The 72,089-nt window shown below is 42.7% G+C and overlaps 1 long non-coding RNA gene and 1 other non-coding gene across 3 annotated transcripts; both read left to right on the plus strand.

Annotated features, from left to right (window-relative positions):
- The first annotated feature begins 15,959 nt into the window (after positions 1 to 15,959).
- LOC143662876 (U6 spliceosomal RNA) lies at positions 15,960 to 16,066 on the plus strand. The gene has a single exon (XR_013165642.1). It is a non-coding gene; the product is annotated as a U6 spliceosomal RNA (small nuclear RNA).
- A 12,703-nt stretch (positions 16,067 to 28,769) lies between these two features.
- On the plus strand, positions 28,770 to 60,056 carry LOC143662605 (uncharacterized). Of its 2 annotated transcripts, XR_013165452.1 has the most exons (5): positions 28,770 to 28,965; positions 40,990 to 41,149; positions 47,458 to 47,602; positions 58,223 to 58,327; positions 59,522 to 60,056. It is a non-coding gene; the product is annotated as an uncharacterized LOC143662605 (long non-coding RNA). The 2 variants fall into 2 exon arrangements; XR_013165451.1 differs by lacking the exon at positions 58,223 to 58,327.
- Positions 60,057 to 72,089: the final 12,033 nt, after the last annotated feature.

The following is a 72,089-nucleotide window of genomic DNA, read 5'->3' on the forward strand; positions in this document are numbered from 1 at the left end:
GATCATTTAATGAGCCAAATAATTTTATCATAACTGCATAAGCATTTCATAGTAAACCAGATCTGTTGTCACCACAGCAAGCCTAATTACCCACATTTCAGCAGCCAAGATGAAGCTTCCCCTTGAAACCCCTATTTCATAGAACATTGATTTCCCCAGATGTATGATCAGGAGACGGCTAACACCGGCCAAGGATGAGATATGAAGTCTGGACTAAATGCACCTTAAATTACTTTCAGAGCATCTGATCCCTAACTTTGGGATTTTATTTTATAAGAAAGAAGCTTATCATGGATTCTACAGGAATAAGAAAGTGCAGAATTGGTATACTAATGAATGATTTAGGCCAGAGGAAAGGGGTTGGTTCAGGGTTAAGAGACAATTTTCATTTCAAATAGGGAGGTATTTGAAAGCATTTATAGACTGTTGGTTAGGAACCAGGGGAGAGGGAGAGGGAGGAACAACCACATAGCAGAGGAGGGTGGGGCTTGAGGGGTGAGGTAGATGAGGGGTGGTGGGGTGGATTGGATTTGGATAGGGGAGGGCACCATATTTTCTCAGACTGGAGGTGAGGCTGGGTAAAGATAGAAATAAATAGAAGATTGAATAAAAGAGAGGCAGGAGGGATGAGAGTAGAGGGTCATGAAGGGGACAATTGAAGTCTGATGTCCTCTCAACTAATGAAATGTTAGAAGTGCAATTTAGGCTGGAAGCAGTATCCAGTCTTGAGGGAGAAATGGGAAAAGTAGGCATTTCCTCCCACTCTTTGCAACCTAATTTAAATCCTACTCAGGCTCCTGGAGGCACTCTCAGACCATGGCAGATTACAATAATTTCCTCATCTTTTACTGCATTCAGTATTTACTAACAATTCTATAACATTCGGAGTCTGACTGACCACAGACCTGTATAAGAGCCATATGCCTTGCTTCTCTGTGTTAGCCAGAGTAGGTCAGGTTGTGCTGAAGTAAGCAACTCCCAAATCTCTGGATTAAAGCAACCAAGATGCATTTCTTGCTCATAGTTAATGCCAATCATAGTAGGGGTGGGGCTCTGCTCAACATTGCCACTTAGGGACTGAGCTGCGAAAGCAGCACCTTCTGGAACACTGCTGCTTGCCATACCAAAGAGGAAAGAATGCTTTCTGAGTTCTTACTTCAGCAATTGAATGCTCTGGCCTGGAAGTGACGTGACACATTTGGGCACAACTAATTGACCAGAACAATTATTGTGGCTCCAGCCACCATGACCAGCAGGAATTACAATCCTACCATATGCCCAGAATGGGGAGGAACCATAAATATTTAGCACACCTTACTAATGACTACCACACTCCCTCTGTCCGACAGCATGCTCTCTGAAGGCAAGGCCAGTTGGTGCCTCCTGCTTCTCTGGCAGAGGTGCTGTATTGGGCAGCCATAGTGCCAGTCACAAGTGAGTCTGCGGGTACTGGCTGTGCCCACAGGTCACCAATTCCATGGTCCTGTAGGCCACAGACTACAGGCCACAAAGCTCATGATGCAGACTAGTTAGGACTAGGGATTGCAGAGGATGTAAAGGATTGCGGGAGGAACAGCTAAGATACTGGAGTACTGATGCCATTTTCAGTGGGCGAGTACCCCCAGGGCTTCTAAGCAGCTAGAGCTGTGTCTAGATAAGGACAGCTCAATATCCACACCAGTTTGATTGAGTGAACTGAATATAAGAACATCAGAAAGACCGGCCTGGGCCAAGCCCCCTGATTCCTTCCCCAACCCAGGACCCTGGCAGACAGGTTGTGAGAGGTCCTGGCTGCCTTTCCCCATGTCTTCATGATTCCCCCCCAATATCTTACTTTTGGAAGACACTGGGGTGAGTCTGCCATTCATAATATTAGCTACACTTGCCTTTTATTAACCCTTTATAGGTCCCCTCTCAAAGTAACTTTTTTGACTTCGCTTCCAAGTCTCCAAAGAAGTGGTCAGCAAATGTGGGGGCCCTGAGAGGTGGGCGACTTGCCTGGGGCAGAGCTGCTGATGCCCAATCCTGGGAAGAGGTTAACTCTCTCAGAGATAGAATAAACATAACCACAGTCCTCTGAATTTAAAGGACAATCTGACTCCTTCCCGATTTTTTTAAGGATCTGAGGTATTGAATAAGGCTGAGACGCTATCCTCTTTTCAAGGACAGCAGCTTGAAATCAGCAGGCGGACCTAGTTCTCCAGCCTGCTTGCTCTCTAAGTGGCCGGGTCCCTTTAAGATGCGAGAACTTGGAGGCAGGGAGGTCAAATGCGGGCCAGTGGAAGTTTCCACACTCTGTGTGTCTGGGCCTGCATCTCTGTCTTTCTTTGCCTGGGAAGGGTGGGCCCTGTTCTCACAGGCCTGAGATTTATGAGTTCTGTCTGGGAGGGGAACACTGGCCTTAACTTCTCAGCGTGTGTAAGTGGCTTTCTCCAACGGTAAACAGAGTGATGAGGAAAATGTAGAACTGGGACCCCCTCAGCCTGTCTCAGCCTAACTCCCTGTCCATTTCTCGCCTTGTGAGTTACATGTGCACACATGCACACATGCACACTTATGTACACATGTGCTCAGCTGCAAAATGAGACAGAGTAATAGAAGGATTGACATCTAGATCTCCTCAACTACTTAGCCCAAATAAGTTACCAGCCTTTCTGGACCACGCAAAAGGCTGCAACATTAGTTGCCACCTGAAAATGTCTTACACACACACACACACATACACACACACACATACACACACACACACACACATTTTGAAAGTCTTTCACTTTGCGCCCAAGACTTCAATAGCAACTCCCTTTAACTGACCATTTGAGCAAAGCTGGAAGGATTCTTAGCCTACCCTGCATTCATCTGTTCTTGGAGATAGACCGCCCCTACCCCCACAATCCTTGCTTTAATACACTGAAATATTAAGAGGCAAAGCTGCAGGGACTGAAGGTCCATGTGGAGATTAAATGGAAAGCAAAGACCAACAACTCGCCAGCAGAAGGCTTTATTGTCAGTGGAGAGGCAGTCATGGAAGGAAGTCTGGTTGTATCAGGGAGGCTGGGGTGAGTTGTGATGTGGACTTGGTGTGAGTGTGCTGGAGTGACAGTATGGAGAGGGCTGCCATCAGGTTTCTCTTTGGAGTGTTTTTATATGGTCCCACTTTTTAGGGGGTTTAATCAAAGTTCTGTGCTTATGGGGAAAGATATTTCACTTTTTCTGCAGATGGGGGTATATCAGGATGTTGAAAACACAGGCTCTGAAATCTGAATGTAAATCCTGGCCCTGCTAGTTCTGAGCTCTGTGATTTGGGCAAACTCCTTACTTCTCTAAGCCTCAGTTTCCTCATCTGTAAAATGGGCATGAACAGGGAACTGACATCGTAGAGAAGGCTGAGCACAGGACCTGAAATTGGAAGTTTCTATTATTATTCTTTGATTTTCTATCTGAACTGATATTTGGGTTATTCCACATTCTTATTTCCTTACTTGTGACAATGTATAAAGCCCCTACAGTTCTTCTTCTGCAACAGAAATGACCCATACCTTCTTCATTTCTTCAAGGAAGCAGTGCACAAACCTCCCACTGAAGCCATATGCACAACCCTTAACTCTTCTCCCTACCTGGCACTCTAGAGCTTTGTGGCTTTAAAAGGGGACTATGCTGAGCTGAGGGGTCAGGGTAAAAGGGCAAGGCAACTTCTCTACTGAGCCAGGGCAGGCCGGGATGAGTTAAAGGAACAGAGTGGCCCCTAAGGAGAAGGGTAGAGGGGGCCATCAGATTCATTTGTGTTCTGCCCCTGGAGAAGCAGATCAGAGCCCTGGAGAAGAAGTGAGAGTTATGTGAGGGCAGGAACTGCCCTGTCTTGGCTGTGGGTTCAGGGGGCCTGGGAATGGCTCTGTTCTGCCACTAATCAGCTGTGTAAACTCGGGCAAGTCACCTCGCCTTCAGGGTCTCAGTGTCCTCCTCCTTTGTCACACTGATGTCCACCGTCATGTCAGGTCATTTCCCCTGTAGACTTCATGCTAATCCTTGGTGGCCTCCCAAAAAACACACATGCACATGTACGCACACATGCACACGAAGACCCGTGTACCATGGACACACGCACACACATGTGCGTGCACACAGGCACATGGAGACCCATGTACCACGGATGCACGCACACACACATGCACATGTGCACACACATGCACACGAAGACCCGTGTACCATGGATACACGCACACACATGTGTGTGCACACAGGCACATGAAGACCCATGTACCATGGATGCACACACACACACGTGCACATGTGCGCACACATGCACACGAAGACCCGTGTACCATGGATACATGCACACACATGTGTGTGCACACAGGCACATGAAGACCCATGTACCACGGATGCACACACACACACGTGCACATGTGCACACACATGCACACGAAGACCCGTGTACCATGGATACATGCACACACATGTGTGTGCACACAGGCACATGAAGACCCATGTACCACGGATGCACGCACACACACATGCACATGTACGCACACATGCACACGAAGACCCGTGTACCATGGATACACGCACACACGTGTGTGCACACAGGCACATGAAGACCCATGTACCACGGATGCACGCACACACACATGCACATGTGCACACACATGCACACGAAGACCCGTGTACCATGGATACACGCACACACATGTGTGTGCACACAGGCACATGGAGACCCATGTACCACGGATGCACGCACACACACATGCACATGTGCGCACACATGCACACAAAGACCCGTGTACCACAGACACACACACACACATGCGTGACTGCCCACATATGTTGCGCATGTGTGCTCTTCTTCGACCACCTGAATCATATCCAGTTCTAGCTCGACCCCCTGCTTTGTTGGGCCTTCCAAGCCTACCCTGATCCCCTGCTTGTCTGCACAGGATGGCTGTCCCACACAGCCTCTCCCTTCCATTCCCCTGTCATGGGGTTTTTGCTTGTATTTCTGTGTTGATTTGACCTCTCCCAATGCATAGTTAATTCCCTGCCAGGCCCACGTAAGTCCCTCTCCTGCAGATCTTCCACAGTGTACGCAAGTGAAGTTTCTGAGAAGCTAGTGATGCTGATGCTTGGGGGCCTGAGCAGCACAGGTGCCTTCCAAGCCATCATATGTTCTTATTTAGTTGGTGAAATTAAGAGATGCTAACTATCATCCATTAGCACTGCTGTTTCTCTCACCTGATTTCTCCCAGAACACATCCCTCATTTTAGGTGGGTTTGGAGAGCCTGCTTTTGAAACAGGCCAAGAGGCAGTTGCATTGTGGTGTGCTTGGTTTGGGTTTAAGGATGTATCACCTGGTGTTTAATCACTTCTCTAATCAGCTCAGTGCTGGCTGTCCCAGTGTGGGAAAAACTTCCAGAAACTCCCCTACTGTCCACTGTGCAAGCCTGCCCCAGGCCAAGTCATGAAGGGGGCCTGCGATTGTATGGAGAGATGAGAAGATGTGTCCTCTGGTGCCTGCCGAGGGAAGGATCCAGAGAGCGAGGGAGAAACCAGGTTTAAACAGAGCCAGAAGCCGGTCCATGGGAAATCCCTCCAGTCACGTAAATTGTAAGAGGATTCAGTTCTCAGCACGGCCTGCTCACAGTGGAAGTTCTCTCTTGTCAGGAATATACTCAATCATGCAAAGTAATACAATTATAAATGCGCCATTCATTTTGTTTCTTTTTTGGATGGGAACCACCGGCATAGGAGGTATCAGAATCCCGTGTTTAAATGTCTTGCTGATTTGACAGGAAACACTGACATTGACAGAGATAACATAAAACTCTTCACACACCACTACAGTGAGGGCATTGACGAACAATCTGGTGAATAAGTTTCATAAATTCAAAGGGAATTTGAGATTTGTCACTGGGAAAGAAAATCTGAAATGTTGAAATCTCATAGCTCATGTATGAAAGATGCTTGACAGAGGTTTTCCCAAAGTGGGTATGGATTTTGAAAATTCACATAACATTAGCAGTGACGAAGTACAAGACTGAAAGAAACCTTTCCCAATCATGAATAATAAAATACCAAATCTGATCAACTTGTTAGAGGAGACATTGAATTATCTTTGTATCCTGTCTATAAAAATAATACTGAAAACTCACAGTCGTGTAAAGAAACCATCAAAGAGTTTGCGGTGAAAAGAAAAAACAAAACGACTGTAGGCAGAAATGCGTTCTGGATGTGTTGGGCAGTTTTTCTGGATTTTGGGGTGCTAGCGGATCTTGTCAGCTTTTAGAAGTTTGTCATTTCATTGCAATTTCTTTTCCCTTCCTAAATAAACTTTCAAAATTCCACGTGTAATTTTCTATTTGTGAATTTGAACTCTTTTTTTCTTTAGGAGGGCTCCCTAAATTGTGAAAGCTTCAGGCTCTGCCCAGCGGGTCACCCTCAGCCCCTGCAGGGGAGCCCCCCTAACAGCGGCTCGCTGGCCCGAGGCTGCCAGGAGAAGGGCTGGATGTGGGCCAGGGTCTGGGGCAGCGCTGATGAGGCACCCACACGAGCCCGGGCAGAATAGGGTCTGCCTGACGGGACAATCTTGGAGACCACCTGCTCCTTATCCTTAACCTCAGAGGGACGAAACTTTCGTCACACCAGCCAAACCCTCCCACTCACTGTCTAGTCAGGGCCTGGCTAGGCCTGCCAGCCCCCTCCTACCCCTACCCGCCTTGCGTTTCCTTTTAATAAAATTTAATGTTTTCATTTTCAAAAGACCTAGAAAATCCAAACACTTTTTAAAAGCCCCGAGGAACTATAAAAATTAATAGCACAGGGATAATTTCTTTTTCAGTGGCGACTCAATTAAACCTGCCAAACTCAGACAGTGTGATTTAAACACACGGCTTGCAAAGGGACCAGAGTGGAGCAGGCAAACATGTAATGAAACAATAATATTTACCAATTACCCTCTTGGATGTTTCCCACCCGGCCTCTCCCCTCTAGGGAGAATTTTTTTTTCCTTCCATTGCTCCCCTCCAGGGGCTAGAGCTCAGCATCCCTAATTGTTTTCTCCTTGAATGGTCACATTGCTATCAACAAGTGACTGACCTTCTTCTCCGTTCAGGGTAATGGAAAAATACCACCCGGGCTGGCTGCCCGGGGCAACAGGCCACATGGACAGCCTCCCTGATGCGGGGCTGAGCTCAGCTTTGCAAGTGGAAGCATGGCTCCAGGCTCATCTCAGCCCAGCCAGACTGGACAGCTCACATTCCATGATTAGTCCTGCCCCAGGGCACTTGCTCCTGTGGTTCTTATAGCCAAAAATGCCATCTCTCCCAGGCGTTGAATGCTTACCACTGAGTATTTAGACCTTATACTTTCTTTGAGGCCCATATTAAGATCGGCTTCTTTTAGGGAAGGTTTCCTGAGAAAAACCATATCCATGCAGATTTCCCCCTTAATCTGACAGCCCTCAGCAATTCTGTGTCTTGCCAACTGCACATTATCAGCTGCATATGGAAGGTCTGGGCACTGTCCTAGAGTTTTCAACACACTGGCTCACAACAGGCTCATGTTTGATGTCAGACTGTAAGCTCCTTAAAGGCAGGGATTCCTTTTATGTGTCCTTTGCATCGTACCTTTATATGGTTCAGTGCACTGCATGTGATAGAGGCTTTACGATTGCCTTTTCCCTACCACAGAAGGGTCAATTGTCTGCCTTAAGAAATAGGCACAAGGGTTTCAATGCAGAGCTGCCCACATAGAAAAAATAACGGAGACCTGAACTAGGGAGGTGCAATGGTAGTTCTGTGGCAGAATTCTTGCCTGCCTTACTGGAGACCCAAGTTCGATTCCTGGAGTCTGCCCATGCAGAAAAAAAACGAGAGAGAGATCTAAACTAAACGTCTGTCAATGGGTAGTAGGTAAAGAAAATATGAAATATGATGTGCTATAGAGCAGATAAAATAAAGGCAATGGAGTGGAATTATTAATATATATAGATCTCAAAAACATAAATGTTGGGTGAAAAAGACAAATTGCATAGCAATGTTTGTTAAGATACTATTTATGTAAACTTAGCTCCACACCAACTGGTAGTATCTAGTGTTTATGGATCCTTATGAATATGTTCGCATGTGAGTACCTAGATGAGAAAGAAGTGCTTGCCTCTAGAGAGGGAGTGTCATGGGGCATGGGAGCCAAGATTCTTTACCTTCTAGATATTTTCTTTTCTCTTCATTTTAAAAGTCTGGATCAAGTAAATGAGTATGAATATTTGCTCATTCTGCTTGGTGGAGCTATGGCATCTTTGCGGTAGTGATGAGCAGGATGCCAACACCAGGGCCACCCCTGCTCCTCGCCCACCACTGGACCTCATTTCCTAGCCTCCTCTGCACTGAGCTGCAGCCACGTGACCTTATTCTGGCAGGGGAAAATAGGTGGCAGTGATGGATGCCACCTCCATGTCTGGCCCCTGATACACCCAGCCTGGGTCAGCAGTCCTAGCAGCTGGCAAACCGGAGGCCAGTTTTACTTTTGCATCCTGTAGGGAGCTCCCTGAGGCTAAGTGGGACTGCAGGGAACAGGAGGGCAGCAGGACCACCGAGCACAGCACTGGGAGCCTCTTGCTGCTGACAGGTTGTAGGGGAAGTTACACGTTACCTGATGACCCCATACACAGGCCTCTGCCCTGTGACTTATAGTAGCCTGCTTCCTCACTGTCCCTGAAACATACCTTGCTCACTCCTGATCTACCCTCCACCCAGAATGTCATCCCTACAGCTCTTGGCTTTGATAGCACATACTCAACCATAAAACTCCCTTGCCTATACCAGACTGCTCTCCCAGGCAACTCCAGCCCCCAGCACCTGTCCCTACATTGTCACCCCTTCCCCCCTTTCCCCTCCAGCCCTCAGTATTCATATGTGTGTGCTTGTTTGGGGCTTAACCACATTCTGTCCTGTGCCATTGCTTCTATCATAGTGACAGGGACCATGCCTCATCTTTGTATCTGTCTGTTAAGGAATGACCTCGGTTGACTTTTTCTGGGCTAAGCAATGAATAATAGAATAAAGGAATCTAACCTAATCTATCTCTCTGTGAGTCTGATGGGTTCACAACACATTTGTTGTGAGCATTGTTCAGAATTTACAGAGTTGGAGTAAAAGGGGTCTTTTCTGGAGAGGAGTGGGGGACAAGTAGGAATGTACCCCCAGGACTGTAAATGAGAAAAAATGAGGGCATGGAAATGCTGTCAGGCAAGCGCTGAGGCTGAGTTTCATTCTCATTTCAGAGAAGATCAAGGGTAACTCCGGCCAGGGATTTTTAATATTGCTTTGTACTTTGTGGCTCCTCGTGCTTATTAGTTTTGTTTTCACTTTTCGTTCCTCTGTAGAGACTCCAGATAAGATCTAGTTCAGTACAAAGGCACTGTTTGTTTCAGACTCAGCTGGCAAGTGGGGTGACATCAGAAATCAGATCCCTATTCCTCAGTCATTCTTAGGGGAGCAGAAGGCTCCGGAGGCTGTGGCCAGGAAGGCGAGAGACTAAACCCCAGAGGTTTGTGGGCAGAAAGAATGGAGTGGTGGGAGCCCCGGGATGGAGAGGAACCCCAGGATGGAGGTCCTTAGGGCAGGACCCAGCCCTTTACTGCGATGTAGCAATGGCTAGTTATTGACAATGTGGTCTCGGGCAAAGCTATTTCGCCTCCCTGAAACTCAGATTTCTCCTGTTTATAAAAGGGATGTTAACAATCTTGTTGGGCTGGTTTGAGGTTTAAATGGATAAAATGTGATAGAGTTTATCAACTGTTGAGTGCTATACAAATATATGCTATCACTGTGGCTAGTCTATTAGATGCCAGATGAATATGGGCAAGTCAGAATGAATGAATGAAGGAATAGGTAAATGAATGAGCTCCCTAGGGATGGAGCGTATGCTCACTGATAGCCCAGAGGCCTAGGGCATGGACTTGTGGGCAGAGGCAGTATCTAGACAAGGACATTAAGTGGAGATTTGGTGCTACACCCAGGAATTCCTTGCTTCATAATGTTGATTTGGCTGATCCTTTATCCCCTGAAGGCCAAACAGCTTGGATCAAGGAATCCACTTCTCTAAGGGATAAAGGGCTGAAACTTGGTGGTTCGGGGTTATGGTGGGTCCTGTGGGTTCCAGCAGTACTTGGAGCTGAGATCTGAGTGCACACTAAGAAGGAGGTGGAAACAAAGCAGTTCCTTAAGGTGTTAATAATCTGGTCTTTACTGGGTTTAGTTCCATGGCACACGGAACACGGTAACCACATATGTAGAAAATGAAGAGACAGTTGTAAACGAAATTGTGAAAGACTGATACAAACCCAGGGTATTAATTCTTTGGAGGGCATATGTATTTTATGCCCCAGGGCTTTATTTACCTGAGACAACTAACCTCCCATTTTCCTGGGAATTTGAAACCTGCACATGCTGTTTTGACTCTGTAGCCTTCAACTAACTGGCCAGACCATCTTTTTGGTATGAGTTCTCACCTCAGCTACCCTGCAAAAACCTCCTCCCTGCTGAGTGGAGCTGAGCACACCAACCTGCTTTCTCATGCCATCTTGTTTCTCTCTTTCTAGCCATCTCTACCTTGTCTTCAGGTCCCCACTCATATCTCACCTCTTTCCACAGGATTAAGGAGTTCAATTTCAGCTCCACCTTGAGACCTTCACTGCTCTCCTATTTCAAGTTTCTCTGAATTTCTAGCGCCCCTCGCCTGTCTTTGACTCAGCATCCCCTGCTCCTGATTCTACCTATCACAGTTTATGTGGCACATAAGGAACTCAAAAATATCTGTGGACTGATTGGAAAGGCAAAGTCCTTGGTGACCAAGTAATACTTCATCCCTTTTCATCTCTGGCCAGATGGACATTTGTGGGGTATTGGTACATTCATACTCTCCAAGGTGCAAACATTAACAGGTGACCATCACCTGGTTTCAGTCCATCTAGCTAGCCCCCGTATCCTTGCCCTACCCCCACCACAGGCTAGAGTCCTGCACAATATATGACATCTGTGTATTCCTGCTGTGGTGAAACAGCTTATGTGGTTTCCTCTATGCACCTATTCCATTCCTAACATCTCACTGCCTAGAGTAAGCACCCTGAGGCCCTCTCCACCTATGTCCTTTCTTTCTGATTTCTTCCATCTCTGCTCTATGCCTGCTGCTCCAGTTCTAATAGTTGGGGTGGGTAAGATAAACCATGAAGCAGGACTCACGAGTGATATAAGGTGGGAGCTCTGAGAAGGGGGTATCACTTACAGTTGGGGTTTTAGGGACTCATGGAGGAGATAACATTTGAACTGAGGGTTGGAGGGCAGGTAAGGTTGGACTGGCAAAGAAGGCAAAAGACAGAAGCAAGAGGATCAAATGTGTTGGGGGAAAGTGAACTGACAGAGTAGTGGGAAAGGAGGGATTATAGGAGATGGGGCAGAGAGGTAGATGAAGGCCTGGAATGCAATTATCTGATTGGCTACCTGGCTCACAGGTCAGTAAGCCATCAGCAGTGATCTCCATATTTTTATTCCTGAAATGCCTAGCCTTATGCTAGGATATGAGTGCCTGTGAATGTCTAGCCTTGTGCTAGGATAAGGACAATCAGGTTGTCTCAGACCTGGGTCACCCATGAGAATGCCCAATCCTCAGGTATGGAACAAACTCACTCTTTTTAGCCAACATGCTGTTGAGGGTGGGAACCCTTACTCTGGCAGATCTAAGGATGTCTCACCTAAGTGCTGACCAGCTTTAGGGATGTGAATAGTCTCTAGGCAAGATTAATTAAATGAGTAGGAAACTACTGGTAGGCTCCTAGTGCTTCAGAGACAGAGTGCTTCCCTGACAGAATGGACAAAAGTAGGGGAGGAAGCCCCACTAGGACGCCAGGCCTCTGTGACGTACCTGATGAAAGGAATAACTGCTTGTGGCCATGATCCAACTCCAGAGAAACTGGGCTTTGGGATCCTGAAAGAGGAAGGATTTGGGGATATCTTTTGGGGGGGAGGAGAGGAAGTCAAACCCAGCTGCTCAAGGCTATTTCCAAATGCCTGTTCCTTGGGAAGTTCAAGAGCACACGACCTCACAACCTGAGCCTTAGTGTGATTGGGCTGCTGGCACATGAATGCAAACTCAGATACAGTGATGGGTCCCAGCAGCCTTGCCTGAGGATGGCAGGCATCTTTCATAAAGAGAGACATTGGCAGATCAGAGGGCAGCCAGGCAAGGGTGGCAGAGAATGGACAGAGCCTATTGAAGGAAGTGTTGGGGAAGGAGAAACAACAGACCTGGAGAAGAGATGATGTAGGGTGGGAGTGTAGGGCCTTAAACAGCAGTTGCCAAATATCTGACCTTCTGGATGAGGTGCTTGATTTTTGCAAGCAGTGCTTCCATGGGGTACAACTAACTTAAGAAGATACTCGTTTTCAAAAATGAAGGCTGTCCTATGAGGGAAGGGGCTGCCTCCACTAGCCTTGCCTTCTGAGTTTTGAGTGCTTCCCTCAGCAGGGACTGATGCTAAGCACATTTCATCATAGCAGAGAGCCAGCTGGACTCAGGTTTGCACATATGTCATTTTGGGCTGACTTGAAACATGTGGGGAATACTTTCTTTGGCTAAAGTATTTTAAAGAATTCTCATACACATAAACTTTTTATACTTAATACTGGCAATAACAGTGTAGGAGGAATAAGCACTCTGCAGTTGTAAAGTCACACAAATATCACCTTTATCAGTGTTCCATGAGAAGGGGTCTACTTCTAGCAGGAGAAACGTGGCTATATCATTTTTGTCAAACACATGCAACTCATCCTTCAATCTGGCTCTATGAAAATTATGTACAAGGTCATATATAAATATAAATTGTACTGTATAAATATAAATGTAGAATACCAGGCAGCAGGGAAATCTCCACAACAGCATATGTTATCTCATTTAATCCTTTTAGTAATAGATGAGATAGGAACTATTATCTTCATGTAATAGAAAGGAAACCAAGACATAGGGAGATGAAGCAAACTGCCCAAGATCACTTTTGCAAGCAAGTTGTGGATGTAGGACCTGAACTGAAGTCTGCTTGAAGATCTTGGTATCTATGGTTTAGTGGAGGCATCTAAGCAGGGGCTGAAGGGGACACATCAGGGACACGGATGGGGGAATTTCTGCTCAGGAGTGGGGACAGATGAGGTCTCTTCTGCCTCTACATGCCTATGGTCTGGCTACTGGGTTTTTAGACCATCCCTGAAACATATGCTAAGGTGGTTGCAATGAGTTTGCCAAAATGCAAAGTCTGAAGGAACATTCTCCACAAGACTGTCCTCACAGTCATACCAGCTACAAGTTTGGGGATCCCTAGGACCACTCTCACTTCAGCTGGTTATCAAGTTTGATAATTTTGACACCAGGTTTGATCATTTGCCAGAATGACTCTCAGAACTCAGGAAAGCACTATACTTATGATTACAGTTTGAAGATAGCAAAAGGATGCAAGTCAGGACCAACTAAAGAAGAGACACATAAGGCAGGCAGAATCTGGAACTGGGAGAGTCCCAGACACGAAGTTTCTGCATCCTCAATAATACATTACTCTCCCAGCATTGATGCATGGCAATATATACTCTCCGAGCTTAGGTGTCCAGAGCTTTCATTGGAGTTTCATCATGTAGACATGATTGATTGAATCATGGCCTGTGTGGCAGAACTTGATCTCTAGCATCCTTCCCTCCCCAGAGGTCGAGCTGCTGTCACATGCTTCAGGGTCCCTACCCTCTAATGATATGGTTGGTCTTTCTGGTGTGGTCAATCCCCACTCAGCTGTGGCCCAATGGGGGTGCCATGAATAATAAAGACACTCCTCCACTCAGGAAATTTCACAGGTTCAAAAGAGCCAGAACAAAGGCCAGATCTCTCTAGGTGAAGAATTCCTTACTACACAGTGGGAAGGTGCTACCTCTGCACCCCTAAGCAATGGCACGGGCCTGGCATGGGCAGGAAGAGAGGCGAGCATAGGGCAAGGCAGGTGAAGTTAGTTCACATCACCTAGAATCCCTGTTTTCTTTCCAATGTGTCCTTGCTGTTCCTGTAAGGGGAACTAGCCCAGCAGTTAATCTCTTTTGGTGGAGGACCATTAAGCAGCCAATTGGGGAAGATTGGAGCTCAAGGTCTTAAGTCCATATACTTTGTTTCTTAGACTTTTTAAAATAAATTCCTCTCCACCTCCAGGAAATCTAGATATGCTTTGATTTCAGAAACTAGGATCAGTTTATGAATTATCATTAGCCAAGAAAACTAGGATCAGTTTATGAATTATCATTAGCCAAGAAGATTGTGTCGAGGCTTTCCTTCTGTAGTTTGTATTAACAAATTCATGGGCATTCTCTCAGTTTTCCAAATATAAAACTATATTATGTTATTGATTTTTGTTTTTCAAACCATGAGCACTACCCGCTCCCCTCCCTGGGGAAATTTGATATACTCCCTTTCAAGGACATGACACCCTCTCTTTCTGTACTAATAATTAAGAATTACTGGTCTAGTGTAGTGTAAACTGTACAGCTAAGAAAACAGACGTATGAATTCATTTGCTAAGAGTCACACAATGACTCATTCAGCCCTTTCAATTCAGTTATAGTCAACTAATATTTATTAAGCAGCTACTATAGGCCTAGTATCCTAAAGGCAGATTTACAAGTTCAAGTCAATATTAGCAAAAGGGACCGCCCCGCCAAAAGATTGAATGTTTAGTGGTGAAATTTAAGCACTTGTCAAGAATCTTCTAGGAACCATTCGAATCACACAATGTAGATAAATATCTGCTCGAACAATGCAAAAAAGGTCAGTCCTGCATGAAATCTCAAGTTTGAACATGGCAAAAATAAGGGATATGAGGAACTTCTCCCTAAAGTAACTGTCAACACTCTCTTCTCCCTGGATTTGGGTTTATGCCCTGCCTGCTGTTTTCTTTGTTTTCTTTTCATCCCCACCACATTGGGCAGAAGTTTGCCGCTCCCTACATCTCCCCATCTGCCCCCCCATCCCTTCCAGCACAAAGTTCCATTCTTCATTAATGCTGTTTTAAAGCCAGCACGGAGCTGTTTTCCAGATGTGGCCATGCGCAGACAGTAATTGTGCTCAGTGATCCCTTCCAGCTGCTCCTGATGCTTGCCAACAAGCTCCCCACCCCCACCTGGCAACCCCAGGAGTCCATGTTTGGGGGCTGCAAATTAGGACCAACGTTGTAAAATGATCATGTGCTACACACGGCCTTCCCCGCAAGAATTATGGACTTTATAACTGAGCTAATTGGCATTAGGTCTTGCCCAAAAGGTCAACAGAGTGGCAGGGAAACAGGGTCTTGGTAAATTGATCAGCTGATTCCCTCCAGATCCCCCCAGTTCCCTTTCCCGTTTTGAAATATGGCCTACCTGCCCTGTGGGATTGCTGATTCTTGTAAATTACTGCTTTGACTGTATGGGACTGTGACACATTGTTTCACATCCCATGGAAAGCAGGAGGGGTATTGAAAGGGTACATAATTATACCCTGCAAATTCTGCTACCATACCACCAGCTTCAGCCCTCATGTGCCCCATGAAGTGGGGCATTGTAACGCTCTTGACCTTCAAATCAAGCATGATTCATCAGAGGGTAGCATAACAGTCTTTAGGTTATTTATCTATTTTTACTCCAAAATCATGAGGTCCTTAAGAAAGATCTTACAGCACAGCATATCCTTGACTTTCTGTTGTTTCTCAAATGGGAACACCTGCATGGCATTTTTTCATTCTAGAAATTCTTATTGAGCATCTATAATACAGAGGGTCCAAGACTGACTTTAGGAAGGAGAGAAAGTTGTCTTCCTGGAGTCAGAAAATGTTATTTTTATTATATACATAGTGTGGGTCCCTTTCAGCTTGGGGTAAACTGGAGCTTTATGGTTTTGAAATGTCTGTCCAGTGCTTGCTTCGGTAGCACATATACTAAAATTGGAATGATACAGAGAAGATTAGCATGGCCCCTGTGCAAGGATGACACGCAAATTTGTGAAGTGTTCCATATTTAAAATATATATATATAAAAAAAGAAATGTCTGTCCACCTCTATCTAGAGCTCACTGTTTGAGGTTAAGCACTGAAAGTCTTAGTTAAAACCTATATGTAGGATGTGGGAAAAATAACTCATTAAACTCTTGGTTCTGACCCTTTACGTTCCTTTGTAAGGGACCCTTTGAGAATCTAATGAAAGTTGACCACACATGCCTACATTCACACATATTTTATTGTACAGTTCTTTGGAATCCCAACCATGGATCAATTCCAAATTTTGAACCCCTGAACAGTTATTATCTACGCCCACTGCCTCTCTAGCCCAAACGCGTGCTAGATCCCTTCTAGCAGAGAGGCGTGAGGAGACGGGGCTTAGACTGGCTCCTGTAATGGGAAACGTAAGAGAAGCAAAGTTTTGGTGGTCTGGAAATCATCTACTTGTGAAATATGCAGGCTGCAGGCTAAATAAGCCTTGCAACGTGCATATATACATGTGTAATTCTTTTTCAAATGTATGTAAATGCTGTTTAGTGAGAACTGAGGGATCTTTTAGAAAAGTGGGACATTAAGTGTTCACCTGGTTAAGTTACCAGAATGGTTACTGTTATGGTGGGGGGAGTATGGGAGGCTATTTAATGTGAAAAAAGGGGTCCCTGACCCGGACAGCTGGGGAATCCCTGGTCTAGTCTGTCACTCTGGTCCAAGTCACCAGCATCTCTCACCTGGATTACCACAATGGCCTGCTCATGCATTTCCCTCCTTTCGTCCCTGCCTATGCGGCAACCAGGGTGGTCCTTTGAGAATTTAGTTCCTCCTGAACTTAAACCCTCCGATGGCTGCCATCCTGCTCCAGTCAAAGCAAAGCCCTTGCGGTGACCTCGGTGCTCTGACCTCATCTGCTGTTTCTCTCCTCTTTGCACAGTGCACCTCAGTGCCCAGTCCCCACCCCCATGCTGGACAAGCTACTGCTGCACATCCTTACCACTTGCCCCTGATGTGTTCAAGTGGCTGGTGTCTTCCCCTTTCCAGGTCGCTGTCCAAATGCCACCTCATCAGAGCCGCCTTCCTGCCTCACCTTAACATATCCACACCCACCCCCGCTCCCTCTTCCTGTTTTATGTCTCCCCACAGAACCTAACATCTCCTGCTATCCTATTTATTTATCCATTTTGTCTGTATCTCCCCACCAGAATATAAGCTCCTTGAGAACAGCGTCTGTCTGTGGTGGCCACTACTGAACCTGTTGTGCCTGCTGGGCACCCAGTGTATGCCCAGTAGATATTTATGAAATGAGGACGCACCCCCAGCTTGAGGGCACTGGGAGACGAAGAAAGGGGCAGAGAGAATCAGACAAGTGTGGGGGAGAAGAGGAGCGGGCAGGGACGAGCCCAGGTACATATCCTCTGCCCTGTGCGTGAGGGTCCTGGGAAGAAGAGACCCAGGCTCAGCTACTCCAATTTGTCAAGCCTCATCTGTAGAGTGGAAATCCTAGTCCTTGCCCTTCCCCCCTGACTGCATTGGGCAGAGCTTGCTTCACTTCACTCCTCTCTGTCAATTCTGTGTTTCAACCCCAAGGAACGGGGCCTTGGGCTAATGACAAAGGTCTCATGTGGACACAAGCCCTTTACTGGAAGTAGGCTCAGCCCTGTCTGGTGTTCTGCTGCTAACAGATTACTGCATGTCTTTGGACCTTATTCTAAATCTACAAAACGAAAGGGTTTGCTTAGAAAAGTCTCAAAATATGTGTTTGATTCTATTATAAAAAGGGGTATGAGGGTGGGCCACAGTGGCTCAGTGGCAGAGTTCTCACCTGCCATGCCAGAGACCCAGGTTCGATTCCCAGTGTCTACCCATGCCAAAAAAAAAAAAGAGATATGAAATGATAAATAGACGCAAAGCCTTATAGAATACTGTACAGAGACACACTCTCAATGCCAGAGGCCTGTGAGAAAATCCAAGGGAAAATCAGTGAATAGACTCCTGTCCAAAGGCTCTCCACAGTGCACAGGACATGCAGTCCTGCTCCACTGCAGACCCTGCCTGAAAGCACCATTGGCAACTTTCCCTGAACTTCCATGTTGGGTGGCTTCAGCTTAGTCCATTCTGACTTGGCGTTAGGGGACAGCTCATCCAACTCCCGACATTCCCGTGAGCTTCTCTTCAATCACCTGATGGCCACCTCTGTCCCCTACATTCTACCTCGCTGCCATTTGGGGGGCGCGGCCTCCTGTTGGCAGTTGACCCCGACCCTGGGGGAAAGCCAGGGAGAGAAAGCGTAGTGGGTAAATCATATGAATTGCCATAGGAGTAGAATAAAGCAATGAGATCAACGAGGGGCAGAGTGGGTTGGATGGTGCCTCCTGAGGGAGGTCGGTCCAACCTCGACATGAAAGACAAGGTCTGGTGAGAGCACGAGGAGGGAAGGACAAGCAAGACACATCGTGTCCACCACCCACAAACTCATTAGTGCTTTGTGTCTTTTTTTGTTTTGTTTTCTTATTTTTATTGAGAAATCGCCACATGTAAGTCCAGCCATTTTATACAATCAATGACTCATAATATCATCACATAGCTGTGTATTCTTCACCATGATTATTTTTAGAACATTTTCATCATTACAGAAAATGAACAAAAAGAAAAAATAAGAATTCAAACATCCCATACCCCTTACCCCTCTATCTCATTGACCACCAATATTTCAATCTACCCAATTTTTACCCCCCATTATTTATTTATTTATTTATTATCCTTATATATATATTTTTAACTCATCTGTCCATTCCCTGGATAAAAGGAGTATCAGACACGAGGTTTTCATAATCACACAGTCACACTGTAACAGCTGTCGTTATATAGTCTTCTTCACGAATCAAGGCTACTGGAACACAGCACAACAGTTTCAGGTACTTCCCTCTAGCCACTCCAATGCCCCATAAACTATAAAGGGGATAGCTATATAATGCATAAGAATAATCTCCAGGATAGCCTCTCAACTCTGTTTGAAATCTCTCAGCCACTGACACATTATTTTGTCTCATTTCTCTCTTTCTCCTTTTGGTCAAGAAGCCTTTCTCATTTCCATGATGCTCATCCCTGGGATGTGTCTCTTTCTGAACCAATAAAGAAAAGCATTCCTTTGTCAATATTTTTCTGCCTGGCCCTGAATGATCAAAGGTGTGAAGAAAGGTACACTCTGGATTTCCCTGGGACGGAATTGAGCTCTGAGGCCTGGTCCAGTCCACACACTGATCTAGCCCAGGTCTTGTCACCTGCTTCCCCTTGGCATTATCCCTGACCCTGAGGTCCCTTGAATACATTTGGAGGAACCTCCCTGTTCTGTTCTGTCACTGAGGATCACTGCTGTATATTAACCTGAGGCCCTGCTCTCCTTACTCCCGCCTCCCCCAAGTAGGGCGCCAACCTGGGCAAGGCACAGCTATCCTTCTCCAGAACCCAGTTTCCCCTGATGTTCCAGTGTGCCCCCAGCATTTCTGTTTTGTTGGTGTGACTATTGCCCTCCTCCAGATCAAATGTGCCTAGCATGCTACCCAGCCATTGTCATGTAATCTAGGAAGCCACAGTGTGTGCCATTCAGTGAACATGGTCCATAATCCCCCAGACCCATGAGATTAGGCCGAGAGGACCTGCCTCTGATCTAGGGTCACAAATCACTTTAGGATTTTTTGTCTGCATCTTTAATCACTTGGACCTTGGATCAGAGACTAACTGTTCTGGATGACTCCTCTGAGACCTAATCTAGTGAATTAGGTCCTGCCCCACCCATGCCCGCTGGGTCCCAGGATTAGACCTCTTGTAGGTCTGATTCATGGTGCCTCCTAGTGGTTTTCTGCTTGGCTGAAGCCCTCACTTCTGTGCTCAGTTCATTCCTGTGGCTCCTACAGCTAAGTTTGACCAAGATAAATGTTCCAGAATGTGGAACAATCAGATGGAGAAATTGAGCTTCCACATAAGACTCCCTTTCATTTTTATTTTTTTAAAATTTTTAAAAATTTTAAAGTCGAACCTGGGTCTCTAGCATGGCCGGCAAGAACTCTGCCTGCTGAGCCACTGTGGCTTGCCCTCCCTTTACATTTTTGGAGTGCAGTGTAGATGACAGCAAATGGGGGTAAAAACAGCCTGCAGCATTGAAGCTAGTCTGGTAATATCTGCAGCCATCTGACACCCACAAAGGGCAAACTTCCAAAGTTATTGCCCTGTCCTCCTTTGGAACCATCTTCTCTCTGATGAGCACACACCCATCGCTATGTGTTTCTGTTTATTTTCTGCTCTCCCATGTCTTCATCTCAGCCCCACACATAGCCCTCACATAGACTCATCTCATGTCCCCTTTCTCCCAATGTAGAGGAAGAAAGCTGATGAGATTTCTTTGACCTGGGCTGGTCAACAAAGCCTGGGAAGAAGGCAGCCTTCTGAAATGGTTTGGGTGCTGTTGAAATAGTAGCGGCCTGATAAGCTCCAGGCCACAGACCCCATCTGCTGCAGCTCTGTGCTTTGAGTATCTCCCTGCAGCTTTTCCTTAAGAGGTTGTCACAAGTTCAGAGCAGTCCTGGGTATTAGTGAGTTGAAATTATTTTTACCCATGTGCAGCTGAAATAGCCATCTGCCATCATACCACCCAATTTCCCACTGTGTTTAAAATCCATCTGGGGTTCTTTTTTTTGTTTTCATTCTCTGTATTTAAAAGAAAAAGTGTCTTGGTGCAAAGGAAGGTGTTATATCTTTTCTATCTGTGGAACCTTTCCTAGAGTAGAGGATGGACCTAGGGTTATTTGCCACTTGTTCCAAGTCAAATTGATTCATTATAGGTGCTAGGCCCATGGTTGTTCCTTATGGTAGGGGTGCCGATCTTCCTGTATTTAAATTTAATGCAGTTCCAAATCCCAACTCATGGCACCTCCTCCATGAAGCCTTCTTGATTACTCCAGGCTTCACTTTTATGAGATCTTATAATGGAAATGGGAGCTGGGAGTCAGCAGTTACAACCTTGTACTACCTTCGTGACTGAGGTCAATTTCTTTGACTTCCCTGGGCCTACAGCAGACCCACCTGCTTCACTGGGTGGATCTGAGGCTCAACTACAGTAATGGATGTAAAAGAGCCTTGAGGCACATAAATCACAGCATGAATGCAAGGGCTTATTACTGGGATGGAAGAAGACAGCCGTTCCTTCCTCCATGAAAGCTTCCTTGCCACTCTGTACAAACTTCAGTGGGGTCCCTTGGTCTCCCTTAGCGACTTGCCTTATCATCCCACTGGCATTTTTTCTTCCACATAAGGTGGCACTTGCTTGTTAGGCATAGCAAATTACCCATGCTCCATTGGGGTATAGATGGAAAGCTGAAAGGTAGAAGGGCTTTCTTCACCCTTGCTTCCCTCCCTCTCCCTTTTCATGTTCACAAGTATCTCTGGAACAAGCTGTCTCCTGTCTGGGGAAGGCAGAGCCAAGGCTGCACAGAGGTGATGTTCAGGATTTGAGAAGTCAGCTGCTCCAGCCTTCTCCCAAATGCCTCATACAGCCTGGCTGGCTCTGGCCCTGCCTTGGTTCTAGTACATCTGAATACTGGTTGTTGACATAAATTGTGAACCCAGCCCATTATAGCTCCTTCTTTGGAGCACCCAAGTTTATTCTCTCTAGCTATCCAGTGGAGACAGATCATTGATGGATTAGAAGCCAAGTTTCCATTTCTTCAATTATCCCACTATAGAAAGTGGAGAAAGGGCACCTTTCAGTCACATTTCCAAGACACAACTGGTCATTTGGCTTCTTCTCATGAGTAGCAGCAGACATCTCAAATCCTGGCTGTGAAACAGGGGGATCAGTAGTGTAGGAAGGAAGTCAGGGAGAAGCCATCCTTTGGCCACTCTCTCTCTACTCTCTGGAGTCTGTTTCTGCCTTTTCCCAGTTGCTTAGGGCCTTCATGTTACATACTTCAGATGGTACAGCATGCCACCCAAGCTTGTCTTCACAGTCCAATGTCCTAAGCCCTGGCTCCATCCAAGTCATCACCAAGGAGTTGAAAGATCACCAAACGATGAGGCTAGAGGCCTGCTTTCTAGTTCCAGGTAAAACAGCTAACATGTGTCTAAGACTCAGCTTGTGTACCATGACACTCTGATCCTATGTAGCTCTTTTACCTGGTTCTACTACTTTTCTTCTTCTTCAATCAAAAAATCAAAAATCATTTTTCCTATGGTCCATTCCCTCAGGTCATATTCAGACTTGAATGAAATCTTGTCCATGTGCTAATGGGAAAAGCTAGTTTGGGCTGGGGGTGGGGGTGTGCACAAAAGATCTTTCTGACAGCCTCAGGGCCCACCTTCCACCTCCATCCTGAGCTGTGAGCCTAGGATGACAGCATAAGTTGGACCTGCATTCTCCTTTTGGAGATGCCCCAGAGGACAATATCCCTGCATTCACTACTATTCTGTATCATTCTGTGGTTGTTTTGACTTTGACAATTCTGTCTTCACCAGAAGGAAATCAAGTTGGCTCAAGGCTAGGCCTTTGAAAGATTCATAACACCAATTTTTGAATAAATGATGAGTTGGGAAAGGCTTCAGGTCCTGGGCTACATAGTCTTACCTGTATCTATTCTTTTAACCTACCTGACCACCTTTCAGTTTTACCATCCTCTGCCTATCTTAGGTCAATCCTCTTGCTTGTCCATCTGTTTCATGTCCATGTGCTCATCAGGACACTATTTTGTTGGACATTTACCCTTCCCTCAAAGGGAACTCCAGCATTATGGGGTTTGGCCAGCAGTTTCAGAAAGAAAAAGGAATATGCAGATGCAGGGCCTTTTGAATTGCCTAGCTTTCTCATTAACCATCTGTGATGCAGCCCTGCTGTTTTCCAAAGCTTTTCTTCTACAAGAAGTCTTCCTGGGTCAGATCAATATACAGTGGGCTTCAGCTTCTTTTCTTAATTAAAATCCCTCAGTTATATAAGCATTTTTACAAGGCACTTTATAGAGGTCATCTCATTTTATCATCCCAAAGACATTTTCATCCCCATTTTAAAGTAAGTAAATTGAGGGTCAAGGAGACTAAATGAGTCCAAAATCAGAAGGCTGACACAGAGGGCCATAAGAGGCAGAACAGAGACCAAAGTGCAGCTCATGGAATTCAAGCTAAGAACTCTGTCAGTTACAACATACGCAGTGAAAGCCCAAGTGTCTGTGGAAGGCTTGTGAGGATTCCCATCATCTGGCTCATTTTATTCCAGACAGCTTGTGCTCTATTCCACAGTTCTCTCTTGGAGTCAGCAGAGGGCCTGCTGCAGGGTGAGACAGACCGAAAAAGTACTGGAGAAGAGGAGGGGGCATTTCAGGGGGATTGAATCAGACTTTAAATGCCCCTGAGAAAATTCTCCCCCGCGATGACACGTGAAAGGTGGGTGCTCAGCTCTTTAATGTTCAAAGTAATTGGTCTCTAAGCACAATGAGCTCAGAAAGAAATCCTATATGCTTCTTAAGCCCAAAACAACCCCACGTTTTCTTTGCTTTTTCCTTTCACTGAGCTCAGATGGCAATATTCTTGGCTTTCTAACTATAAGAACTGGTTAATCTGGTAGATTCTGCTACCTAGGACAGGAAGGAGCCTGGGTCTCCCAGCTCATGCCCTAATCAGAAAGGCTTAGAAAGCTTCTTCTGCTCAGGTTAGATAAGAAGGTCCTGGGACAGGTTAGTAATGGATCACTCCCTGGCTTGAAAAGGCTGGGCATGGTCTGGTGTGTTCTCCCCTTGCCTCTGACCAGCAGTAAGATCAGCCAACCCTGGAGGAAGGAACACAGATCCAGGGACACCCAAGAGCATCCAAGGAACAAATAAAATTAATAGTTATCACTGAGAGCTTAATACGCACTAGACACTATGCAAAAAGTGCTTTTCCTGGATTATCTCACTTTTATCTTTAGCCCAACCTCATGAGACAGGTTCATTGTTATTACCATTTTATAGATGAGGAAACTGAGGCACAGAAATTTCAGTAAAGTACCCAAGGTCAACAACTAGTTGAGGGTGGATTTGAAATCAGAAGGCTCCAAGGCCAGTCCTTTGACTATCAGGCTCTTTACCCTCCAGGGCTCAGAGCAGGTGCTCTTGGGCTACATGGCCTTGAGGCTTCCTTTCCAGAGCTGGGGCTCTCCGGTTCCAGCATTGTGGGCTGGGACTTCCAAAGCCTGTGTCAGAGGCAAAGGAGCCTCAGGAAAAGAAAAGGGCAAGCAAAGCCCACACTTTTTAGAGATTCCAGTTGATTCCATTTGAATCAACTTTCCAGTATTCAGCATGACATGTGTGCCAGGCAGTTTTCTCCATTTTGGTGATTCTCGGATGAAGATAAATCAATCCAGAAATACTTCTGGAAAGCCTTAAAAGTTTGGATAATCTTCGACTTGATAATTTGTCTAGGAGCTTATTCTAAGAAAATAATCTTAAATATGTGGAAATATTAGCTGAGAAGATGCCTTTCTTTTTTTTTTTTTAACTGAACAGTAAAAAGCAATATAAATAACTCAGAAATAGGGGACAGGCTGCTTAGAATACACATGTGATACAGGTGCTATGCGTTCTTGTGCAGTGGGGCCACTCAGGTGGAAATGAAGCCAGTCGACATCAGTGTCTTTATTTCTACAAGTAAATATGCCAAAGGTTCCCAAACTTTTTCTAAGTAATTTTTCACAGCAACATTAGGCCAAAATAAATACCTCATAGTTAGATTTATTAAGTATGTGGGCTAACTAAACTAATAAGTATTTATGTCCTCACAACTTTGTGCCTGTTTGGAAAAACATCACACCCGGATTGAAAGAAAAAGGTATTTTTATTTCATTCTTGAATAACTATAATTATTTACTAATGGGATGCATGTGCCCACTGAGCTCTGTGCAGCTTCTCAAACCTTGCCATCAGATTGGACTGCCACCCTCATTTCCTGTTCCACACTGATTTTCACACGTGCTTGTTTTTTGACACAGCCATGGTGGGAAGCCCAGCTTTTCAAAGAAGTGACGATATCAAATGCAGTGTGAACTAATGTTGAAATGGAACAACCTCAAGCTAGCAGTTTGGTGGTGTCTGGCAGATATTGAGTGTCACTGTGTGTTCCCTGAAAGTTAAAAATATCCTGCAGCTTCCTAGAGTGCCTCAGTGCACAGTTTGGGAACTGCAGAAATATGCTCTCTTCTATTTTCTTGAAACATCCTGTCTTCTTTATTTGTCCTTCGTGGTCTAGCTTTTGATAGACACATGAGTATAAGAAATACACCCCTCTTGACTTCTTGACTGTAGTAGAAGCAAATCAGTCCAAGAGCATGATAAATAGCCATGGATCCTTAGCCTTAGTTTCAGGAAGACCGGAGGGCATGGTTGGGGAACCCTCATGCTGGGTGTGGTTGACTCACCCAGAGAGCACAAGCTCCATGTAAAGAGGGCGGCTTCTACGGGTAAACATTTTTTTAGAGAAATGCAGAAAATATGGACTTTTATGTGAAGTCTCCCCATATTTAAATATTGGTAATTCATTAATATTATTTGTAAACACTGAGTAGGTCAATACTATTGCCTCCCAAACAAAGCATGTCTGTGGGCGATATTTAGCTTGAGAGCCACCAGTATGGCACATACAGGGTGGTGAGTTATTCCATAATTATTAAAAATGACATTACTAAAAAGCAGGTCCTTACACGGAAACATGTTTGTGATATGTGAAGTGAAAAAGTTAACCAATAAAAATCTTGGTACTATTCTTTATGAAAGCTATTTTATTCATAGCAAGGAGAATAAAAGGATTTATAACCAAATGTCAAAATGGTTATCTTTGGGTAGGGAATCATGGGTGATTTTAATTTTTGTTTCCATTTTGCCTCTCTGTATTTCTTAAATTATTTTTGCAATATCATTTTGCATCCAAAGCACATTTTGTTTTGCATCATTTTTAGAAGGAAAATACAGAAAATCACATGAATGAGATATTATTAGACAAAACAAAAATGCAAAATGAGGTTATATACAAAATGGCCCCTGATTTTATAGAAGTGCATTGATTAATGTTAATTAATCAATACCATATAGTACTGGTGATATAGTAACTGATGAAATAAGGGGGTTAGTTTTGAGCTAAATGAGTAAATTTATATCTAAGTTGCTGATGGGGTTCAGGATTGAAGAGAATTGGAGGCTGCCATGGCCAGGAAGGAAACTGCGTCAGGGTTCCCAGGACCATACCAGGTTCACTAGAGGAATCACAGCATGCAGCTGTACTCACAGCCAAGAGATATTCCAGTGAAAGGATACAAAGCAGGTAGCAAAAAAAGCCACATTGGGATAAGTGCAGAGGAAACCAGCACAAGCTTGCATGGGTCATCTCCCCCTGGAGCCACCCAGGATGTGCTTAATTCCTTCAGTGACAAGTCGTGACATGTGTGAAATACTATCCAGCAGCGAAGCCCCACAGTGACTCAGTGCCCTGGGTATTTACTGGGAGCTGCTCATGAAGGTACTCTCTGCCTAGTACATATCCAAATTCCAGACTCCCAGAGGGGTTATTAGACATGAGATATTATGAGACAATAATACATTTGTCATAAATCACATTGTTTATAGGAACAACCCAGGCAGAGTGAGCCACCCTTATCAGTTAGAATATTATGGAGACACTCTTGAAATCCAAGTTCCCAGTGCCATCCAAGGACAAGGTTGGAAACAGGATGTCTGAGGACAGCAGTCTCAGGCCTGCTCTGTGAGCTCTTCTCTGCATAGAAGCCTGCATGGGGGAAGTGAGATTGCAGCAGGCTATGATTTATGAAGTAGAGAGAAAAAGAGAAAGTATTCTAGTTGTGACCGATGCTCCCCAAATCACACTTTTTTCTTTCCAGAAACCAGGGAATCTTAAATTCAGAAGGGATCTTGGAAGTCATCTAGGCAAGTACTTTCCAAAGGGAAAGCACATGACAAGAGGAGAATGGGCAATATTTTGATGAATATTTTGTATTTTAATGTTTATATATTTATTTTGATAAGTGTTTATATATATAATATAAAATATATAATATTAATAGAGTAAATAATAGTAAATAGCAGAATAAATAACAGTAAAACCCTGATACTGCAGCTACTATTGCTTAGGGCATGCAAAAATTTTTCTTTTTACTGAGTCAAGTTAAAGACAAGAACTACATAAATCGCAGCGCAGGGGTCAGAGGTCATGTCCAACCCCTTGAGGGCTGCGTGATGAGCGAACGGCTGCAGTTGATTAGCCCACCCTCCCTCCTATTCCAGAAATCTCACTATGGAAGTCCATGCTTTTGTTATGGACTCTACCCGGGTTCACATCCTTCATCTGTAAAGTAAAAAATTTGAACTAAATGACCTCTAGGGCACCTTCCATATCTACGTGACAATAGTTCACTCATTCTATGAGACATGTAATGCAATAAATGGAATTCAATTTTCACACAATATTTTCTGTGTTTCTCTCTTTCTTCCGTCTTTTTTTTTTTTGTATAAAGCAAGATACTCCTTCATGAAACAACCGTTGTTTATTCACTATAGGGATACAAGAAAATATACAAATCACCAAGATTTGGTTGCACATCAATTTCAGCATCTTAAATCTTAAATTTAACCTACCCATTTCCCCAATTCCTTTACCAGTTTCCACTCAAATCCTTTTTAGGCTAGAGACACTGGTGTTGCTGAGTTAACCTGGTTCTTTATGACCCCCCTTGACAGCCCACTAGGAGAAGTGAGTCCCTAGCTGCTTACTACGGTGGTTCTACCGCAGCCTGCAAAGATACGAACCACAGTTCTTAGCCATGACCTCTGAGAATTCTGAGCCCATGGAGATCAGAAAGTAATTATTAAACAGGGAAATATACCTTTGCAATAGTCTTGGAGGCTTTTTCTGGCAAGAAAGCTGAAAACCCAAGCTATGCTTTCTGACTACAATGCCTGGGGGACCCCAAAGCAAAAGAGCCTTTCTGTTTCATCTACCAAGGCCCTAGGATAGAAACACCCCATAATACCTGTCAAAGAGGTTAGCCTGCTGTCAAGAAGAAGTCCCTGACTTTCAACATTATTATTTCATTCAGAAAAATACCTGTTTTGTGTGAGACCCTGTTTTAAGCACTGAGAATATAGCAGTCAACATGGTTCCTGCCCAGAAGGAGATTATGTGTCATTAAGCCTCAGCCATAGGGAAAATAATGGCCCAGTAACCTCACCCTTGCTCATCTGTCTGTGTCCTCTACCAGTTCTTTCCCCTTCATTCATATCGGACAACACCCTAGGGATTTGGAAATCTAGATCCCATCCCAAGGAATCCAAGCAGCCACTGCCCTTTAAGATTGCTGAGTCTGACTCTTCAACCAGTCATTCTCTCAAATCTACAATGAGATCTGCTTAAGTACATTTAGATGATCTTTCCTGTGAACCATCCTGTATCAGAAGCCCCAGGAAAAAGCCTGTCCTTCCTTGGTCCCTGTGAGGACATGATCTGGTCTGTTCCTTCTACTTGAACGTCTAAGCTGATGCTTGTAAGCCCGTCCATGGCAGGGGTGAAGGGGGTGGGGGATACCAGGACATGCACCTGATCCAGGGGCAGCCCACCTTGAGGTCTTGGTCTGGGAGATTTGTCTAAAGGGGCAATGTGACTTTGGCAGGTGGTGGCGGGCAATCTGATCTCATAATGAGGCTCCTCAGGCTGTTGGGAGTGGGAGCAAATGTGGACACACTCACACATAGTTGAATCCTGGTGAGAAGACCAAAGACTGGTGAGAAGACCAAAGACTCCTGTTGCTGGGGGCACAAAATATTCCTGACCTCAGAATAGCCTCGGATCCTGACAAAAGGGAACCTGTTGTGCCGTTGTCCTGTGAGGAGGCCCCACTGGGCTTGAGGTATCTGCACTTTTGTCACCCCCCACCCAAAAGGCTGTCATAAGACATTCTGCTGCCTTCTGTTCTCCTCCTCCCTTCTCATCACCCAGCACCATTGCCTATTTCTTGCCTCTCTGAACTGGAACCTAATTGAATTCCTGATTCTGTGGACTTCCTACAGGCAAGGGGAAGGCTTTGTGGATTTTCTGTGTGCTCAGCCCTGTGCCAGGAGTCAAAAGGGAAGGGAAAGGAAGACTGACAGCCCTCCTTCTGTCAGAACAGATAAGGCATTTGAGCCTTACTTGGCTTGGGCACTCCCCAAGGCAGTTTCCGACTGAGCCAGAATGGATGGTGTGCTTGTGGTGAGTGGTGAGTGGTGTCTGGAGGAGCCAGCTTAGGGCTGGGAAACGTGGCTGGATGGAGAGGAGTGGGGAGGTTGTCCCTGTTATGGAGAACAGCATGAGTGAAGGTATGGGGTGGGAATGGGGCAGTCACTGGGCTAGGAAGGAGAATGGGTGTTGCTGTGCCCTGCAGTCCTTTCTCTGCCATCAAATTAGGGGAAGCCAAATAGATGTACCAGCCAACCCGCCCTCTTAGTTGCCTCATCAGGCCCAAAGTACCCTGGTTCAAAAAATGAGAAAAAGGAAAAAAAAAAAAAAAAAAAAAAGGAAAGAAAAGGCCTCATTACATGGGTGGAAATCCTCATACCAGAGATAAAATTTTATGAATTGCCTATTGTTCAGCACCCCGTATTTTTGACATTCCTTATTTCACATACAGTATTTTAAACACGTGAGACGTACACATTACTTCTTTTTTTGTTGTAGCCTTTTCATTTTTTTTTTTTCCCTGTCTTGGCTTACTGGGTATCTCTGAAGTTTTTGATACTGAAGAGCCCATTTCATGTTATTTATGACCCTGCTTGTGTGAAAGCTGCAGCCTATAAATCGTCAACACAGGCCGTCTAATCCCAACAACTGCAAGGTTTTGTCAATGTAATTAAAAGTTCCCGAAGCCATTGGAATGTAATGGGCTTGGAAATGACACCACAGGGGCAAGGCGAACAGGCCCAGGAAGAGGCGGCTATAGCTCAAAGGCGCTCGGTCTGGTCTGGCTGCTGGGCTGGGCTTCAGTAGGCCCAGAGGCTGTGGAGAGAATGGGAGGGCCTGGGTTTGATCTGACCCTCAGCCCTGAGACTGAATTCCTTCTGGTAGAGGGGCACTGAGGTTTTGATCTCACAAACCCATTCAGCCTGGTGTACAGGAGTGGTCCCCTCTGCCGGCTGTGAACATTCTGCATTGTGCCAGGAAGATTTCTAGGAGCAGGGAAATGAGAGAGCCTTGCAGACAGGGCCTGAGCCAAGGATGGAGGAGAAGGCATCTTGGTGTTCAACTTCCCCCCAGAAACAGTGACCCTTGTGTTCCTGGCAGCTGCTCCCTGCTCTTCTAGACCTCCATGGTTGCTCTTAGGTGACTCCACATCCTACTGTGAATTTCCTTGGAATCCCCACATCCACCTGGAGTTCATCACTCCTCTCCCCAGCACCCTGCCTTCCAGCTGCTGCAATGTGATGATGCTGGATGAGATTTTCTGTTTTTGTGGCTGACTCACCACCCTGTGGGCACTTCAGGAGTGAGGACTGTGCAGTGGCTTTACTTGGCCTACCTCATAGCAGGTCAGCAACAACCACATGACAGGAAGGGAAAGAGGGAAGGATAAAAAGGAAATGGAAAGAAAAAAGTATGAAAAGAAAGAAAGGAGAAAATGATGAAAGAAGGAAAGAAGGGAGAAAGGAATGAAGGAAGGAATAAAGGAAAGATGGAAGGGAGAAAGTAAGGACAGAAGGAAGAAAGGAAGAAAGGAAGGATGGAAGGAAGAAAGGAAGGGAGGGAGGGATAATTGGTGATCTCTTCTCATTTCATGACTCTTTATTCTGTGGCAGTTTGATACTAAGATGGAGCCAGGGAGCCTCCTAGTATTTGTGGCCCTGGGTATCCCTGCCCACATGCTACCAAGGTTGGTGTAAGTAACTGATAGGATTTGGCAGAACTGATGGTATGTCATGTCCAAAGATTAGGTTATAATGGGCGGGCCGCGGTGGCTCAGCGGGCAAAGTGCTTGCCTGCTATGCCGGAGGACCTCGGTTCGATTCCCGGCCCCAGCCCATGTAACAAAAAACGGAAAAACAAAATACAATAAAACAAGAAAATGTTTAAAGATGTTTTCCTTCCTTCCTTCTCTCTGTCTTTCCTTTAAAAAAAAAAAAAAAGGATTGTGGGCTCTGTCTCTTTTTATCCCTCTCTCTCTCTATCTTGGATCGTTCACTCTGGGGGAAGCCTGGCTGCCATGTTATGAACAGCTCCGTGGAGAAGCCCACATGTCTCTGGTCAACAGCTAACAAGGAACTGAGGGCTGCCAACAATCAGGTGGGGAGCTTGAAAGCAGATTCTCCAGTTCCAATCGAGCCTTAAAATGAATGCTGCTTTGGCCAACAGCTTGACTGCAAGCTTGCAAGGGACCCTGAGCCAGAATCACTCAGGCAAGCTGCTCCCAGACTACTGACCTCAGAAACTATGTGGGAAAATAAATGTGTTGCTCAGTGATAGATGACCACGACAAGCACCATCTATATGTTGGTGACTTCAGATTTTCATTTTCAACCCAGACCTCTCTGTTGAACTCCAGAGCTGTTTATCTAACTGCCTACGTCATACCCACTCACTCTCTACATTCCAAAATTGAACTCCTGTTCATTGTCCCCAACCTACCCCGCCCAGAGTTCCCCTCACCTCAGTTGGTGGCAGCTCTCACATGACACCTACTACAGCCTCTTAATTGCTTCCTGCTCCCTTCTGTGGCCCCTACTCTATTTTCTACCAGCAGCCAGTGATCCCATCACACATAAATCAGATTATGACAGTCTTCCCAGCAAAGCTCACCAATGGCTCACATTTTCCAGATAATGAAAGCCAAAGTCCTTCAAGGCCTTTTACAGTCCAACCCCTATGATCTCTCTCCACTAGACTGCATCATTGGAGCCATGCTGGCCTCAATGCTGGTTCTCAAACATACCAAGTATACTCCAACCTTAGGGTTTGGCATACCTCTTCTCTCTGCCTGGAGCAATTTACCCAGTCATCTGCACAGGTCACTCCCTCACCTGTTTGCTCTAGAGCCACTTCTCCATGAGGTCTACCTTGACCATCTTGCTAAAATTTGCAGCCAACCCTCTGAACTCCCAAACCTCACTACTCTGCTGCTTCTTTATATTTTTCTTTACACAGCACTTAAAACCTTCGAAAATATTACATGATATTTATATTATATGTATTGCTAATCGTTTATGTCCCTCCTGGTGTTATATAAGCTCCATGAGGACAGGGACTTTATTTTTCTTTTCTCTTGGTCTATATTGTTCATTGTCGTATCTCTAGCACAAAGATCAGAACACCTAGAACTATGTGTCTGGCACATAGGGTAGTCGATAAATACTTGTTGAAGATAGGAAGGAAGGAAGAAAGAAAGTCAGGGAGAGATGGTGAGAAGGAAGAATGGAGATAATGAAGAGAAAGAGGAAGGACTACCCTATGAGAGCTCTTGTGTTGTGGTTTGAATTATTGTTTAGTAATGCAGGTCCTCTCCCAATCAAGACTGTAAAGTTCTTGAAGATAAGAGAGTGACCTTCCCCAGAGTACCCAGTGCAGACCCTACTGAGTCTAGACCCAAGAGATGTCTTCTACTGATGTGCCTCTGGCATGCCAAGAGCCCCTCAGTTTCATTTCCCCCATAATCCAGCAAACCTGTGTATTTTAATTTCTTCGGTCATTTGCTGCTGTTCATATCCAGCCTCACTGTTTTTCCCACTTCATGCCTTCTTCTTCAAGACCACCCATCTCTTGCCTCAGACCCTTCCCTCACCTCTAACAGACTACCAGAACATACCACATTTGATGCTTTTCAGTGTATTTTCTCTCACACACAGTACAATAAATACCACCCTCTCCAAGAAGCCCTCTTAGTCTGAGAAGAAAAAGTCAATGGTCTCAGTATCTCTGTGTTTGAAGGTTAAATTCTGCAACATCTGGCTTCTTTACTCATAATTAATGTGCATTCTACTGGCTTGAGAAAATGTAGACGGTGCATTTTTCTTGACTTGCTCATTTCATTGCCATGTTGCCTCTCTGATTAAATGTCCTCAGAGGACAAGAAACAGATCAGTCTCCTTGATTTCCAAGAGTTCCAGGTCCAACTATGGTTTAAAAAGGCAATCATCCTGGAAGACAGGACTGTTTAGTAAGCAGGGGCCAGGTTGACTTTCTTTCCTTTTCCTACTTTAGAAATATGAAATGAAGAAACTGAGGCCCAGGAAAAAAATGAGGAAACTGAGGTGTGGGAAGAAAAAGTGACCCCCCAAAAATAAAAGCTCCCAAACCCTTCCAATCTGACTCCATATAGTATTGTTAGCATTGGGGCTTTTGTCCAAAGTCAAATAGTTAGAACATCCCCTTGCCCCTACCCCTAGTTCCTTGCACAGTCAGTGCTAATGGTAGACTGAGAGTTGGTTTAAACCTGGCCCATCACTTTTTATTTGTAGGATCTTGAACAAGTTGTTTAACCTCTCTAAGCTTTAAATTTTTCATCTGAAATATGAGGATGGAAATACCTCTCTCACTGTGTGGTTGGGAAGATTTAATTAGAATGTCACCAAGGAACTGAGCCTGTATACTTAATTTTTAAACTTTTATCCTCATCACGTTAACTTCAGACTAGAAAAGAATAGAAACAGATTACATTTTCAACAAAATCTTTGTCTATTTGTCACATTCAGTTCAAGTTGGAAAAGTTGTCAGAAATAATGGAAGTACGTAAAATAATCTATCCCCGCCTTGTCATTAATAGCAAATGTTATATAGTGCTAGCAAGATCCTTCATCAGCAAACAAAGACTCAGTGATGTTCACTAGACTCGACTGACTATAAAAAGAAAATGGGAATCTGACATTTTGGAAAGATTTCCAAAAACCAGAGCAGAAACAAAAAGCGCTTTCTGGTTGCCTCTTTGTGAAGGATCAGATATCATAGCAGATGGGAAAGTGGGCAAGAATTATGGACATGGAACAGACCTCAGGTCTCATTAACCAGCTAATTCATATAACCAGAATGTCTCATTTCCTGAGAATTCCAATGAATGAGATTTTACAGGATGCAAATGTTTGGAGGGTGCATTTCTCCTTCTCATCAGTGACTGCAAAGATGCCCTGTGGTGCAGTGAAGAGTGCATAGGGCTGAGAATAAGGGCACCAGGGTTTAGGAGCCAGATATACATTAATCAACCGACAAACCGGTCAGTTCTATCCATAAGTCTCAGGATCACCTTTCACCAAATGCTTAGTTGTTCTAATGATACCTGAGTTTCCTCAATCTATAATTCTATGTATTTCTACTCTATTTTCAATTCTTCACCTAAGTCCCACATCCTCCATAAAGGTCTATACTCATTCCTTACTTGACTTTGCATAAGTCCCCAACTGGGTCTGAATCTCCATTACTGTATCAGTAAAATGTGAGGGTTGGATCCGATGAATTCTAAAGTTCCTTTGAGATCTGACATGGTATTGTCTTAAGGGTGTACTTATTTTAAAAATATTATTATTCATTAAAAGATTATATTTATAAGGCATTCATCTCAAGTATTTTAAACGAAATAAAATTAAGATACTCATAAAGCTACATTACACAGTATGGTGGAAAAACCAGTGGGCTTTAGTTACAGTCCTTACCCAGCTGCTGACAAGCTTGACTGTCCAGGACAAGTCACTGCAGCTCCCTGGAATTTTTTTTTTCCCACTGTAGTAGATTGAATTATGCACCCCAGAAAAAAACATGTTCTTACTCTTAATCCCATTGCTGTGGACATGAACCCATTGTAAACTGGATCATGTGAAGATGTTATTTTCAGTTAAGGTGTGGCCAACTGAATCAGAATGGGTCTTCATCCTATTACTGGCAACTTTATTGAGAAGGCCACAGGGAGAAGCTGGAAATTATCAAGAACGCTGAAGAGGAAGGAGAGGACATTCCCATGTGATGGGAAAGCCAAAAACCCAAGGATTTCTGGCTGGCTAGAACGCTACCAACCCTAGGAAGGAGTAAGACTTTCAGCTCTGAAACCATGAAACAATAAATTCCCATTATTTAAGCCAACTAATTGTGTGGTATTTGTCATAGCAGCATGGAAACAAAGATACTTTTTGATTCCAGGAAGTGGGATGCTGCAACGACAAATACATGAAATGTGGAACAGCTTTGGAATTGGGTAATGTATAAAACTGGAAGAATTATAAGATACTTTCTAGAAAAAGCCTAGATTGCTTTGACAAGACTGTTCGTAGAAATACGGATGTTAAAGGTACTTCTAGTGAAGTTTTAGAAGGAAATTATGAATGTTTTATTGGAAACTGGAGGAAAAGCAATCCTTGTAATAAGGTAGCAGAGATATTGGCTGAATTATGCCTTAGTGTTGGATTGAAAGTGGACCTTGTAAGTGATGAACTTGGCTATTTAGCTGAGGAGATTTTCAAGCTAAGTGTGGAAGGTATAGCTGGTATCTTCATACAGATTATAGTAAAACAGGACAGGAAAGAGATAAGCTGAGGAGTAAACTCTTAAGCACAAAGGAACTCAGCAATTTGATGATTTGGAAAATTCTGAGCCTATCTAGATAGCGTGCTCTGAGACTAGGGCCAGAAGTTTCTCTATCAGGGACCTCTATGAGCTTTTAGGAAGTGAGTCCCCAGAGGACAGGGCTCCATGTGAGGGTTTAATTGAATAGCCCTTTACTAAAGAAGGTGTAGCTGAACATGAATCCAGGCAGCCACTTCAGAGGAGGTCAGGATTGGAAATGCAGTTATCCAGGAAGGATCTGTGGAATGTCTCTTTGTTTGATGGATGGTTTGGACCCCCTTGAACTACACAAAATGCTGACAAGTATTTTGCATAGTTTTGTATGAACAGAAGCACTGCTATCTGTATGGAAAAGGTGAGAGAAGGGAGAAATTAAAGGAAGAATAACTTCAAGGCAGAACCATGGAAGAAGAGATCTGGACCATAAAGGTATCCTAGGACCAAGAGAGAAGGTCCATACATATATGGGGAAAGGGCAGGTCTGCCCCTCCACTTGCAGTGGTCAGGGCTTCTGCCCTGATATTTGGGAGAGTTTGGCCTCCACTCCAAAGCAGGGAGAGAGTGGGGCCTATACCCATGTGTGTGAGGAGATTTGGCTGCCACCCAATATTCTGGGTGGAGCAAGACAGTCAAACCAGTGCTCAGAGAGAGTGAAGCAGGCCCCAGCATTCAGAGATAGCATGGCCACTACCTAAGTGCTTGGAAATTGTGAGGATGCCTCTATAGCAGGCCCAGAGGAGAAAACAATGATACACAAAAGATTATCAGAATTTAGCATCTAAAGGAGTTTACCCTCTTGGGTTTGGAACGTTCTTGGGAACCATGACCCCTGTTTTCCTTAAATTTCTCCCTTTTGGAATAGGAATATCTATCCTATGTCTTCACACCATTGTATTTTAGAATCAAATATCTTGTTTCCTAGGTTTCACGTGTCTACAGATGGACAGGAATTTTGCTTGAGGACATTTTTTGCCCATAACATATTTTGATGAGATTTTGGATTTAGAGTTGTTCTAAAATAACTTGGGGCTTCAGGGATGTTGTGATGGAGTGAATATATTTTGCATGTGGGAAGAACATGTCTTTTGGGGGTCCAGAGGGTGAACTGTAGTAGACTAAATTATGCACCCAGAAAAATTCATGTTCTTAATCTTAATCCTATTCTTGCGGATTTACAACCCATTGTAAATTTGACCTTCTGAAGATGATATTTTTAGTTAAGATGATATTTAGTTCAGTTAAGGTTTAATTAAGACCCAACTCAATTAGAATGGGTCTTAATCTTATTACTAGAGAAGGCTATAAGGAGAAGCTGAAAGTCAGTGGAAATCCAGAAAAAGAAGGAGAGGACATTGCCATGTGATAGGAAAGCCAAAGAACTCAAGGATTTCCAGACAGCCAGAATGCTACCAACCTCAGGATGAAGCACACCTTCCAGTTCTGAAACCATGACACAATGAATTCCCACTGTTCAAGCCAACCAATTGTGTGGGATCTGTCATAGCAGCCTGTAAACTGACATCCATATGTACTAGTTAGTCTTTGGATCCCTTCCACTTCCCTGATTCTAAGACTCATTACTCTGCTGTATAATTATCTGCTCAACTTCAGTGAGGGATCATAAGGAAATACACTGCCATGATGAAGAGCAAGAGGGAAATCCTTGAGGTCTTCCCTAGCTCTAAAATTGCAGCTTTGCATCCTCAGACTGAAGTGTCTCCCTGAGTAAACTCACAATTTTACAACACCTTCCCTTGTGTGAAGTCCAAGAGTCCCTCAGAGTCTAAGACCCAAGACAAGGGTGTTTCTTTCTTTTCTATCTTCTTCCTGATTTGGGTTCTTGGAGGTGGAATTTTTGGTTTTATAAACTTGCTAAGCCAAATTTAATCATTAGAAAATGTGGCATATACTTGGTAGCAGGATTGCCAGTCCTGATTAAGATTAGCACCCTGCTCCAGATTCATGGGTGGCATCTACCACAGCCCAGAAAATTACATTTAACCTTGGTCTCTGGGTCCGAACAAAAGGGAAGGTGACTTTCAATGAATTCTCCTTCATTGGGGTGATGCACAGTCAAGCACATTAATTCACACAGGCTTTGAAATTGATTATATAAAATGAACAGAGTTACCCATTTTCAAAGGACATATCTGAACTCAAAATGGTTCCAGTTTTGTAGAAACTCCTGTGCAGCAGGATACTCGGGACTCCTCTGGCTATGGTAACCTGAAAGCCCTACCTTATCAAAAACAATGACAAAATATATTTCAGTACCTCATTTAGAAGCCAGATTAGTAGAGAATTCCTTAAACTCTATATGTAAGTAACAAAATATATACCCTCTGCACATCTGATAGCTTCCCACAGAGCTTTTGCAATAAGTAAAGCCCAGGTGACTTTCCCTCTCCTACAGTGCTCAAGAAGCACTTTATTCACTCTTATCTGACACATAGTCCCGATGCTTTTAGACATATATTAATGTCTAGGTGATAGAAGATTATACATGGCAAATTAGAACTGAAAGTGGGTTATGAGAGACATTGACGTTTAGAAGAAATGAAGTTGACAATTTGAGACGAAAAAGATAAACTATAGACTCAGTGCAAAAATACAGCAACTCAGGGGCAGGTAGCCTCATGTAAATCCCTATCCCAAGAGACTATTGCATTGTTCAATAATGAGTTATGTAGAAAAGGCTCCATTCTATTCCAGTATTCCCTGTTTAAGAAAGTTGGGAGGAAATAATTTTTGTCACAAAAATTGTCAAAAAAAGTTGTTCAACTTTTTTTTTTTAAAGCTTATTACTCATGAGATCCATTTGTGGGCAGGAACTTTGATTCATATCTCTGTGTCCCCAGCACCAAGCACAGTGCCTGGTATACAGCTGATACTCAATAAACACATGATGTTTTGAATCAACATCAAGTGTTTGAAGGGCTATGTTTTTCTGGAAAATTCACTTATATACATCATCATGTTTTTCCATGACTCACTGAACTAAAATATTTATGGAGCACCTAATGACACAGGCCACGCAAGGTCTTCATTCTTAGGGAATGGGGCTGGATCAAGAACTCCAGGTGTGAACCAACCTGGTACCTGGCTCTGCAGCCTGGGCATACCTTGAGACCCTGGCAAAGTGTCATGTCCATTTGGAGAATCCTAAGACCATAAGGATTGGTGTTCTGAAGAGAACATGTGGGGTGGTTATTTCATCTCATCTTCCTATACTTTGGGCTGTCCTGTTAAGTCAAAACTTCTTTTCTCTTGCTGGCCTTAAGTCTTAAGATTGGTTAATATATAATGGTTAAGAAATCACTGGGTTGGGTTGTAGGAACCATACATTTGTCTCTTGGATTATCCCCATGGTTCCTCTTAGATAATTTTATACTCCATACCTGTGTCAATAAATGGTCAAACAACTAATGAGAAAGCGGCCAACAGTTAGATAACTGACTTTAAAAAAATATTTTACTGTGCAAAAGGCTAAATTACTCTTTAGACTATGTTTATTCTCCTGATACTGATTTTGTTTGTTATCTATTGCTGTCTAACAAACTACCCAAAACAAAGATTTATTATTTTTCATGATTCTTGTGGCTGAGGAATTTGGGCAGGGCTTGGCTGTGGCTCTTTTGCTGTCTGCTGGGTCAGCTGGAGTTGCTCAGTTGGCTGCATTCAGGTGGTGGTTGCGCTTGGTTGGAAGGTGCTGGAGGGCTTGACGTGCCTGTCTGCTGCCTTGGTTCTCCTCCAGGTGGCCACTCTCTTCCCATGTCATATCTAATCATTCAGAAGTCTGGCATAAGATCTTTATAGCATGTCAGTTGGCTTCCCCAGAAAGCATGAAAATGGAAGCTGTTAGTCTAGGTCAGGAACTGACACATGATCATATTTACTTCAGTATATTGGTCCAAGAAAGTCACAAAGCTAACCCCAGAAGAGGTTAAATAGCTATCACAACTTGATGGGAAGGAAGGGAAGAAGTGATGGCAGCCTTGGAAGTTATCTACCACTGAGTTACTGTTTGCCTGTTTTCAATTAATTGAATAGACTTTCAGGCTCTAAGAAACTTGAGTTCTTGGACAAGGGCTTATTCATTTTTGCATCTCCAAATGTCTTCCACAGTTCTGGTTCTGGGCTTGGGGTTCAAACTGAGCCAATAGTTTTTGACTGAAATGGAAGTGCATATGTATGTGTTATGTATGTGTGTGGGTGATTGCTGGGGGTAGAAGGATAACATTATTTTTGGTTGAATATTTGATTCATTAATGTAAGTGATCTGACATAGAATAGAAACGTCCGTGATTTGTGACCACATGGGTCAAGCTTTCCCAAGCAGTGTGGACGCTCCAGGGCCTCAGCCCAGTGAAGGCAACTGGTATGAGATGTCACTGAACCTTTTCCAGGAACTTGGGTTTTGAAGTAAAATTTAAAACCACAGGGCTGATTCTGAGGGTTTAATGGCACCTCTCTATTTACCTCCCAAACAATCCTGTGCCTTCATATGTATTAAAAAAACATTTTTGGGGGAGGAAGTCTTAGATACTTCTAAAATCAGAATGTCTTTGCATATAGACATAGAGAGGGTAAGGAAGCATACATATGCACAGAGTTTTCTGGCTTGATAATAGGACAATGTTCCCTGGAGGCAATAACAAAACTCTACCACAATAAGCAAATCTTCCTTTCTTGAAAAGAATGAGTTGATTCGGCCATAAAAATAACTTTCTATGAGAGAAGTTTTTGGTGGTAGAGAAGAGTTCTGAATTGTAACCATTCATATTTGTATATCAATTTACAGGTTTTCAAAGTACTTTCAAATATATTAATGAATTTAATCCTCACAATTTTAGTAAACAGAAGTTGCTATGTGCATTAATTATTCAGCTAAAAAAAAGATTTAGGGACAATAAGATACTTGCAGAAGCGGACATAACTGCTAGATGTGTTACGGTTAGAACTGATTCTGACATCTTGGACTACAAATGCCATGTTCTTTCCATATCATGGGTCTGTAGAAAAAAACCTTATATTTATACATTTTTCTCTAAACATTGTCTTTCCTTTTGTGACTAAATTGAATAGATTAAGGTATGCATTTGGTAACTTTTGTAATTCTATTGCTATTGCCAATTTTAGGGGAAGGCTTGCCTTCTTGTTTCTCTCCCAAGTTATTTTCTACATCAACTTCATCAGCAACAAAATAAGACATTTAAGGGTGTATCCTGTTAAGATTTTTGAGATGAAAAATCTCATCATAAAAGTGACTTTACTCCTAATCACCTCAAATCTTGGGTTTGCCAGTTTTGTCTCATTAACTAAGACATGCCATCTAAGGGCTCAGGATTTAATTGCTCAACAGAACCTCAAGAAATCTGTCACCCAGCCCTTATCATCAGTGACAGGATAATCGTCTAAATTCTCTCGGACGGAGAGCCAACTTTCCTTTTGCGAAACATTCTTGGGAAGAGATACTGGAAGATCTCGGGTCTGTCATTCACCAGCTGTGTGACATGGCTTAGGTAAGTCAAGCCCCTCACTGGGCTTTACTTTCCTTGTTTATAAATTGGAGGCTTTGGTAGATTATCTCTAAGATGCTTGTAGTTTTGACATTCTATATTTCTGCCTTTCCATGGTTATTCATCCAATATCTACTCTTCTGATTTTCAGGAATTTTCTTCTTGTGCAATTCTTCCTCCTTACAATTAAGTTCTGCTTCTCAGCAGCTCCCTGCTCGCCTATAAAATCCCTGCTTCAGATTATTATAAAAGCCATCCTGTCTCTCCACAAGGTGTTTTCCCTTCTCCTACAACATGAACTTTCTGTTCCAGCTAAATTAGATCTTCTACCCCCAGCCCCAATAAGCTTTATGGCTCAGTTCACAAATACTAGACACCCTGTGATCCCTTGTTGACCCCTCCAGCTCACTCCAATAACTCTTCTTATCTGAAGCTCTAGCTTGGCCCTACTGCTATTTATTTTACTGGATTTTCTGGTTAGTATCTTTATCTTTCCAAGTAAATTACAATCCACTTGATGCAGATATCATGGGATTCTCTCTTCTTTGTCTCTGCTGGGCCAAACCCAGTTAGTCTGGGGATATCCAATGGTATCACTCTGCTCCTAACCCCTTAGCAGAGTCTGTCTCCCAACAATTAGGCACCAGAATTAGGAATTGGCATTTTGCTGCAGCATCAACACAATCTGACAGTGACTTCTGGTTATGTCATACGGGGTTCTCTCAGATTATGCCTCCAATGAAGTTTTTTTTTTCCACTCCTATAAGTTGAATGGAAAATCTCAGTGACTATAAACCATGAGGGGTCACTGTTGGGAAAAGAATGGCTGTGCAGGCAATGATACACTACATTAAAACCTTCCCTGCATAAACCAGATACTTACAGCCGCAATTTAAACTCATTTTCTGTGAAGCTGTCCCTCATATGGAGGAGAACTTCTCAACACTTTGCTGCCTTCTCTTTATTTAACCAAGTAAAATGATATTTATATTGACCATTTAGCATTTTTCATTTCTCAGTATTTTGCTAACAAATACCCTTTGAACTGTTGGATTGATTATGATGAGATTTGTTGCAGTATTAAACAGCCTTATGATGCAGCTTGAATTCTATCCTGCCCCAGTGAATACCCAGAAACAAAGTGGCTGTCACTAGCTGCTTTTTAAATGGTACAACTTCTATAAATTTGAATTTGTACAATTGTAAAGGCAGAGTTGATATTGCATTGGCCATGTTTGTGGGCCACAGTTCAGCTAGGCCACTAGCAGAAAATATATTACTGCTTTTAGGATTCTCGTTTAAAATGTGCAAATAACTCTTGAGAATATTTACAAACTGCTAATTAGGATGCACAACAAATAGGTCAGCTACGTTTGTGAGCATTTTGAAACCATCATGGATGATATAATGACGTTTTTATCATCAGTGTTTAATAAAAGCTATTTCCACCTCTGGGCCCAGGACTTTGGCACACATTCATTGCAAGTCAAAGGAGTTAATAACCAGTAATAAAGGAAAAAGGAGCCAAGGAATATCTAAGCTGGGAAGTGGTGGGAGAAGGGACATTCCTCAAAACATGGAGGAGGGACCGGGCAGCAGCACTGTAATTGTTCATCACAAGCCCATTACACAGCGAGACTGGGAGAAAGAATACCAGGGCTGACCCAATGAATTCCTTGGTTCACTTGCTTATTTCTAGGATTAACTGCAAGTTTTATTGTTTGCTTCATGACCAATAGGATCTCATTTAAATAACCCCTAGGTTGCACAGTGGGAGAGTTTAAAGCATGGGGAAGGACAGAAGGATGGATATTTCACCCTTCTCTCACTCTCACTCACACACTCACATACACACACACCCATTCAGTTGTCTGCCTTGGAATTTCCAAATCATTTCCATCCTTGGTTACCATGTGTGGTGAGAAGATAGTTTGATGCTATAACTCTCCTGTATTAGTCCCAGAAAACTCACTGAATCTTGAGGAAAGCTTCCCTTTAATCCCAGTGCCAGGCCCAGGACAAAGGGCTGGGTCTCAAGACTGGGGATGGGTTGTGGGGCAAGCCAAATGTAAGTGAAAGACTTTCAGCTCCAGGAGGAGAACTAACATTAACCATGTCAGACTCCTGGTATTCACTATCATTTAAAACATTTTACATATATTTTCTAATTTGATCAATGAAAAATTCTGCATGATAAGGCTGAGTCCATCACTCTCAGTTTGAAAAACAGAAACTTCTGATATTCAGACAAATCAGGCAATCTACCCCAGTGGTATATTTGAATCTTTGGAACAGAAACCACCTCTTTGATGCTGCAGCCTGATCTAAGCTGGGCAGCATGACCTTCTGACATTTGCTGCGGCCTTAGGGGCTTCTGGGAAACCAGTGGGGGAGACAGACAGAACTTCAGACCAGTTTCTCTTTCTCATTCTGCCACATTTTTGGGCAAGGCTCTCAAGCTCTCTCAGCTCAGGTTTCTCTTTGTGTTAACTGATAGTGGTGTTGGGGTAGGGACAATCATGCCCAACTTTATTGCTTCCAGGGAAGGTGAAGGGATCCAGAAGAAAGGGGCTCAACAATCCTTCAGCACCCATATCTGGGGCATTCACTCTAACGCTTTCTCCCATGTGATGCTAAACAGTACTTGGGACTGTTTCATAGATAAGGAACTGGGTCTCAAATTTTTCAGTAACTTGCTCAAGGTATGAGGTTTAATAAGCATCAGAAGCTAGGACTCCAGCTTGAGTCTTGTAATGCTCTCACTGGGTACTGCAGTCTTAAATGGGTTAATGGCTGAGGTATTTTATATAGACAGTTATCCCAGTGTAAGAGGAGCTGGCTAGTGTTTCAGCTTAAGCATCTGATGTCTTGGGGGGTTGTGACCATGATTAAACAGAAGAGGACCCAGAGCTCTTTGATAACTGTGGCGTGGTTGGAAACTGCTCCTACCTTCCATATAAATTTTCAGCTTCAGTTTCATCTATTTTGGATGTCACAGATTCTTTCATCTATTTACCTATGAAACAAATATTTACTGAGAACCCATTAATGGCCATGGAGCTGAGGATGCAAAGAGGGAGAATGAGGAGTAAAGAGGCAATCGTAATAGATATGAGAAGGGCTCGAAGAGAAGAAAAATAGAGGAACTAAAGGGATTTAGTATCTAGAAGGTACGTAGAGCCCAAGATGGGGGACGAGTGGATAGAGACATGAGGCTGGAGGGGCAGGAAAGGTGGGAGGAGATGTGCAGGAGCAGGAAAATGGCTGGAGCCAGGCATTTCCCATGGAATCTCAGGAATTACTCTGGGCATTGTCCTTGCCATCCTGAAGAACCAGCTAGAAAGTCAGTACATGGACATCTTTCAATTTAGGAACATCTGGGAACAGGGTGAATGTCTTTCAAGCAAAGCACCAGCAGCTGTTTGCTTCCCTGGCCTGCAAGTTCCATGGCCCTAACCCTGTCCACTCTATTGCAAGACCCCAGCTGGTACCACATCCTTCCATTCCTCTCTCCACCCTCACAGGCCCTAGAGGACTCCAGAGGAAGAGTGCTTGCTGGCGGAGCCTGGTTGCAATCACGATGGGCCATCAAGACTGCTAAAACCCATACCACACAAATGAGCATTTAGTGCCACACTGACCTTGCTCTTCACCAGTGGTTTCAGGAGTACTCTTCTGGTATCCATATTATATATATATATTTTTTTGCATGGTCAGGCACCAGGAATTGAACCCGGGGCTCCGACACAGCAGGTGAGAATTCTACCACTGAGCCACTGTTGCACCACCCCCATATTAGATTCTGACTCCTTGAAGACAGGGGCTTTGTTTTGCCTCCTGCTCTTGTATTTCCATACTGACTGGCACAGATTTAGGTACAGTGTAGTTGTTTTTTGCTAGTTGGAAAGCTACTCTGAGTTAAAAACTTCATTTTGAGCCACAGAATCATGGCATGCAGGAGCTTATAGGGCCATGGTGACTATATTCATTTCACACATGAAGAAACTGAGGCCAGAGAAGGCAGGTGAATCATTTAACGGCTTGCACAGTGAGGTCTACACCTGTGTGCTTTTATTTTCAGGCCTGTGTTTTTTTCCATAAGACATCATTTGCCTACATCTCTAAATGAGCCCTGAACTCAGAAGGAGAGCACAGTGCCAAAGTTCCATACACATGTGTTTCTTTTGGCCCTCTTGTGTGGATATAATGGGGCTGGTTGAGGAACTGAAGTCAGGGGGCCTTGCCTCCCGTGGGTGAACAGTATACTCTGAGCTTCCCTGCACAAGTCTTTCATCCCACCTTAGTTCCAGCTGGTTTGGTCTCACCCTGGGTCAGGCATACATCTCTCTTACTTTCTTTATCTTCTCTTCTTCTCGTCCTACTCAAGTCCTGCTGGGTCTTCAGGACCCACTTGATGTCAGCCCAATGCCATGTGATTCAACAAACATTTATTTGAGGGCCTCATAAATGCAAGGCAATGTGAAGCCAGACACTTGTTGGGGGAATTGAGGACACTCGTGTGATAAAACATATTCTCCATCAAGGCTCCAGGAAAAGACTGATCCATAAACAATCAAGACTTTTCTGTCCAAGGCTGAGAATAATAGTAGTGAGGATCATTTATTGAGCACCTACACAGTACTAGACTTGGCTCCTGGTACTTTACTGCTAATCCTCAAATGGCCAGAGAAGATAAATATTTGATGCAGTCCAGTGTATGCAATTTCCAGTTTTTTGTACTCAGTCTGAGGTTAACTCCAACTCTAACCCTTGTGATATTATACCTTTGGGAAAGTTACTTCACCTCTTTGCATCTGTGGTCGGGGAGAATAACAAAACCTTTTTTTCAGGATTAAATGAAAAATTGCATGCAAAGGGCCCAGTGTTAGGTAAGTGCTTGGTAAATGGTGATGGAAAATTTGAAGGTTCTAGGAAAAGTGAAAACTCTACAGTGGAGGTCCAGGTAACATGCTGTGGCAGGACAGAGGCAGACATGGATTGGGGACGGCTATAGGCAGGAAGCATCCTTTGATTCAGATCACTAGGGATAGGGAGGATTTGATCGGGGGTACAGAACTGGTAATGGGATCTGACTGCTGCCCATAATGACCTGTTTTTGTGATTTTATGCACATTCACAGGTCTCTGGGGTGGGTTATCAGACTCAACATTGTTTCAGAGGCTAAAGGACTTTCTTGACATTTTCTCCCTTTATTTAATCCTTTCCTTAAATCCAATATAAATTACAATCTTCACCAACTTGGAAAATGGAGACCCCCCCAAGCTTCCCATTACCTTGTGGACTAAGAAGACAACAGCCTGCTGCAGACTATCCGTGAAGTCCTGGTAAGACAGCTGGGCTCCCCTTGACTTGAATTTTGAATAGACCAGTTTCTGGTTTTTCGTTTTTTGGCTGCCCATAAACAAAGCCTTGGTGTACTCTGAATTGGAATTTAGCAGTGTTGGGAACCCTAAGCAATTCAGACTGTATATACCAGGAATCCTTAACAGAACGCCTCTGGCTTCTGTTGCCCAGGGCAATGGGGCATAGCATTGAGTAAAATGATTTTACAATGACCTACATGCCAGGAGAATTGGAAAATTAGATGAAAGGTTGAGGAAAACAAGTAAGCAAACAAACAAAAGTCCCCACATAGAAATAACAACCATAAGCACACTGAAAATCAACAAATATTTGTGGTCTAGAATGAATGAATGAATACATGAATGGAATTTCTCCAAGAAAGTCCTATTCCAAAGTCATCAGCTTATTTTAGAGGATGGTGGAACTAGGTCTGTTTCTTGGGAGCTGTCAGTGCAGAATTAAGTGTGCTTTGTGGTGCTTCCATTCCGGGCAGTGGATTAGGTAGGACTTTTCCTGAATCAAGCTCAGGGCCATTTAAGCAAAGGGAGAGACAGGGACTGAGGGATGCAGCCAGGAAGAGGCTACACCTAAATGTCAGGGTAAAAACTCATCCTGGTCTGAAATGTTAAAGCAAATGCTAAGGCTACCTTCTTGAGTTTATCACTGCTAGCTATACATTTTCTCTGGGTTCATGGTTTTTATACTTGAAGGGCTTAGCTCCTTCGAATATTAAGGCCAAAGGTAGGAAATGCTTCCTTTTCACAAAACATCATATCCAGAACATGATGATGCTGGCATTTCTGTAGCACATTCAACTTAAGGTATTTTAGCATCCATACTCCCATTTGAAACTCACAATCACCCTGTGTGTGAGTTTGCTGTCTCCATTGATAAGATGGGCAAACTGAAGGTCAGTAAAGGTAAATGACTATTTTTACTTGTCTCAGGGGTGAGCAGTCAAGGCAGGATTAGAATCTACGTCTCCTGGTTCCCAGCCCAGTGCTCTTTCCTCCATGCTGACCTGTCCCCAAATGAGGCTTCTACTTAATATGGAATAAGATGTTGAAGGCCAGTTACCCCGGTTGCCTCTAGGTAAGTGCCTTCTACCTTCTGACAATGTCCCTGCTCATTATCTAGCAGGCTCACACATCAAATTCTGCCTGTGGGAATGAAACATTTCTAGAATGAGTCCTCAGATTCACCTAGCTTTACAAATACAAATTTGGGGACCCAACCTTAGATTTTCTGATTCCTTAGGAAAGTGCAGTTTGATACATTTACCAGGCAATTCTAATACACATTAAGTTTTGCAATTTGCTGGTTTAGGAAATATAATGAATTTTAAAGATGACTTGAGCCAGACATAATCCCACATGCAGCTCTTCTCCCTTGAAATATAATAGAAAAAAAAATAGAAAAGAAAAGAAAGGAGAAGAGAAAAGAAGAAAAGAAAAGAAATAGAAAAGGAAAAAAAAATATGCTTACTTTCTGGTAGGAATTTCCAAGGTTATTAGTCCTATCTTGAATGTTCACTTTCTTGATTACTTCTCCCAATTCTTCAAAGCTTTTTCTGATATTCTATCCCGCTCTAATCGCCCTGGTTATGAGTTTTATCATACTTAAGTCATGTAGACACTGAGTGTCTAGCTTGTATTGTTCTCTGTCTCTTAACAGTTGTGTGTGCTCTGAGGGTGACTTCTCTTGTATGCCTAATAGTCCTTGGCACAATGATTATGACTAGAAAGATGCTTTAGCCATCAACTAAGAGAGAGTCATTTAATCCTTTTGGGCTCTGCCTTGCACTTCTCCTTTCCATCTGTGTGGATAATCAAGATGTGGTTGTTGCAGAAACAAAGGCCATCATCAAATAGGCATTGAGTCCCTAACAGTTAAAACCTCAACTAAAATCTCATATATTCCCTGGGTGGGAGAGACATCAACATGGTGACATAAGACATCTCCTGGAAAAGTCTCCCCTCAGAATCAGCTAATAAAAGGACAATTCCACTTGTTTGGCTCTCTGGAGGACTGGAGAAGGACTCCACAAATGCCTAATCAAATAAAAAGAAAATTAATCTCCAAGATCAGGAAGGAGATGTTCTTCCTGGACATGCCAGTTTGGACCCCTTCCCCTCACTTAGTCCTGTGTAGTTTGGGAATTGTACAGAGACAGCACATCCTGGTATGGATGCAGACTACAGAGCCACCCAAAGCATCAATTAGGACCCCACACATATGTAGGCCCAGGGACCTAACTCCATGGAGACCAGGGCAGAACACAAACAGCTGAGGAGTGCTGCATACAAAATGGCCCCTAGAGGGGGAAATAAATAGACCATGGAAGAACTGTTAGCAAGAGGTACGCACACTCATTCCAGTTTCTGTTGGCTGGATATTTCTGGATTGACCTACCTTTCTGGATCGAACCCCATGTGGATCCCCAGGGCAGGATACCCAAACAGGGAAGAGACTGGAAGCAGAGAAGCCTTACAGAAATAAAAGGGGTGGGTCAACTGAACTGCTGTAAAACAGGAAGGGTCCCCAAACTGAAAAATGTAGGGTAAAGGGGGCACTGAGTGAGGTGGAGATTTAAACAAATTAGGAGCTGGGGAGAAAAATCTGCACAAAAACAGAACAGATCAAGATCCAAGGAAGGAACAGAAGGAAGGAAGGTTCTTCTTCAGGTGAAACAACTGCACAAAAGGTGTAATCTTAAAAATTATACTGCAAATCCAGGGCAAGAGTCTGATGAAGAAGAGTTGAGAAAATGTGAACAGTTAAACATGAGCTACTCTAAAGGCCCAGAATAGGTTAGACCAAGAATAAAAGAATAGCCATAACCCTGTGCCAATCAACAATAAAACCCTAGACAAGAGGGAGAAACTGATTTTCGGAGTTAAATCATCAAGATAAACAGATGCCCAGATATTAGCAAATTATTAGAAGCCTTATTAAGGAAGAGGAAGATATGGCTCAGTCAAAGGAACAGATTAAAACATCAGAGGAAGGGTGCATGGGCAGTTCAGTGGTAGAATGCTTGCCTCCCATGCAGGAGATCTCGGTTCAACTCCTGCACCATGCAACCCCCCACCTTCCCCCAAAATAACACATCAGAGGAGACTCAGAATCTGGAACAATTCATCAAAAAAGTACAAACAAATCTAAATCAATTCAGGAGATGAAGGAAAGCATGGATATAGAACTAAAGGATATTAAGAAGACAATATGTGAGCATAAAGAAGAATTTAAGACTTTCAAAACAAGCATAACAGAGATTATGGGAATGAAAGGCATAACAGAAGTATTTAAAAACACACTAGAGGTATACAACAACATATTTGAATAAGCAGAAGAGAGAATCAGGAAAATCAAAATCATATAGTCAGAAGAACAGATAGATAAAAGAATAGAAAAAATTGACCAGTGTCTCAGGGATTTAAATGACAGCACAGAGCACACAAACAAATGTGTCATGGGTGTCCCAGAAAGAGAAGAGAATGGGAAAGGGCCAGAAAGAATATTTGAGGAAATAATGGCCAAACATTTCCTAGCACTTATGAAAGAGATAAATATACATCTGAGAAGAACAGAGTAAATCCTAATAGATCTATTCCAAGACACATACTAATCAGAATATCAAATGCCAAAGATAGAGAATTCTGAAAGCAGCAAGAGAAAAGTGATTTGTCACATATCCTCAATAAGATTAAGTTCTGATTTCTTATCGGAAACCATGAAGATGGGAAGGCAGTGTTATGATATACTTAAGGTACTGAAGGAGAAAAACTGCCAATCAAAATTTCTTTATCTGGCAAAAGTGTCCTTCAAAAATGATGGTGAGTTTAAAATATTCACAATTAAATAGAAACTGAGAGTTCATCAGCAAAAGACCTGCCCTACAAGGATTACTAAAGGGAGTTCTGCTTGTTAAAAGAAAAAAAAAAAAAGAGAGAGTAACTTGTAGTAGTATGAAGAAATTAAGAAACTAAAAAGGTAAATGTAAAACCTGATAGTATTGAATCCTCAATATAACTACACTTTAATTTCTATAAGAGAATACAATTGAAAAAGAAAAGGGCATATTTCCTCATAATGGACACACACAATATAGAGAATTAATGTGGGACAAAAACAACACAAAGAGGGGCAACAAAGGGATATGGGAGCAGAGAACGTGTGTGCTATTGAAACAAGGTCATATCTTTTCAAATTAGTAGTTATAGACATGGATTGTGTACTACAAACCCCAGGGCAACCGAATGAAAGTATTTTAAAAATCTACAGAAACAGAAACAAGAAAGGGATCAGTCAGATAACTTCACAAAAGATCAATTATCCAGAAAAGAAGGTTGCAATAAAGGAAAGGGGAGACAAAAAAAGATATTATGTATAAAAACAAAGGACAAAATGGTTGAAATAAGTACTGCCTTTATAACAATAACCCTGATTGTTAATGGGTTAAACTCCTCAATCAAAAGACAGATCAGCAGGACAGATAAAAAACATGATCCAACTCCATGTAGTTTACAAGAGGCTCACCTTAGACCCAAAGGCACAAAGAGATTGAAAGTGAAAAGTTGGAAAAAGATATTCCATGCAAATAATTACCAAAACAGAGGTGTGGTAGCTAAACTAATATCACACAAAATATAACAGCTTTTGACCTAAAGTCCAAAATACAAATTAATAAATAGGGAAATCCACCAAGAAGAAATAATGATCATAAATATTAATGTATCTAACCAGAGTGTCCCAAAATACATGAGACAAACACTGGCAAAACTACAGCGAGAAATAGACATCTCGACAATAATAGTTGGAGACTTCAATAGACCACTTGCATCAATAAAGCATTGAAAGAAGGATCAATAAGGAAACAGATAATTTGAATAATATGATAAATGAACTAGACCTAACAAATACATATAGAACATTGTACCCTAAACAGCAGGATATGCATCCTTCTCAAATGCCCACGCAACATTCTCCAAAATAAATTCCATCTTTATGTTGGGTCACAAAACAGGTCTCAGTAATGTAAAAAGATTGAAATTATACAAAGCACCTTCCCTAATCATACTGAAATGAAGCTAGAAATGAATAATAGGTGGAGACCTGGAAAATTCACAAACATGTGGAGGTTAAACAACACACTTAAATAATCAGTGGGGCAAAGAAGAAATTACAAGAGGAATCAGTAAATATCTTGAGATGAATGAAAATGAGAACCCAACATATAAAAACTTATGGGAGCTGTGCAACAGTGGCTCAGTGGCAGAATTCTTGCCTACCATGCTGGAGATGCTGGAGATCCAGGTTCAATTCCTGGAGCCTGCCCATGTAAAGAAAAAGAAAGAAAGAAAGAAAGAAATCTTATGGGAGGCAGCAAAAGCAGTGCTGAGAGGGAGATTTATAGCCCTAAATGCTTATAGTAAAATAGAAGAAACAGTTAAATTCAAAGACCTAGCTGTACATCTGGAGAAACTAGAAATAAAACAGCAAACCAAACCCAAAGGAAGCAGAAGAAATATATGAAATTGAGAAATAAAAGTACAATGGAGGGCATTAACGAAACCAAAATTGTCACTTTGAAAAGATCAACAAAATTGACAAACCCTTAGCTAGACTGACAAAGAAAAAAAGAGAAAACACAAAATCAGAAATTAGTGGCAGGATATTACTGCTGACTCCACAAAACAAAAAGGATCATAAGAGTATATACTCACAACTATATGCCAACAAATTGTACAACCTAGATAAAATAGACAAATTCCTAGTACAACACCAAGAAAGGACACTGACTTTAGAAGAAACAGAAGATCACAACAGATCAATTGTAAGTATAGAAATTGAATCAACAAAGAAAAGCACAGGACCAGATGGCTTCACATGTGAATTCTTCCATTTTTTCCAAGAAGAATTAATGCCAACCCTTCTCAAACTCTTCCAAAAAAAAAAAAAAATTGAACAGGAGGGAACATTACCTGCCCCCTAACTCATTTGATGAGGCCAACATTGCCCTGGTATCAAACCAGATGGAGATGCTACAAGAAAAGAAAATTGCAGACCGATTTCTCTTATGAATGCAGATACAAAAATCCTCCACAAAATACTGGCAAACTGAATCCAACAGCACTTTGGGGGGATTATTCACCATGATGAAGTGTGCTTTCTGCCAGGTGTGCAGGAGTGGTTCAACATTAGAAAATCAGCTAATGTAATACAACACATTAACAGAATGAAAGGAAAATGAAAGGAAAAAATCCACATGACCATCTTCATTGGTGAAGAAAGAGCATTTGACAAAACCAGCATCCTTTCTTGAGAAAAAATACTTAGAAGGATGGGAATAGAAGGAAACCTCCTTAACAGGATAAAGGGCATATAAGGAAAACTCACATCTAATATCTACTCAATGGTGAGAGAATAAAAGCTTTCCCTTTAGGATCTGGAATAAGACAAGGATTCCCACTACCACCACTGTTATTCAACATTGTGCTGGAGATTCTAGAAAGAACAGTTAGGCAAGAAAAAGAATGAAACGTATCCAGGTTGAAAAGGAAGAGGTATCACTTTCACTATTTGCAGATGACATGATCCTATATGTAAAAAGTCCTAAAAATCTACAACAAAATTACTGGAGCTGATGAATGAATTCAGCAATGTGGTGGGGTATAAGATCAATACTCAAAAATCAGTAATGTTTCTGTATACTAGTAATGAGCAAGATGAGGAGGACATCAAGAAGAAAATTTCATTTACAAAAGCAACTCAAAGAATCACATATCTAGGAATAAATTTAACCAAAGATGTAAAGAACTTACACATGAAAAATGACAGAACTTTGCTAAAAGAAATAAAAGATTTAGATAAATGGAAGGACATTCCATACTCTATGGATTGGAAGACTAAATATTAAGATATCAATTCTACCCAAATTGATTTGCAGATTCAATGCAATCCCAATAAAAATTCCAAAGGCCTACTTTGCAGAAATGGAAAAGCCAATTACCAAATTTATTTAAAAGGGTAAGGGGCCACGAATAACCAAAAACATCTTGAAAGCAAGAACAAAGTTGGATGGCTCACATGTTCTAACTTTAAAGCATATTACAAAACTACTATGGTCAAAATATCAAGGTATTGGCATAAGGGTAGACACAGAGACCAATGGAATTAAACCGAGAGTTCAGAAATAGATCCCCACATCTGTGGACAATTAATATGTGGCAAGGTTGTGAAGTCTACTTATTTAGGAAAGAATATTTTCTTTGACAAATGGTGCTAGGACAATTGGATATCCATATGCAAAGAAATGAATGAAAGAGGAACCCTATATCACCCCATATACAGAAATTAACTCAAAATGGATCAGTTACCTAAATATAAGATCCAGGACTATAAAACTTCTAGAAAAAATAGGGATCTTGCAGTAGGCAACGGTTTCTTAAAATTTACACCCAAGGCACAGGCAATGAAATAAAAAAAAATAGATAATTCGTTCCTCCTCAAAATTAAAAACTTTTGTACATTAAAGGACTTCATCAGAAAAGTGAAAATATAACCTACTCAATGGGAGAATGAGGGTGTAAAATCCAGAATATATAATGAAATCCTACAATTCTTTAGACAAACTACTCAATTAAAAATGCACAAAGGATTTGAATAGACGTTTCTTCAAAGAGGATATAGAAATGGCCAAAAAGTACATGAAAAGATGCTCAACATTATTACCTATTAGGGAAATGCAAATCAAACCACAACAAGATACTATTTCACAACCACTGGGATAGCTATTAAAAAAAGAAAAAATTACAGTTGTTGGAGAGGCTGTATAGAATAGGAATACTCATTTATTGCTGATGAGAATGTAAAATGGTGCAGCTGCTGGGGAAGAGAGTTTGGCAGTTTTTCAGAAAGCTAAGTATAGAACTACCGTATGACCCAACAATCCCTCTAGTAGGTATATAACCAAAAGAATTGAAAGCAGGGATGCGAACAGATATTTGCACACTTATGTGCATAGTGGCATTTTTATTCACAACTGTCAAAAGATGGATGCAACCCTAGCTGATGAATGGATAAACAAAATATGGTATTTATATACAATGAAATATTATTAAGCCATAAAAAGGAATGACATGAGACAACATGGATGAGCCTTGAAGACACCAGACTGAGTGAAATAAGCCAGATACAAAAGGGCAAATATAGTGTAATCTCACTAATATGAAATAAGTATAATAAGCAAACTCACAGAACTAGAATCTAGACTATAGATTACTATGGGTGGGGATGGTGCTCATAGATGTACGGAATGTGGAGTTAATGGTAATTTGTTCAGAATTTTTATTTAGGCTGATTGTGTTGTTTTGGAAATAGATGATGGTAGCACAATATTGTGAGTGTAAGTAACAGCACTGAATGATATATTTGAATGAGGTTAAAAGGGAAAATTTTAGCTTGCATATGTTACTAGAATAAAAATTAAATGATAAAACATAGGACTGTACAACACAGTGAATCTTTTTGTAAACAATTATAAAAATGTTCTTTCATGAATTACAACAAATGCACCACACTAATGTAAGGTCTTAATAATAGGGTGGCATATGGGAAAAATACTCCCTCATGTAAATTATGGATTATAGTTAACAGTATGATTTTAATATTCTTTCATTGAGTGTAACAAAGGCACAATGATTGTGCAAAGTGTTAACAGTGAGGGAGGTATATGGGAACACTCTATTTTTTTCCATGAATTTTCTGTAAACCTAAAACTTCTCTAATTACAAAAATTAAAAAAAATAATTTGGCTCCATTACCCATTATTGTTGACAGATCACCCCAAAAGAAAATGGGGTGATAGGCAGTGCAGGTCATGGGCTCAGTTTACACAGGGGGGTTGGTCACCTGGTCACAGACATCACTCTCTCCTGGACCAGCTGTTCAGATCCCAGAAAGACTCAGGGGACTGGACAGGACAATGTATGAATACCCAAAACCCTTGTTGGAGGAAGCACTCAAACACATAAGCCCAGCTCCTATGGGGACACTAGAAATGTCTGTCTCTCATTCAAAGGAATGAAATACAGGCTTCCTTCAATAGTAATAATCAGGATAATAACAGCTTATATTTTCTCAGTACTTTACCATTTACTGAGCCTTTTCCCTTATCTTCTCACAATAAACTACAAATTAGGTAAATTGTTACCTCTAGGTTTACAGAGGGAAAAATGGTGGATGTTATCAGAGGTTAAGTGCATCGCCCCAGGTCATACAGCTATACGTGTTAGAAGCAGTCTTTGAAACCAAATTTTCTGATGCTGAAATTCCATGTTCTCCCCAGGACACCACATTGCTTCTTGCTGTGGGGGCCATACCTCCTTAGTATGTAAACTCCCAGAAGAACACTTTTCTATCATTTTACATGCAGAGTTTATTCCATACATTTTAATCAACAAGAGTCGAAAGAAGTACAATTTTAAATACATTTAATCCGCCGTTCAAAAGACCTTTATTTTGTCCTTACAACATGTAAGAAGCACTGAGCCAGGTACTTTGGGAAATAAAGAGGTGCAGATGGGTATGCTCATTGACCACGACCTGCCCCCACAACCCAATCATGCCAGTTCCTTAACAGGTGGTCTGTCAACAGTCACATGTAATACACCCATATTTTTATATGGACTTTGAGATTTTAATCGTAGCCTCACATGTTGGAGGGACTCAATGCCTATTTGTCGAAGGGCTTTGTTTCTGCAACAACCTGTCTCGATAATCCCTACCAATGGAGGAGAGTAGTGGTAGGCAGAGTCCAATAGGAGTGAATGACTCATTTCAAGGTGATGGTTAAAGCATCTCTTTGGTATCTAAGGACATATGAATGTAGTTCCCACCCTCTAGGACATTAAACCAAATGATATGTACAAGGCAAGTCCATTACCCCAAAGAGCTCTAAGCAGGCCACGGTGTGATTTCCAGTATGCAACAATGGTAGTAGCTGTCAGCACCTACCCATGTGCAGAGAAGCCTGCTAAGGCTTAGAGGGGCTGTGTGAGTAGCTCCAGCTCACCAGCCAGATACTTCTTAGCTCAAGCCTCCCACCAGATGCTGGTTTCCCTCAGAGCCCTCAGCTTAGGGTAGCATCCCAAAGTGGTCTCATAGTCGCAGCACCTCCAAACCTCAGGCCTTGAGGGTGAGCAGATTCCACAGCAACTACAGACCTTCGGAAGAAGTGGCATGAGTGGGATTTGTCTGAGCATTTAGCTTAATTTCTTACAGAATCTTAAGCCAGAAGATATTTGGCTTGGCACCTTCTTGATTGCAAAACATCCAGGTGGTGGTTTATAAGCTCTCCTTCCCTTTGTGTTCACCCCTGCCCCTTAGCCCAATTAGTTCTCTGCCAGGGACTCTTTCTCTGCTTCGACACTAACAGTAAATTATGTGTCTGGGATTTCCCCTGGGGACAAGTAAGTGGTATGTGCGTGCGTGTGTGTGCGTGCTCGCTCACTCACGCATGGGCATGCAGGTGTAGAGGTGGGAGAGAATGTTCCAAGTTTGGCGCTAACACTGGGGACTCTGAGAATGGACAGATAAATAAAAATTTCCCAACCTCGGAGCTTTCCATCTCCTACAAGAAGCGATCAAATGGAACTATGCTTGGTTCAGGGTAGCTAATCTGCAAGGGAGATTTTTTTTTAGTCTATACCCCATCTCACATTTTGTTGCCTTCATGAATTTTGGTTCATTTAAACATGGATGCAGTTGCTTGTTAGTGTGCTCTGCAGTGCTTCCCTAAGGATATAACTCTGCAGATGGACGCATTTTTTTTTCTTTCCTTTTCTTAATATTATACTTGGCTTTTGCAGAGGATTTTTAAAAATGACTATTCTTGCTATTATTTTAGTTTCCAATTACAATATGGATATATTCTAGCACACTGCTATTTTGTAAATGGATGTATATGCTTATTGTCAACTGGTTCCCCAAACAGGCCCCAAATGCAATTGCATTTACATTATGTAATATATTACTTGCATGCCACCGGGCTGGCCCCCTTCCAGCTGGGGCTCCCAGCCTGTCTGAAGAACCATGGACACATCTCATTTTCCCTGACATTTGTGCAAACTGGCTTGCTTGCCCTTGGCCTCATTCTCCAGGGAAAAGGAGCTAAGGTGGCAGCACTATTGAAGAGGTGTCCAAAAACTGATATCTTCAGTTTTCCAAAGAATTGGAAAAAAACTTCACTCTAGTCTTCAGGCTCTCAGTCATTCTGTGAAAGCATAAGGGCTGGGGGAGGCCTGGGCACAACAACTTAGTCCCTCTCCATCAGTGGCTGAGCCTGGACATGGCAGCTTGAGCCACACTTTCGTGAAGCTTTTCCTGATGCCTCAGGCAGGTTAAAGAATCCCTTCTTCTGGGCTCTTTCAGTCACGCCTCAACCCCAGCAGTTATCAGCCTGTTTGATTTGCTAACATGTCTATTGTAGCTCCAGATTGCAAACTTTGGGAGCAGTATACTCAGTAAACAGATTGATTGAATGAAGGAATGACTATCACAGAGGGGTTATGTTGGAGTCAAACATGGGATATATCCAAACAGATGTAAATAAATACAAATATATATATATATATATATTTTAAAGATTATTACATAATTTAAAAAAGACATAGTAGTTAATAAATGACAAAACTTTGCTAAAATTTACAGCACATGGTAAACAGGGGCCCAATTTTTATCAGCTGTGAAATGTGATGGATAATCTCAAAGATGTCTCAGAAGTCTCATAGTAAATATGCTTTGTCATGCGCTTTGGTAAGTAGCAGCTCTTTAAAGCGTAGAATAGCAACTGGGAAAATATATTATCCATTCTATTCCTTATTCTATATAATGGGGTTAGACTGAATCTAGAAGGTGTGCTCTATTATTATCCTTATTAATTTTGGAGTTAAGATATCTAATATAAGATGCCAAATTAAGATATGCTATTGATTTGGACAGTCCAGGTAAATGAGCTTCCACAACAGTTATGCTAAAGTGCATTACTTTTAGAGCATCTGTGCTGTAGAGCAAGCTGTTTATTTTCTGACTGCTCTCTGTAATTGGTGAACTACTATTTTTTGCACCTCTAAGAACCTAACTATTATTCCCTTCCCTGGAAAAGAGAGAGTTAAGTCTCACATGGAATGCCCCACATCCCAAAGGTGGAATTTCAGGCATTAGTCAACAGACAAGAAAGTGCTGGGATAGAAGGTCAGGGTATGGAGTTCCCTGAGTTCTAGGATTTATAACTCGTATCCAGGAACTGGTATCCACCTTCATCTCTGGGTGAGACTGGCCCTGGCCATGCTAAAGCCTGTCAAAGAAGCTAATTTGGCAAGCTGGATAGCAGCATGGATGTTTATGTAACACTAGCCTGAGGTTTAATGCCACAATTAAAAGAATAACAAACCCTCCTGCTGAGAAGCCTTTTGGCTACTCCAGACCCTTTAATTCCCATCAGAAAAACAGCATGTCACTTCCAAGGGTTACCCACAATGGGACTTGCTTTGGAGGCCTAAAGGCGTAATTATCTATTGGGAGAGAGAAGGCTGAGGTCACCTGGCTGGGGTGAGGGCCTGCCCTTTGAGTAGATTCTGGAATGTCTCGGAATCCCAGCCAAACCAAATCAGCCAGGGCCATGTCTCATGAGAAGTAGCTTCAGGAGGTCATTTTGTCTGCCCTGCTGCTGACTCAGGCAGCCTTCTCCAAGCTAACGAGCATCAGATGAATTCATGGGAAAGGCTCTGGCCTCATCATGAAGCCTACCAAATCAAGCTGGACCCTGAGCTCCTGGGTCCTTTGGTGAGTTGTGCACATCTTACGTAGATTCCATGAGAGCAGATATCCTGCTTGCCTTGGACACCCTTGTGTTCCTGGTACCTGGTTCATAGATGGCTTGCAGCGAGAACTCTGGAGGGAATTATAGATTTCCCTGTCTGCAACATACCCTCCTCTCTTCTCTTCTAGATACTCAAGGCTTGGCTAAAACTCCACCTTTCTACAGTGCCTGCTCTGCTCACAACGCCGTCCCTGAGCTCTTCTTTGGGTGCTGTGTCTCTCGGTGTCTCCTGGCTAATTATGGAGCTGTGTGAACTCCTTGGACCTCAGCCCATACCACCTTCTTCTCTTGCCTTTACTTTGCAGCACTGAGCACAATGTCTCCTACATGACAGAAAGTCAATAAGTGGTCAGAAACGTACAATCCCAGAGAGGGAAAGGACCTTCCAGATCAACTAGCTCAGTTGGTTTCTAATTTTTTTTCCAGCAGCAAAAAGAACACTTTGCTTTTTTCAAGTGAAGTCTAATGGAGACTCTTCCTCTGTGTATAACAGATAAGAAATCAGCTTCTTTGGTTGAGGAGAATCCAGAACGTAGGAAACCTCGTCACTTCTCTTTCTCTTTCCCCAACTCTGGCTTGTGAAGCAGAGTTTGAAAAACTCACTGATCTCTTCAATCTCTAGCGAGGAGACTGAAGGCTAGAGAAAAAAAGTGACTGTCAGGTTCACACACTTATATAAGTGGCAAATTTGGGAAGAAAACTAAGGTCTCCAAAGTACTGCCCAAATGACATTCCATTTTATATTGCCAAACTTTAAGATGATGGAAGGAAAGGAGGGTGCGAGGGAAGAGGGAAAGGAAATACAACAAAATAGATGTCCAATACATTCTGAATTTAATTTTTTCTGATTTATTTTTTCCTCTCTGGCTCGGCATCATTACAGCCATACAGTTCATTTGGCGATGCTCTGCCCCACATTCTGTTGCCCTCCCCACCCCCCAGCAAAGTCCAATTTTTAGGTTTTGTAAAGAAAATCCCCCAAAAGAGGATTTGGGACAGATGTAAATGAGTCACCCAAAATGCTTACTAATATTAAAATTTTACCTCACCCATCAACTTGAATTTTTACAGTTAGGATTCCTATCATCATCTTGGTTGTTTGGGTTGGTGAAGCTGCTCATCTGTGGATAACTTAAAGGAAAGGAATCAAAGCACACCTTGCCGCATTTCCAAGATTTGTCTGTCTTAAGTCTGTCTTTTTCTGGGTCCTACTTTCTATAATGGGCAGTGTCTTGAACTGCAAACTCAATGGTTATAGGGACTTATGCCCTGGCTGCAGGCCTACCTCTCAGCCCCACACGGCCAGCAGCTCAAGGGGTGAGCCGTGGAGGGCTCCGAGGGCTGACTTGAATGTTCCTGCTCTTTTCTTCCTTTATACTTCTTCTTGATCCTGCTTGAATGCCATTTCCGAGTCTACTTCGTGAGAAAACAGAGGCACAGAACAATTGAAAGGCCCACCCTAGGCCAACCTGGCTAGCATTTTTGTTTATTTATTTATTTGTTTAATTGATCCCTTTATTTGGTAGGTGGATATGCTTTGCAAGGAAAGAAAATAAACAAGTCAACCACCATTTAACCTTTCTTTAATAGACAATACATTCTGTGTCTTTGGAAATTTCTGTTTTTAATCCCTGTACTTTGGTTCTCTTTTCTTGTTCTGTATTTACTTTATTTTTCTTAGACAACAGAGTCAAGGAAATAGAACTTTATGAAGGTCTGTAAACAAAGGAGGGTTTGTTTAGTGCTGACAGCCTTTTGGGGGTGCTATGTAAGGAAAAATAAAACCGACTGCAATCGATCTCCCTTCATTTTATGGACTTTTACATATAATACAATTATTTTTATGTCTTGTTTCTTTCACTTAGCATAATTTTTTTTAAAAATTATTGTTATTATTTCATTAAAGTTGTAGGTTTGCATAAAAATCATGTGAAAAATAAATCATTCCCATATAATCCCTTATTGTTGACACTTTGCATTAGTGTGGTGCCTTTGTTACAAATGATGGAAGAATATTAAAATATTACTGTTAACCATAGCCTTATGGTTTGCATTAGGTGTATTTTTTCCATATACCACTCTATTATTGACACCTTGTAATAGTGATGTACATTTGTTCTAGTTCATAAAAGAACATTCCTATATTTGTACTATTAACTACAGTCATCATCCACAACAGAAATCACTGTGTTATACAGTCCCATATTTTATTCTCTAACTCTCCTTCTAGTAACATAAAGAACCCAAACTTCTCCTTTCAATCACATTCAAATATGTAATTCAGTCCTGTTAATTACACTCACAATAATGTGCTACCATCACAACTATTCATTTCCAAACATTTACAATCAACCTAAATAGACATTCTGCACAAATTAAGTAAGCATCAGCTACACTTTCTCTCCCCTCATTCTATCTCCTGATAATCAACATTTTAGATTCTAACTCTATGAGTTTGCTTATTACAGCTAGTTCTTGTCATGGAATCATACAATATTTATCCTTTTGTGCCTGGTTTATTCACCCAACATAATGGCCTCAAGGTTCATTCATGGTGCTTCATGCATCAGGACTTCACTCCTTCTTACAACTGAATAATATTCCATTGTATGCATATATCATATTTGTTCATCCAATTTATTGATTGATGAACACTTGGGTTACTTCCATCTTTTGGCAATTGTAAATAATGCCACTAGTAACAGGATTGCTGGATCATATGGCCATTCTAAATTAGCTTCGTGAGGAACTGCCAAATTGTCTTTCGTAGTGTCAGTATCATTTTACAGTCCCACCAGCAATGAATGAATTTTCCCATTTCTCTACAACCTCTCCAACACTTGCAGTTTTCTGTTTTTAAAAACAATACCTGGATTGTCCTTCCATTTATTTAATCTTCTTTGATTTCGTAGTGTTCTGTGTACAGGTCCATTACATCCTTGGTTAAATTTATTTCTAGATATTTGATTCTTTTAGTTGCCCTTGTGAATGGAATTTTTTATTTATTGCCTCCTCAGATTGCTCATTACTAGTATATACAAATACTACAGATTTTTGTGTATTGGTTTTGTATCCCGCCACTTAATTCTCCTTGGAATGATTGGAAAAACTCACCTGTGAAGCCATCTGGGACTGGGAAGTTCTTTGTTGGGAGGTTTTTGATGACTGATTTGATCTCTTTACTTGTAATTGGTCTGTTGAGGTCTTTTGTTTCTTCTAGAGTCAGTGTTGATTGTTCATATGTTTCTAGAAATTTGTTGTTTATTTCATCTAGATTGTCTAATTGTTGGCATACACTTGTTTATAGTATCCTTTTATGATCTTTTTTATTTCTGTGGGGCCAGTAATAATGCCCCATATGCCATTTCTGATTTTGCTTATTTACGTCTTCTTTCTTTCTTTTTTTCCAGTCTAGCTATTTCCATGAGAGCTGGGACATTTTTAGCCATTATTTCCTTGAAAATTCTTTCTGCCCCCTTTCCTTTCTCTTTTCCTTCTGGGGCACCCATGGCATGTTTGTTTGTGCATTTTGTACTGTCATTCAAATGCCTGAGACCCTACTTAATTTTTTCTATTCTTTTCTCTATTTGCCCTTCTGTCTGTTAAGATTTCGATTACCTTATCTCTCATTCTTTCATCTACCTGTTCAAATCGGTTTGTATGCCTCTAGTGTATTTTTAATCTCTTCTACTGTGACTTTCATTCCTGTAAATTCTGTTATGTTTCTTTTCATACTTTCAAATTCTTCTTTATGCTCACCCAGCATATCTACTTGATATACTTTATCTCTTTTTTTCCCTTAATCTCCTTGAATTAATTTAGGAGATTTATTTCAACATCTTTGATTAGTTATTCTAAGTTCTGTGTCTACTCTGAAGTTTTAATTTGTTCCTTTGACTGGGCCACATCTAAGCAATGGCTTATAATTTTTTGCTGATGTCTAGGTATCTGATTATCATGATAAGTTTATACTGAATGTAGTTCCTCTTGCTTGCTTAGGGTTTTATGTTGATTGGCTTTGTGTTAAGACTCTTCTTTGGCACTTGATTCAATGTATTCTAGATCTTTGGAATTGCCCACATTCAGCTGATCAGATTTTTCAGCTCACTTTCATCTATTTCTTGCCCTGGATATGTGGTACAATTTTTAAGATTGCACTATGTGCAATCGTTTCACCCCTAGGAGAAAACTTCTTTTTCTCTGTTCCTTCTCTGGGAATCTTGATCTGTTCTGCTTGTTTTTGCTTTGTCTCTATATTTGTCATTCCTTGCTTTCATTGCCTCTAGCTGCTGTTGCCTGGAGGACAAATTCTTGGAGGAGGGTGACCCTGGAGAAGAATTCCCAAGACAGAATTTCCTAGCCAGAATAGGGCCAGGACACCTGATGTGGGCTCAGAACAGTTCCAAAAAGCTCTAGGGAGAGGGCCAGAAAAGACACCAAAAAGGCTTTTTGACAGCTTCCTGTAACTGTGCTTTCTGGGCTTGCCCAGTCGATGGCACTCAAGCAAATTTTCATGCAGCCCTAAGGAGGTCCAGCATCTTAACCCTCCACAGCCTTTCCCCCTTTTGGGCTGGGGTTGAAACAATGGTCACAGCAGTCCCTGTCTAGGGTGGGCTAAAATAGCAGTTCGAGTTGGGCCCCAGTGATCTAAAGTTGCTGATCAAAAGCCGTGATCAATACTTGGCTGTGCCCATTCCCTGTTCTTTAGGAAGTGGGTTCCATATTCCAGGGACCAGACCCAAGGTGGTTCTCCTTAGAAGTGGGGAATGGGCACTGGCAGCCACCATGGAGCAAATTACTCATAGTTCTTTACCATAGTTTCTCAGCCTCTTTGTCTTCTTCTTCCCTGGATGTGGTACAGTGCTCCCCTAACCTCCAGAGTCCCAGAACTGTTGCTTCAGACCATATCTGTCTGCCCACTGACTGTTTTGGGAGGATTGAGTCCTAAAGCTCCCTACTCCACCATCTTTCCCAGAAGTTCCCAGCCTGGGAAATATTAATGAAGCTTAGAACCCAGTTCTTCATGAAGTGCTACAGATACATTCTTTCTACACTCTCCATAATTGCTGCTTAAAATCCATTTTTATATAGTGATGTTACAATCAGTTTGACAAGGAAGTTACTTTAAAATCATAATATCTAGAATCAATCATCATTTTAAAAGCAATTGAAACTGCTTCCATTTTCTATCTATTAATCAATCCACTCATTGAATAAGTATTTATTGACAATCTACCCATAAACAGTTTGCTAAATCTGTTCAATCAATGTAGGAAGACATCACAGAGGCCATTTTAACACTTATATGTCTCTCTCAATGTATTCCAGAGTAGTCATGCTGCTGAATTGGATTCTTATTATTTTTAAATTGGGTTTTCAAGAGAATCATTGAATTTGAGTTTTCTATTGGTCTTTTCCTTTTTTGATAAACTGAAGAAGAAGGGGAAGAAGGCAGCCATGATAGGTAGAAAGAATTACTTTTTTTTTTTTTTTTTAGGATGAGCAGGCACTGGGAACCAAACTTGGGTCTCCAGCATGGCAGGTGAGACCTCTGCCTGCTGAGCCACCATGGCACGTCCAATAATTCCATTCTAAACATATCAGTTAACATTATAATGGATATGTGTGTGTACATATGTAGTTATGTGTTTGTGTGGGTGGAGGTGTATAAAGATACCCTGGAACTTTAGCAGCTACCCTAGTGCCATAGGAGTGATAGCGAGTTCCTCATGGGTATAACTTAATTACTTCATAGGGAGTTTCCACGTAGACCTTGGGAGCATGGACTGGGATTTATTCATCTTTGTATCCCTCATAGAATCTAGGCTTGCACATCACAGATGTTCAATAAAGGTTGATTGATATATACTCCCAAATTTCACAATTCATTCAACAATTAGTATAGGTCAGTTTTAACTTTGAACTCTCACCTAAGGCACCTACAACACTTTTCTAACATTTCTAACAAGTTCATGTACAAGGTTAGTTTCACATCTCATCAGAGTAATGTGTCTACCACCAGGTATCATCCTAGGGGGAAATAATTTTTCTCCATCTGCTGGCTGATGCTATTAGTTTGATTAGGACCAACTTTTTAGTTCCAGAGATGAAACTCAGAACAATAGAGCAGGATGCCTACCTAAAGGAGGGTCATAAGGAGTTTGTTTTTCACCACTCCAGGTTTAGCACTGTGTGAGCTACGTGGAAATGTTCTCTTAGTCTGTGGGGTTTCAAGGAAATTGAGTCCATCCTCAGCTGGTCAAGGAAGAGACATCTTCCACCAAAGCTCTTAATAGGCACAATAAGAAATTCACAGACAGAATGAGTAACCTCTTGACTTAGACCACCCCAAAGATATGCCTTTGTGCTCCTACTACTTAAGGGTCCAGTTAGGTGCAACTTTCACACTTACAGAGAATGCTTTGGCATCTGGGGTCAGGCAATATAAATATAAGCCCAGGTCATCTATCAATTCTTTATATACTCTTACCTTTCAAATCTTCACATTTGGGGCTAAATTCAAGCTTCCATTACTGTAAATAGGTATGTCACTGTCAACTTTCTATTTGAGCCCTGTAGACCTTAACTAATGTAGGGGATGCTGTTGTGACCAAAAAAGGGAAGAAATCATTACACAGTGGTACTACAAAACATGTTTGTCCCTGGGATAACATCCAAACTCCCACCTGCTTCCCACCCATATCTTGTCCATATAAAAGTTGCAGAACTTCCTTTATCAGAGGAGTTATGGCTTAAAATGAAGACTCCTCTTAGAAAGAGAACAAAGTGATTTGCATTTACCCTAGGAGGTAAATGACAGATTTGAGAGTTGTTCATAGAGCAGGTTTGAACCAGAAACACACACACACACACACAGAAACCAAGGTCGAGAGGGTGGTACATAAGATCAAGATGTGCCCGAGATGGTGTTTGCTAAAGGCTGGCCTGGCTGACCTTGCAGTGGCCCTCATGGCCACTATGGCTGTGCTGGAGCCATGGAACTGCATGGCCATCATTGAGCTACCTCTCTCATTGTTGATCACAAACACCAATGGTAAGTTTTCCGTGCTCTTCTACACTGAAGCTTGCTCAGCAAACAACCTCAAAGAATTACTTGCTCTATTTACAACCCAGAGTAGACAGATCATTGGCAATAGATTTACCTAAGAGTCATTGACAGAAAAAGTCCTTGAAAGCATTCTGAACTAGACATGGCCCTCTTTGTTGAGAAATGATGTCTGGGAATTCCACTCCGCCTTCCCCACCCTTCCAGCCACCAGCCACTCCAGTAATGGCCTTGTGATCTCATCCTGTAAGACAAACTTTGAAAGCAGAGTGAGCCTGATGTATGTAAATCTTGTGCCTGAGCCAGGCTCTCCCAGAGAGGCTGCCCTGTAGAAAATCTATTGCTCTAATCAATTACCAAACTTTGAAATGAAATAGATGGTTCTCTCTTGCCGGAAGACCATCAAGCCATCATTTTTCTTGGTAATGAGCAACAGTGCAGAAAGGGAATTGCACTTTCTCTGTGGCACTGGGCAAATGGTTCCAGTAAGTAGGGCCTGGCCAGGAAAGCTGGGAGTTACCTGCCAAGATGATGGAAAGGTATCTGGAAGCCTTTCTAAACTGTACTCCAACAAAATTTTCTTGACTGTTTATTACAGATCAGTCAGTTTTCTGAGTATGAGAGATGTAAAATTGAGGAAGGAGCTCGCCCCATAGCACAGATTTCTTCTCATCTGACTTTCTTTCCCTGTTCTCTACTCCTTTCATGGTAGTTCAGTTCACCTCCAAATCCTGAGCTGTACCTGACTAGGAGAAGAACTTTTCTGAGAGCTTCACCTCCACTGTCTGAGTGGAACTTGAATTAATCTTGCTACTAGTAGGCTACTCCAGAGATGACCCATGTGCACTGGTCTTTTGAGTACTTCTCTTTCCTTTGAAATGGGTTCCAGTACACATATCTGGACTCTTGCCTCAGTTTCCCTGTCCAACTTCCTTATTCTCTTCTGGAATCAGAGCAGTGTTCCAAGCCTTCGTCAGTTTGGTGGGGCCTTCCCTGCCCTGCCGTGAGTAGACTGATGTCTCAGAACCGTGATGCCACAGCCTACCTGTATTCAAATACTGCTCATCCTCTGAGCATTTCCCTGTAGTGGTGCCAACCAAACTGAACAACCCCCCTGGTACACACACGGAGGCCTCGAACCTGTGTGATATTGTCACACCCCCTTGGGATCTTACCTTTCTTCCAAGGGCATTATTTCCTTTTTAAAAAGATATTTTTATTGACAAATCCTCAGACACATACAGTCCATGCATGGCGTATAGTCAATGGCTCATATTATCATCACATACTTATGTATTCATCACCATGATCATTTTTAGAACATTTGCGTCACTCAAGAAAAATAAATAAAAAGAAAAAACTCATACATCCCACACCCCTTACAAGGGCTTTGCTTTTTATGAGAGATGCCTTTTGGTGAGCAATGCTTAAGACAAATGGAAGAATTTTTACTGATAGGCTTTTGGACACTTGAGTTAGTTTTCTCTCCCTTCTTCACCTGGTTCCAGCTCCCTTCTCCCTCAATCGCTTGTCCTACAAGCTCTTCCTGGCTATGGCCCTTAGCAGCATGATGCTGGCTTCTAGATAGTGAGGCATCTAGATATTCAACTGATTAATATGAACCACTGGGATAAAGCAATCGTAAGGATGTGTAAAAAGTGCAGAGGGAATGAGCACAGGGAAGTAGGGGAGGGAAGAGGGCAGCCATGTCATAAAGAGTATATTTGAAATGGGCTTTAATAGGGGAGTATGAGCAGACTCGGTGTTCTAGATCTTCTCTTAGGAAAAGGTTATTCTAAAAAGTTCAACTGCTATTAGTCTGAAAGTCTGAAAAATAATTTTTAAACTACTATATAAATTCTAGAAGATCCACTTTCCCAAATTACAGTGTCTGCCCCACAGATGCTACAACTTCATTGGGGAGGAAAGTCCTTTACCCGGTAAAGAGTTATATAAAAATGCAAGATTGCACATGATAAAGTGCTGCTTTGAATATAAGCAAGTGCCCAGGGTATGTCAAGTGTCAGAGTGTCTGGCCCAGGTAAAAACTCTCTGCAGAAGGCCGGGAAGCAGAGCACAGGTTGGAGGGACTCACTAAACAATGAAGGGGGAGTTAGTACATGAGTCAGGAACAGGGACCTTCCTGCTATCAGTAAAATTACACGGTGTGGGTCGTTGCCTTCTTGGCCTCTTCCTGGCAGAAGCTTCTATTGGATTTCCAGGAGAGAAAAAAAATAGAAGCTTTATTAAAAAGAACAGGACTTGTGGTGCATATGTGTATGTGTACCAAGAAATGTCTTGCAGTGCCGTTAGCTCTGAGCATGGGCTGGTAGAGAAATGTTCTGAGCACAAAGTGGGGGGAGGGCAGGGCAGAAAATAGCCTTTGCAAAAGCCAGCTAGAAATGCTGCTGTGATGTACAAGCAGGGATGGTACCGAGGAGAACCAATGAGTGAGCTGTCACCTCTCCAAATGTATTTCTTCTCTGATTGTGAGGGGTCAGCTGGCTGTTCCAAGGAGGGTTTTGGAGGCATCTCAATGTCCCTCTCCTGGTGGGCCAGACCCCTGAGCACGGGGAGTAGATGCCTCTTCATCCTGTAACTGCTTGGGGCACTGGCGTGGGTCACTTTCTGGAGGCAGGACCCTGACTGGCAGGCAGAGGAGCGCTTGACATGCTATGAAAGTGTGGGCACAGCAGAGTGCTTGTGTACTCCATCAGTAGGGGTAGGTGATCTCCCTGCGTCTTCAGGCAGGGTCAGGAGGAAGGGGTCTAGGAGTGGGAGAACTTAGTCCCAAGCTGCCTACTCCTTTTTGTTTTCTTTCAGGCCTATGATAAGTTTAACTCGTGTTGGGGTGTGGGTGGGGTGGGCACCTGATAAACCTCTGGGATCAGGATTCAAATTCCATCTCTATGGACTGTGTGATCTTAAGGAGTTTATTTCATCTCTCAGAGACTCCCTGTATTTTACTGGGAATTTTAATGACTGCTGTAGTACCCAGAATGCTTGTCAGATTTAAATGTGACACTCATTATAAAAAAACACTTGACACTCTATAAGAAGCCCACAAAAACGCTTGCTTCCATGCAAGTATTTATGATTTTATAGAGGAGAACCCTGAAGCTCAGAGAGGTTAAGTGTCTTATCCAAAGTTGCCCATTAGGGATGGGAGCTGAGACTGGAGCCTGGCAAATAGTGAGGGGTCAGGGGAAATGCTTCCGGGTTCAGCTCTGCCTCTAACTTGCTGTGGGATTTATAACAACTGCTCCTCCTGGGCTTGAGTTCTCCTCTCTGACAAGTGGGAGGAAGGACCAGATCCTATCTAAGGCCCCTTGGGTCCTACCATTCAAGGAGCATCTTTCCTTAGGAAGCAGGGCCCAGTCCATCACCCCAACATTTTGCATCCCACGGAGAAACCACAGTGAGGCCTCTCCAAAGAGAATTCATCATAACAGAGCTCCTCAGGGACTTTGGCCCCTGGCAACCCCTATGAAAATAACCCAAAGGAGGCAGCGGTGAAAGTTTGCCAGGTGCAGAGAGGCGGCCATTAGAGCAGCAGAGAGCTGACAAGGCAACATAGCCTGGCCTTCCTGGTCTTAACTTCACCATTATGTCTAATTTATTTTTTTCCATGCTCCCTCAGTGTGACCTGACATGCAGTCCCAACCTTATCTTGGCTTTCCTGTAAACATCTTTTCCTCTGCTGAGGCTTGCAGAGACAAGACTAGTGGGTTTCCCCGAAAGATGTAATTGTGTATATGTGACAGAAAGAGAGAGAGATTTAGAAACAGAAAGAGATTATATGAGAGAAAAACAGAGACAGACAGAAAGGGAGCTGATGGAGAATTTGAGGGAGAGAGAGAGACAGGCATTGACAGAAAGAAAGAGAGAGATAGGGAAGAGATGACAGAGGCAAACTAAGGCAGACACAGGAAAATTGGTCCATTTCTAATCTGTATACCTGCCTTCAAAGAGGGAAGAGATGGATATGGCCGTGTCCAAAGATCAGCTGTGTGAGACCGGGGAAGTCATTCGATGAAGGGGATGGTGGAGTCATCCTGGGCTTTCCAAGGAGACAGTAAGGCCACTGGCTATCCCAGAGGCCCAGGGTCAGAGGTGGGGTCATGGGCAGGCCCCAAGAGCAGGGCCATGGGTTCTTCCATCTCAGCATTTTGCTTTGGATATACCTGAAGGTAGTGGCTTATGGAAAGCTGCCTTACCACCCATGAAATCAACTTGGACGTCACCCATAGCCCTCAAGTACCTATATATTTTGTGATTCTGCTTACATTTTTTATATGCTTAGATCTTGTTTCCTCAACCATATTGTAAACTCCTTGAGGACGGCTCTCGTGAGCATGATGCCTTGAACTTAACAGACTTTTAGTAAAGTCTTGTTGGATCACTGGCCTGTATCTTTAGACAACTTCCAATGGTCCACTGGATGCAAGGTTGCCAGAAGGCTGGAAAGACCCACCAAATAATGTACCCATGAATGGACTGAAAAACAAAGCAAAGATGAAGATGAAGGCCTTTGCCTTTGAGGAACTTAGTACCCTCTTCCAAACCTTTAGAGAGAGATAAGAAAATCACACCAGGAACATAAATGCAGCCTGACCTGTCAACACATCAATGTGGGAAGACTCAGGAAGTCAACCTCAGCCAGGAATAAGGAGATGCATTCAAAGCAGTTTCCAGAGAGCTGAGACACTTCTGTTAATCATGTCGAATGATGGTATTTCCAAAAAGCATTTCTACCTTTTTTCATCTGTGAGAAAAGCAGGGAGGCTAAATTTGTTTTAAGCTTGTAATATAGGTTTAAAGGGGTAATGGAAAGGCTCCTGGTCTTACGGGTATATCACCCCCTGTGCCAAATGGGCCTGGATTGCCATGTTCTTCGTGTCAGTGATTCTTCTCACCTTTTTGCACCCTTGTTTTATGGTTCTGTTTCCTTATTTCACACATACTTAAAGGAGGAAAGCTAAGGGAAAGCCTTCATCATTTCCGTCAACTGTCCAACTTTTATACATTTCTCAGATAGCTTAAAAGTCACTTCTTTTGGGAAGATTTCCCTTGCCCCCTAAACTAACATAAGAACCCCTCTGTGTGGCCCTTTGCACCCTGTATTTTCTTTTTTTTCATAGGCAGGCACTGGGAATCAAACCCAGGTCTCTGGCATGGCAGGCAGAACTCTGCCTGCTGAGCCAGCGTGGCCCACCCACCCTATACTTTCTTGATTAAAATATTTATTTCCCTGAAAGTAGTTCGTTGAATGCTCAGAGGTCTGCCTCCACGGAAGGACTGCATGCTCACGGAGGGTAGGGGCTGTGTCCCCCATGACTCGGGTGCCTGTGACACTGCTGGGTGTCCCGTGAGCTGCCACCCCCATGGCTTGTTCAGTGCAGGGATGTGTGTGTGAACCACAGGGCTGCCCAGTCTCTCCCACAGAGCAAAGACCTTCACTGAGTGTGGGACCCTGGTGAGGCAGAGGTGACTACTCGCTGACTTCCGGGCACGCAGGACGTGGTGCTGCTGTGTTCCTCTCTGCTTTCCTCGCAGTCACCCACTGACCCAGCCTCTGCACGTTCGCTCCGACCTCTCCCTGTTACTAATGCCCTAGCCGCTCCTCTCTA

This window comes from Tamandua tetradactyla, chromosome 18 (genome assembly GCF_023851605.1).
Source record: "Tamandua tetradactyla isolate mTamTet1 chromosome 18, mTamTet1.pri, whole genome shotgun sequence".
Classification (NCBI taxonomy): Eukaryota; Metazoa; Chordata; class Mammalia; order Pilosa; family Myrmecophagidae; genus Tamandua; species Tamandua tetradactyla.